The following is a 72,089-nucleotide window of genomic DNA, read 5'->3' on the forward strand; positions in this document are numbered from 1 at the left end:
AGGTCGTTAGAAAAGCCGACGGGCGTAGATGGTGCGCGGTAGCATGCACAAAATAATAGAGCTTTATGGTTAATTGTTACCTGTAGACATTTGAACTCCAGTGTAGTATCAACACTAACTTCAAAGCATTCTAGATTGTCGGACACAGCGATTAATACACCACCGCCGCGACCAAAAGAACGGTCACAGCGAAATACACGGTAACACTTTTCCGTTGAAAATATTTCATTATTATCTACAGTTTCATTGAGCCAAGTTTCTGTCAGTACAATGATGTCGGCTGCTGTAGTATCGGCCGTGCAAGATAAACTATCACGATTGCCAATGACACTGCGTATATTAGTAAAAAGAACTGAGACGTTATGTGGTGCTTGCGCAGGTCGGTGCTCATGTTCGTTGAGCTATCTAGGAGACAAAGGACCAGAGTTAGTTACAAGTTTTTCATCTTTTTCTCGAACGCTATCAGTTATAGGGCAGTAGGTATAGCATTTTTTCTTCAGAATAAGCTTATTAAAACGAAGACTAAACGGTTCACCGGGCTCAGTTTGCTTTGCGAATTCAGCAAGCTTTTTCCGTGCATGCCTGGTGTCCGGAGCAAAATCTTCATTAATCGAGAAATCGGACTCTTTTAGCTTGCTTTTTGCGCCCATGACCTGTTCTTTAGTTTTGTAGTGCGTGAATTTCACAATTATTGGTCGCTTTTTCCCCGTTACAGCCTTACCGATCCTGTGCGCGCGTTCAATGTCCAGTTCGGCTAAGGTTAAGGACATGTTCTTTTGAACAATACCTCTTATTTTTTCTTCGGATTCTGCCCATGTTTCATTGGGTCCCTCTGGAACATTATAAAATACAATATTGTTTCTACGAGACCTATCCTCAAGGTCATTTAAACGGATTTTTAGTATCTCATTTTGAGCTAATGCTCTTTCAGCACTTTCGTTCACTGTGGTCATGTCCTCCCGAACTGCGTCGAGCAAGTGCAATTTATTTTCAACAGCGTTAAGGCGGGCGGAGATTTCTGTAATGTTTTTACTTAGTTCCTTCTGATTTGCTGTAAGGCTTTGCAGGGAATCAATTATGCGCGCCTGTCCTTGTTCTATGTTGGCGGAACGGTCCCGAAGATCATGAAGCAATGTTAAAACAGAACTGTCATCACCTGAAGCTTTCGCGGATTTATTAGAATTCGGCCCGGGATTCAGCTCGACATCCCCGGACAGCAACGTTTTCATTACGCAAAAACACTCATGCACATGGTTCAAAAGCAGCTGTGGGCATGGGAACACGACAAGGAACGCGTTATCTGAGCGTTTAGAAGATGTGTAACAAACCTGAAACAGGCAGAAGCGGAAGATGTTTGTCAGCCGCATTGTAGCGTTGTTCCCATGCCCACTGAACTGCTGCGGACGGTGCCAGTAGTTTAAGTAGAGCGGGGGCGTTGATGTCGATGGTGATGCAGTGGACCGCCCAGGGAGAGTCACAGGAACTGGCGCTGGCGTGGCAACTCGTGGATCGCCGGAGGATGCGTCACTTGGCGCTGGGTTTTCAGTGTGCAACACGTGTGGCAAAGCGCCATTGCAGCACCGATAAGGCGCCGCAGCGGTGCTTGGGCTGGATGCTGTCACGAGCTGAAACAGGCAGAAGCGGAAGATGTTTGTCAGCCGCATTGTAGCGTTGTTCCCATGCCCACTGAACTGCTGCGGACGGTGCCAGTAGTTTAAGTAGAGCGGGGGCGTTGATGTCGATGGTGATGCAGTGGACCGCCCAGGGAGAGTCACAGGAACTGGCGCTGGCGTGGCAACTCGTGGATCGCCGGAGGATGCGTCACTTGGCGCTGGGTTTTCAGTGTGCAACACGTGTGGCAAAGCGCCATTGCAGCACCGATAAGGCGCCGCAGCGGTGCTTGGGCTGGATGCTGTCACGAGCTGAAACAGGCAGAAGCGGAAGATGTTTGTCAGCCGCATTGTAGCGTTGTTCCCATGCCCACTGAACTGCTGCGGACGGTGCCAGTAGTTTAAGTAGAGCGGGGGCGTTGATGTCGATGGTGATGCAGTGGACCGCCCAGGGAGAGTCACAGGAACTGGCGCTGGCGTGGCAACTCGTGGATCGCCGGAGGATGCGTCACTTGGCGCTGGGTTTTCAGTGTGCAACACGTGTGGCAAAGCGCCATTGCAGCACCGATAAGGCGCCGCAGCGGTGCTTGGGCTGGATGCTGTCACGAGCTGAAACAGGCAGAAGCGGAAGATGTTTGTCAGCCGCATTGTAGCGTTGTTCCCATGCCCACTCAACTACAGCCCTGTCAGCCCACTAGTGTTGTTCCCATGCCCATGCTTTGTCGATAATGATCAAGCCATTGCACAATCAACGTCCTTTTCATTTGAGTGGCGACCTGAATGGGCCAGTAATGCTGTAGACAGCTAGTTTTAGCTTTAAAAGGGCACTTTTGCAATCAAATCAGATCCAAAAATGTGGTGACGCTTGGAAAATGTGCATGCACAGTACTATAGTGCATCACCCAGGTCTCCCAATCCTTTCTTATCTAGTGTGTGTCCCTACATTCACTTTACTCAGGTACGGCTGTGCTGTGAACATTTTTACCGATGGGGGAGCTTCCTGTTTATACAGCAGAAGCGATACTCATATCTATAGAGATCAAACTTCAAGGGTCCCAGAAAATTGGAAGATTGCAAACACTATACTAATCCACAAAAAGGGAGACGTTAAAGAATCGGAAAAACTATAGGCCCATTAGCTTACTCCCAGTATTATGTAAAATATTCACCAAGATAACTCGCAATAAAATAAGGGCAACTCTAAACTGTTCCCAACGAAGGGAACAGGCTGGCTTCAGGAAGGGATACTCTAGAATGGATAACATCCATGTCATTGATCAGGTAATATAGAAATCCGCAGAGTATGATCAACTTCTCTATATGGCTTTCATAGATTACGAAAAGGCATTTGATTCAGTAGAGATAACAGCAGTCATAGAGGCATTACGTAATCAAGGAGTACTGAACGCTTACGTAAATATATTGAAAACTCTATAGGCGCCTTTATTCTCCACAAGAAAAGCAGGGAGATACCTATAAAGAAAGAGGCCAGACAAGGAGACGCAATCTCTCCAATGCTGTTCACTGCGTCCTTAGAAGAAGTATCCAAGCTATTAATTTGGGAAGGTTCAGGAGTAAGGATCGGCTGTGAGTACCTCAGCAACCTTTGGTTTGCAAATGACATTTTATTCAGCAACACTGGAGTTGAGTTAGAACAAATGATTGTGGACCTTGTAAGATTTGGCGGACGATCCTACCGCTGTCAACCAGATGTAGGAGTCGTCGGACTATCTCGCCGCTGCCACCAGATGTAAGAGTTGAACTTCAGGTCGTAGACGTAGGGATGAACTTGGGGAACAGGATTTATTTACAGGATTTTACATTTTAAGACAAGATACATTGGCAGTCTAGCGCGACTCCCATATGGAGCCCGCAAAACTAGCATACATCAAACAGTTTACGAGCACACAGCTCATTTCTACATTTCGAGCATGACAACGAGCACTCAGCTCCCGACGACGAGCACGACACGAGCACGCCCTAGCAGCCGGCAAACGCTGCTTATAAGCTCTCCGCTTGACGACATAGTTCGACGTCATCGTTCGGCGTGGACGGAGTCCGAGTGGTCGGGAATGTTCGTCCGATCATTGTAAACTTGCCGCCGCCCCGCAGTACGGCCCACACACACCACGGCACACAAGTTCGAGCGCCCACACACAAAGGCTCCGGAGCCGACGTCAGAGGGCTTCATAGAACTCTCGGTGCCGCATAGCTCGCGGTGCCGCATAGCTCTCGGTGTCGACGACCGAGGGCTTCGTAGAACTATGCTCCGTACCACACTCCTGAGCTGACCGCGCGCCACATGGCTGCCGGTCATCCGCAGTTCTTGGAAGGGCTCCCTGTCTGGTGGGCTTGGAACACGTGCAGCGGGCTGAAAGCTGGCACGTTGCCACCCCGTACGGCCATTCCTAACAACCTGAACAGAGAGAGTAAGAATTGGGTTGAAGATTAATATGTGCAAAACAAAGATACTCATGAATAGCCGGACAAGGGAACCAGAGTTCAGGATCGTCAGTCAGCCTCTGGAGTCTGTGAAGGAGTACATTTACCTTGGACAATTAATCACAGGGAACCCTGATCATGAGAACGTAATTCACAGAATAAAAATGGGTTGGAGCACATGTGGCAGAAATTGTCATCTCCTGACTGGAAACTTACCATTATCATTGATAAGGAAGGTGTACAATCAGTGCATTTTATCTACTGCTGACATATGGGGTGGAAACTTGCAGACTGACAAAGAAGCTTGAGAACAAGTTAAAGACTGCGCAAAGAGCAATGTAACGACGAATTCTAGGCATAACGTTACGAGACAGAAAGAGGTAACCTAATGTGCAGGTGAAATAACCGGCGGACCATTAGGGTTACAGGATGGGTGCCAAGAGAAGGGAAGCACAGTCGAGGACGGCAGAAGAGGGGTGGGCGATGAAATTGGGAAATTCACGGGCGTTAGTTAATCGGTTGGTGCAGGACAGGCGTAATTGGAGATCGCAGGGAGATGCCTTCATCCTGGAGTCGACATAAAATAGGCTGCTGGTGCTGATGATGAACATTATGGTTCATTGTATCAAAGGTTTTAGTAGTCTTAAAAGGCTGAGCCCAGATGTACCCGAAATCAAGTGAATAATAATATAATCAGTTGATGTTAGCAAAGCCAAGTTAGGTGAACTTCCTGAACTTATACTGAAATGACTAGGTTTCAGCAAGCTAAATTTAAGGTAGTTGTTAATACGGTAAAGCAATAACTTTTCTACAACTTCACCAATTGAAGATAAAATACATATAGGATGATAGTTAGAGACCAGCGTTGTCACCCTTTTTGTGAAGAGGAATTACCTTAGCTTTTTTTAGACATCTAGGGAATTTTGTAGCGAAGTGATGCAGTTGTTACTTTTCTGACGCATCAGCTCACCAGGGAGACAACAATGAGAGGGGATGAGTTCAGGCAGGGGCAAGGCCAGATCCGCAGGTACGAAGATGAGAAGTGCCATTTGAATAACTAGGTTTATTAACTTAGAATTTAGATTTATGCTCTACACATATCAAATCCAAAACAATGACACATCGATCGTCGACGGCATGCCTGACCGGCAGGTGGTGAAGTCCCGCCTGTGTGCTGCTGTCTCCCTGCTCTCTCCCCAAAACTTCTCGGACCATTCCTTAAACGAGTTTTCGCAGCATTCAAGGGACCCACGGGTCGGCGGGAGGTGCAGGCTTCTCCACCAATGGCCTATTTCGACCCATCGGGCTGGCCGACAGGATCCAATAAGGGCCAGAGTTTAAGAGTCCAAAAATGGTTGTGAAAATACTCTGCATAAAAAATAAATTTGCCCAAAAGTAATCAATTTTTCACGTCCCATACAGCCGAGCGTGAGAAGAGGGTGCGACACGTGCATGAAGTGACCGTCAGGTACGGCAGGTACAATTTTATCTTCACACATCCTGGGGCAGCGAGAGGAAATGGTTAACGAATGTTAACGAACTCATCTGTTGCCGCTTGAAGTACCAGCGCGCACGTCATGCTGCCTTAACAATAGCCATAGTTTCATGCGCATATTTGGCAATACACTGTCATTTAACGCATCAGCACTGCCATGTGTCATAACTGCATGGAACAGTCTTCCTGATAACATAGCATGCTTAAATTGTGCCGCTTTTCGCGAAGAATTGCAAAGCTTCCTGTAGGAACATTGTATAAGGATGTTATTGTCCTGCTTTCCTTCCCTGTTTTTCACACTTGAATTTTTGTATTTTTTGTGTGTATGAGGATATTACTGTTTTTACGCTGTCTAAAGCTTAGCCTAGACAAACATTTATTGAACGTTGCTTTACTTGTGATGCCTGTATTGATATTTATATTGTTTACTCCTGTTGAAACACTTTGTGTCCCCCCTTACCCCATGCCCTTAAATGGACCTGTGAGGTATTTTAAATAAAGAAATTAATTAAATTTTATGTTCAATGAAGGATGTGAAACATTTAAGTGTAATTTTCTCTAATCTTTTTGAAACAACTGCCAAAAAGAAATAGGACGGTAATTGGAAGGTTCGTTTCTGTCACCTTTCTTGTATAATACGGCGACTCTTGCATAATGAATTTTACGTGGAAAGCTTCCTGTTGCAAGACATGTATTAAAAATATGAACTAGCGCACTATAATTAATGTCAATAATATACGTAACTCATGTTATTTGTATGCCTGATGCGTCGATAGACTTGCTGTTATTTGGTTTCATAAAAGACGAAACTACTTCACTTTCATTAACACAGTCTAAGAAAATGGTCTGCTCATTAGGAAATATTATTGCCGGTATGTTGCTATTCATAGACAAGAGGGTGAAAGAGACAAAATTATCATTAAATGTATCAGAGTTCAAGACCTTTGAACTAAGCCCCATCCTTTAATAATTTATTGCGTGGAGGTATATGACCAATTGCTGATTTAAATTTTTTCCAGAGTTCTTCAGATCTTCCTGCAGAAGAGCTGGATAGGTGAGTATAGTAATTTTTCTCTGCTATGTCACTATCCTTATTCACGGGGTTTCTAAATGCTGTACAAGTTTTCCGTCCATCGGTACATCTGACTTGAAGAAATGCTCTCTAAATCTAGTCACTTTTTCTTATGTTGTTGAGCAGTTCATAATTCATTGACAGCTTTGTATGTTTCCTGCACTTACTAGAGGTATCTTAAGGAAGACAATTCTCATAACCAACTTAACTTTGCACAGAAACTGCTCATAAGCTGCGTCAGGGTCATTTTCATTTACAACATTGCACCAGTCCCAGAATTGTGACAGTGTAGCAGGATTTATGTCTCGCTACAAGTAAGATTAGTCCTGCTTCTTTCAAATGTTAACCTGGGACACTGAAAATGGGCGAGTGATCACTTATCGCAAAATTAATGACACCTGCCTTTATGCAACACTTATCATACTTGGTTATGAAATGTTTCAATATGGTACCTGTCTTTTCTGTTACCCTTGTCGGTACATTATTACATTGTGACATGAGTGAGTGTTTAATAGTGTCTCAGAATCAAGCTTCATAGCAGCAGTAGCACATAGATTAAAGGGGCTCTGAACCACCCGTCGAGCTTGGTGAAATAACATACTCCGTTGGTAGCATATGCTGCTGTGAACGTATCAGCCAAGTTTGACTGTCGTATGTGGTGCGTGGAGCTTGCAAGCAGACCACGAAGTCTCCTTTCTCTCGAACACTCTCTTTTCAACAGAAACCTGCCTCCTTACTCTCTTAAGGAGGCAGGCTTACACTTTATTTCATAATAAAGCAGATTCCCATATGCGACTGCTATTGGTTGTTGTGGTCGGCTACGTAGCGTAGATACAGCGACCACCGCAGGCTACAGTTACGAGTCCACTGGCTAAAAGCACTGTGGCTTCCTGAGGACAACCACATTTTGCTTACGTTTACTGCGTCATAGGCACCAAAATTGAAAGTCGTGGTGTCTACGTTAACATCAAAAATTAAACTTGAGCTTTATGCAAAGGTGACAATTGTAGGCACGCCCCGCCGTACCGTAGCCTTCGCAGTGCAAGGCATTGAAAAAGCAGAGGTGGAACTCCTGCGGAAATGGAGCCGTTTTGATACAAACGCAAATTCCTGTGCAAACACGGAAAGTTGACCAAATTCTGTACGATGTGCCAGAGCGCCTTTGGCATGTGTGCTCCAGTGCTGGCTGCGAACAGCGAGCGGATTCTTCTCATAAAGAGAGTTCAGCCGTTCACATTTCGCACGCCGTGCGAGGGCGCTTCGCGCACAGTTTATAATTTTCGTGCTCTTTACAATGGACTTTTCCATGCTCCTGCTAAGTGGCCGGTGCCCCTGGGTCCACTCTTGGCTGTTGTCACCGCTGTCGGAATGGCCAGGGCAGCTGTATTTACAGTGTACTAGAATATGCTTTAGTGGGTCGAATGTCGCAATTTTTCTTCTGTGCTGAGCACCTGGTGCTTTTTTTCCGAGCTTCGGCATGGCCCGAGTCTTTGCCTGTACGACACCGAAATGATGTTGATGTGGCTTCACTCACAAACAGACAATGCGATTGAAGGCCGTTGTTTTGATCTGTGAGGTTTGTTCTTACAAGCTGCCCGATGGGGACAAACTGCTGTGGTTGTGCAATGAAAAGTGGAAACACTGTGTGTTAACTGATACATACATAATAAGCTGGTACGGTTTATGCAGATACAAAATGCATTATGTTCAATGGCCACTGAGTCAGGGATTTCACTTTACTACTTTTAAAACGAAACTACTGTTTAAGGAGGTACGGTTTAACAAGGTTTTAAGAATTCAAGGTTTTAAGAATTTAAAAGAAATTAAGATGGTGTTGCACTCTAATGATTTTATGAGTGCACTCCAAACACTTACCAAGATAACAACTGGTGCCTTATCATGCCTGACTGGTGCCTTATCATGCCTAAGCTGGGACCTTAGTTAGGGGTGGGTTATCTTTTGGGCGTGGGGAATTTCTTGGGATTCTACAGTAGAGAAAATTTGGCATTCTAGATTTACTAAATTTATAAATAAATACAATTTGCTCACCAGATGTAAATTTGGATTCCAGAAAAACAAATCTACTGAACTGGTGCTGTTAAAAAAAGGATATATTCTGTCACAATTTGAAAACAACTTTTGTGATGGGAATATTCCTTGACTTTTCAAAAGATTTCGATCTTGTTAATGATGAGTTACTTCTAGAGAAGCTATGGTACTTCAGAATATGAAGCGAGGCTGTAAATCTAATAAAATATTAACTTGTCAACATACATAATCATACTCGGAAATAAAACCAATTAATTCTGGTGCCCCACAAGGCAGTATATTAGGACCACTACTTTTCAACATTTATGTTAATGACATTGTAAACATTAACCCAAATGCCAGATTCATAATATATGCAGATACAAATTAGGCCATATGCATACGGATCATGAATTGGCATTATATTGTCTTTCTTAGAGAGTGGTTTAGATGGGTGGTTGTATATTATTCTGAGCATTCTTTTCTGCTGAATTTGTAATTAACGTGCTGTACGTGGCGGTTTGGATCAGCTCATTTGAAAGGTCTCTTCCAGACGAATCCAACCATACCTGTTTGGTGGTTGTAGACAAAGCCGTTGGCAAGATACATACTTTTGTAGTCCTTATTTAATTATTTCTGTCACATGGCGAGAGATGGTAGTATCATTGATCGGATGAAAATTAAAAATCAGCCACTGTGACATAGGGCGCCGTGTTTGGTATCACATGAAAGGAAATGTTGAGACGAAGTCATTTGAAACTAGTTGCCTTGGGGAAGCACGCATGTGGATGTCGCTCATTTTTGAAATTTTGACGCTTTCAGTGGGTAGATGGAGCTGCAGGGAAGCATTTCACTGCAACTTTGAATGGTTAAAAATACTCGAATATACTTCTGGTTCCGCATGCTGCTGTGGTATAATGGTTGGGTGCAGATGCAGAACCTGTGCCCTTCTAAAGTGGAACTTTGCAACAACTCGTCTTCTGAAGTGAGAAATTGTGCATCTTACGACAGAAGGGCTGCCAGAAATGGTAGTCACTAGACAGGAAAACAACAAAAAAATCCCAGGGGTGCTTTGCTATCGCTGAAATGCGAAGGTCAGAAATGCTTCTAAAGCCTACTGTAATTCATCCCAATCTACCTTGATTGTCTTTAATCCACCGTAATTGACCTAAATTCATCATTATCCACCTTCACTATAATCCACCATAATTCTACTTCATCTTTATTCTCCCTAATCCATCTTAACCCTTTATAATTCACTTAAGTCCAGCTTAAGTGATCCATCATAATTGGCCTTAATCCACCTGAATCCACCTTAATCCAACCTATCTACCTCAATCCTACTCCATCCTTATCCACCTAATTCACCTTAATCTCCCATAATTGACTTTGAGCCAGCCTAATCCTTCATTCACTTTAACCAACCTTAATCCACCTTCATCTATTGCTATCGTCATCATCATCTTGGCTACGCCCACTGGAGGGCAAAGGCCTCTCCCATACTTCTCCAACAACCCTGGTCAAGTGCTGATTGTGGCCTTGTCCCTGCAAACTTCCTAATCTCATCCGCCCACCTAACTTTCTGGCGCCCCCTGCTACGCTTCCCTCCTCTTGTAATCCAGTGTGTAACCCTAAATGACCATCGGTTATCTTCCCTCCTCATTACGTGTCCTCCCCATGGCCATTTCTTTTTCTTGATTTCAACTAAAATGTCAACTTGCATTTGTTCCCTCAACCAATCTGCTCTTATCCCTTAACGTTACACCCATCATTCTTCTTTCCACACCTTGTTGTGTTGTCCTCAATTTAAGTACAACCCTTTTCGTAAGCCTCCAGGGGGGCTATTTTGCAAGAGTCCACTTAGCGGACTGTCCTTTTCGGCCGCCGCTGATTGTCTGTAAGCCTACGAATGACGATGACGACGGGCGCACCTAGCTTCCGGTTCCTTTCTGAAACGTCAGATTGACGTCAGTGGTGTTGCACTTACTCTTCACATTTTGTCTCATAACTGAACATGCTTTGGTGCCTACACGTGATTCAAACAGCCACAGCGCATCAATGGATCTTTCTGCCATTCCTTTGTTTTGAGTAGACTGCGGCACTACAATGGACGTGGGCCTGCTTTTCTTGCTTTTTTAAAATGGAGGAGAGGTGACTTCGAAAACAACGGGACCCGTTCCCCATGTCAGACGAGTCTTATGGAGGCACTTTTGCCTTTCGAAAACGAATGCCATATGGCTGTGCGAGCGGTTAGCCAACGACCTGGTGCACAAGAGAGAAGGGCTCACTGTTTAAGATCAGGTGATTTGTGCCCTTCGATTTTATGCTACCGGTGGCTTCCAAATGGCTGTCGGTAGGGAAGCCACCGTATCGCTTTGCCAGCCGTCTGTGAGCTGCTGCGTTTGTGCCATATCGGAAGCAATCGTCTGTGTCGGCACCGAACAGCGCTGGGTGTCGTTTCCACGTACAAGATCGGACATAGCACTTGTTAAGCAAGGTTTCTTGCGGAGCGGCAACATCTCTGACGTCTTCGCATGCGTGGATGGCACCTACACTGCGATAACCGGCCCGGACCTGCCCCCAACCGAGAAGCAGACCTACTGGTGCCAGAAGGGATACTATACGCTGAACACCATGGTCTTAAGCATGCTCTACCTATTATACTCATCATATGTATAAGAAATTCCAAGTCCCGACAGCGACATAATTTACTGATGTACTACAATTCACAGGTGTGCGACTCTAACATGCCAGTGCTGGCCACCGACCCTTGCTTCGCGGGCTTCTGCCTCGACGCGGACGTGCGGCATGGTTCAGCCCTGTGGAGAAGTTTCGCCGACAATCACATCGTCCACAGAGGAGAATTTCTGCTTGGTCAGTACATAAATGCATCTAAATGCTCTTATGAACCATATCCAGTGTCTGTAATGAATTCGGCGCAATACCTGTGCTACATTTATTGGGCAAGCGACAGTGCACTGCAGGCAGTTCTGGGGCATCCGGCGGTGTTGTCTCCGGAGGGCCATTTCGACCAGGCTCACGGGTTGATGAGGTCTGTGGTGGAGCGCTGCATCGGCCTTATGAAGAGCCGGTTCCGCTGCTTGAAGCGTTATTGTCCGCTGCAGTACTGCACCGCTGTAGCCGAAAAGATTGTTGTGGCTTGTGCAGCGCTGCATAACCTATTCCTCGATGCCAGCGAGCTGCTTCTTGATGACGACAGTAACATTTCCGGTGAGGATCACGACGACGACCAGGAAGACGTCTTGCCAAATGATGACGGTGGTCCGACTCGTGGCAGCAGAGTGCTGTATGCAAGGGGAAAGGCCACACAGGATAGGCAAATAGCACTTTATGGCATCAGTCACAATGCACAATTCCTACACATTGAGCAAGATCGCCGTAGTGCACAACGTCATGCACTGGACAACTAAAAAATTATGCACAGTGAGCTTACTTCCGGCACGGCCCGACATGTGCGTCAGTGTGCTCCATGTGGTGGAACTACAGTTACTCACAGTTTTGCTAGTGTGCTGTGTTTCCGGCTGTAGCTGACAGTTTACTGCCTCTGATACCCAACGCCTGTGTGGCTGTGTGTCGTGCAGTGGCGGTCTGCATACTTGCAGTTTTGCTAGTCTGCTGTGCTTCCGGCTGTAGCTAGCAGTTTACTGCCTCTGATACCCAACACCTGTGTCGCTGTGTGTCGTGCAGTGGCGGTGTCCGTACTCACAGTTTTGCTAGTGTGCTGTGCTTCCGGCTGTAGCTAGCAGTTTACTGCCTCTGATACCCAACACCTGTGTGGCTGTGTGTCGTGCAGTGGCGGTGTGCATACTCGCAGTTGTGTGCTGTGCTTTGGGCAGTAGGTAGCAGTTTACTCCCTCTGAGATGCAACACCTGTGTGGCTGTGTGTCGTGCAGTGGTGGTCTGCATACTTGCAGTTTTGCTAGTGTGCTGTGCTTCCGGCTGTAGCTAGCAGTTTACTGCCTCTGATACCCAACACCTTTGTCGCTGTGTGTCATGCAGTGGGGGTGCGCATACTTGCAGTTTTGCTAGTCTGCTGTGCTTCCGGCTGTAGCTAGCAGTTTACTGCCTCTGAGACGCAACACCTGTGATGCTGTGTGTCGTGTAGTGTGCGTATGCGTACTTGCAGTTTGATAGTGTTCTGTGCTTCCGGCTGTAGCTAGCAGTTTACTGCCTCTGAGACCCAACACCTGTGTGGCTGTGTTTCGTGCGGTGTGGGTAAACTTATTTGCAGAATTGCTAGTGTGCTGTGCTTCGGGCTTCAGCTAGCAGTTTGCCGCCTCCAAGACGCAACACCTGTGTGGCTGTGTGGGTATGTATAGCTATAGTCTTCTTGCTTTCTGTTGGCAGTAGACGAATGTAGTGCACCGTGCCTCTTGCATGAATAGTGTTTAAAAAAGAAGAGCACTAAGAATGGTTTCACATCATTACAACATTCCAGCATCATAGTGTAATGACATTGTAGCATGCCGTCGCGATGTCATTACTTCATACCGCTAATGCTGTTGTGATTCCTTTCTTGTCATTTCATCGACTTTGTGTCATTTTCAGTATCACTCTCACTGCCTTGCCATTACATATTGTGCTGCTGTCCATGCCGTTGTCTTCGTACCGTGAAATCAGCTCTCATTATTACATCAGTCAAGCCGATGCACTCACTGTGCCAGCATCTTCGAGTCAGAATTGTGCAATACCATTTCCATCATTGCCTTTTATCTCATGATGGAACCATTGTCATCCTGATTTTGTCAGCATACCGGGCTCATGATTCCATCATCATGTCATCTCACTGTGTGTGTTAGGCCATTGTCATCATATTATTTCCTACATAGCATCAACATCTCATGGTTGCTGTGCAGTGGTCATAATACCATCATCACCACACCATTGCGTACATCCCATGGTTTCTTTGTTGTCATTAATGCGCTTCATCCACAACTGTCATTCAGTGGTTGCTGTGCTGTCGGCATTGTGACATTCCGGCAGTATCATAACAGTGATGTTGTGGTAGTGGTTCCAGTGTCGCATTTCCCTTGACAGCGTCTTCCCAACTTCGTGTCAACTTTGTTGCACCACTGTAGAGCGAGGTGGTCTATTGCAAGTGTTCGTATGAGTCATTTAGTGTTGAATCGCTAATTTTTGAGGGGCAACATCTTTCCTCAAAAACATAGACGAAAGGCTTGCGTGAAGCAATTTTAACAATGCATGAGACTGGAAGAACAATTTTTCCTAAATGAAAGTGCGACTCATATGTTCAGCGCAGGGGAGTAGCCAGGGGGGGGGGGGGGGGGCGTGGGGCTTATGGGGCTTCAGCAACCCCCCCCCCCCCCCCGAAATTTTTTCGTGCTGTCCATGCGCCGTCGACCAAAGCAACCCCCCAGCGCCGGAAATCACTGGATTTTATCAAGAATGTGTTGTTCACGCTCAAAAAAAAAAAAAAATATTTCACGTGAACATTGCGAACTCGGGCTGGAGTTTGCAAAAACGCCCATGCATCGGGAGTCATAACGCAAGCAGCCCCATCCGAGCGCAAAGTTTCAAGGGCGTTGTGATTACGAAGCGCATGGATGTCAATTCTGAAAGTTTATGTGCATAAAGGTGTCATAAACTTTTGATGTGAAAGGTGCATTGACATTTCCAAAGTTGTGCTTGAGATATTCAATTGCGGAAGTTGGTGGGTTTAAAGTTGTTATAAAACATTTGACGCCAAAGGTGCATTGACTTTTCTAAAGCCTTAGATGAGAACATACAATGACGCAAGCCAAATCAACACACCATAAGACAAGTTCACAAAGAATGCAGCGAGGTCTGATGAGATGAAGCGTTGTGGTGGTTCATTTGTGCCATCATGTCGCATAAAAATCTCAACATTTTTTTTTTCACCTATGCCAAAGCATCCATGACAAGACACTAAAGCCAGCCTCGGTAACTACGTTCTTACTTATTTTTTTCTACTTTGACTTTCATTCGGGAGGACACATTGAGCCTCTTCAATTTTTTTATTCTCGCCACTCTACCTGTGGGCTGCCAGAGCTAGCCAGAGCGCATGCATTTTTCTCCCGTTAATCTGACCACCGCGCAGTGCAATTCAGTGCGCGTTTTGTTTTCTCTGGCCGAGTGGATTTTTTACCTGGCAGAGTTTTGGACGCTTTCTGGCTAACAGACGAAAAAAAGAAACAATGGTCGCTCACCGCCATCCTTGTGAGGACTCGACGGATTACACTGGGTTCGCTTGAGCGCAACCTCTCCGGAAAGTCTTGTCTCGTTGATGTAGGATGCTGAGGAGTATGCGTGTGGTTCTCAGTGGACCAAGAGTCTCACGTTTTCTTCCATATTCATTCGGTATCCACATTAGGTCTCCAAAGAAGGCATTGGATTGTGGCCCCAACATACTCTCCTCTGCGTTTCTTCTATCATTTCGGCATTCCCGCCCCATAAAAGAAAAAAAAAATACATTGTTGCGGAGCAGCGAATTGCCGCATGGTGAAAGTTCGATATTGTTACTTCTTCTTTTGTGGAAAGTAATTGGCCACGAGACTCTTCAGTCGCTGGATACTCTTATATTATTGCGACAGCAATTATATGGACACTTCAGGCGCATTCTTGCTGTCGCTGTCGCCATCATGTTCCATTTGAAATGCAAGGGTGATAACATCGTGACCGTGTGCTGCATGCTGTATGTGCGAGTGAAAGCCTAGGGCGGGGGGTGGAATGAGTGAGCCAACGATGGTGGCTTTCAGTCTTGTGTGCACAAAGGAGAAAAGCGGGGAGCAAGCGTGCTGCCTTCCGTCGCACGCAATACATCGGGGGGAGTGGATGTAATGGGGGCGGGATTTAGGATTCTGTGAATCTGTGATTGCGCTACATGTTTATTTACCTTGTTTGACGCATTATGTATAGTGACTTTTTCTTGGACACGTAGATTTATTGGAGACTTGTACGTATATTTAGATATTTTGCGAGGTTTTGTGTACATGTGCAGTGAACTTTCCAGTGACACTTTTTTGCCCTTTATCAAGCATTTGTATATTCCATTGCATCTTTGCATTTCTAATGAATGAGGGCGAGTTAAATGAAAGTGAGCCTACTCACCCCGCGCAAAAATTGTTCGGTCCATTATCTGCGAGGCATATGCGCATAGCACACAGGCATCTTTCATTTACAAAAGTGACATGCAGATGTGAGGGTAAATGTTGTTTAATGGTCTCATACACTGGATTGAACGTGGTTGCGTGACATAATTGGACACTTCAGAAGTTGAGCAGCGGGGTGCCGTGAGTGTTTTGACAGCTGAAGGCGTTTCCCAAAAGGAAATTATTCGCCGTATGGCTGCCGTGTACGTTGAACATTGCATTTCATTGGCTACTGTGAACCATTGGAGCAAACGGTTCAAAAAGGACGTGAAAGTTGCAAAGGCAATCCAAGACCGCGCCAAAGCCATCGTGCAATCACCCCCAACACAAGTGCGGAGGATAAACATAGATGAACTGGCAGAGCGTGTAAACATCAGTCGGGGTTCGGTTCACACCATAGTTCATCAATGTCTCGATCATCGGCTATTGCGTGTGCAATGGATGCCGAAGACTTTGAACCACTGCCAGAAGAAGGTTCCGCACTGCCTTGACTCATCTGATCTGGTATCACAATGAGGGTGACGGCTTCTTGCCTGCATTTGTGATCGGGGACGAACCATGGTGCCACTATTACGAGCCTTAAAGGGACACTAAAGCGAAACAATAAATAAGTATAGACTAATGCAGCATTGTTTGAGAACCCTGCAGGCAGTCATTTCAAAAAGATAGTTTGATTATTAGATGAGAAAATGAAGTTCCAAGTATCAGTATTTGAATTTCGCGCCGAAAATCCAGCGCCTGTACGTCAGCGTGACGTCAGGGATTCCAAACTATGTTTTCGCATTTGGGCCGCGTTGGCTGAATAAAGCTTCCCGAAACTTGCCATGTTTAATATTTGGTTCCTTTAGAACACAATGTAGTCAATCTGTACCGCTATATATAATTGGTAGGCCCTAGAAGATGCCACCAAAATCCAAGACGTCACAGCCCCCAGATGCGGGAACTTAAGTAGGCGTCGCCACCTGTATTTCGTTGTTGCGCTTTTTCTGGCTTACCAAACGTCTTATCGTTGTAAGAGTGGTGTTTTTGGTATTGTAGAACGGTAATTTACTGATGCAGAAGAAATCATTTTTCCCTTTAGTGTCCCTTTAAACACGAAAGCAAAGCTTACAGTGGAAACATTCGAACTCACCGCCCCCAAAGATAGCAAAGGCCGTCATTTCCGCTGGAAAGGTGTTGTTTACTATTTTTTTTCTCGATCGTCAGGGGCCATTACTGATAAAATTTTCTAAAGCCCGAGAAACTATCAATCCTTTCCCATATTGTGAAACGCTGGATTGGCTGCCCGTCGCAATCAAGAACAAACGACGTGGAAAATTGACGAATGGGGTCATCTTGTTCCACGACTTGGCTATGGTGTTGGGCTGTTGAGCACGAGGTGGCGGAATCGAATCCCGGCCACGGTGGCTGTATAGACGAGAAAACCATGGCCAGGCGGCGCTACTGCGCCTCTCCTGACGGCGCCCCAATGTGGAAACGCCAAGCAGCGTGGTCGCGTCGTGGCGTAGTCTCCGCTTCGTTTACGTTGTGCCGTCCGCGCTTTTCTTCGCTGGTCTTTCTCACGGCGCTCCGTTTCTGACGGTGGCAGATCGCCTGCTTGCGCAACAGCGATGCAAAGATTGCCGTGCGGTTTCAAGAAGGTTGCCGACGCCGACAGCTTTTTTTCGTGGCGGCAACCTCACGATAGGGGAGCGTCTGCTTTCGAACGTGTACGGCGTTGAACAAATTGTGGATGGTGATGTGAGAGTGAAAGCCAAGTGCGTGTCACAGGTGTCCGACAAGATCGTAGACGACGTCGAGTTAGAGGTACGCGCCATGTTCAGAAATTTAGCCACTTTTATTTCAATTACAGCATAAGTCACACTGGCAGCAGGAACTTCTGTTGTCATACTACTCGATGACTGCAGATCCATTGGGCTGCTTCTTGACGGTTCCGTCACTTCTAAAAGGCATGTTCTGGAGTCTGTTTCACACGTGTCTTGTTGCTGCTCAAGAGCTGTGTCGCTGCAGTACGAAAGCACATGTCCCGGTGGTGCTGACTGCTGAGAAGACTGTTATGAGTGCCATTGGTCTGTTTGGCGCCGCTTCCATCTGCATCGCAAATAAATGAAACAGTATGTGTGCCTATTTGTTGTGGGGATTAAACTACTCCCAATAATATGTTTGCAAAGGTAACGTTCCTGTGATTGTGTGCATATATTATTCTACAAGAGTGGTACCACTACAAGTTATGATACTTGCACACTTAGATACTTAGAAAGCATGTGCAAACAACAAACATAACGCGCACGTCTCGAGCGGCTGCTTTCCGATCTGCCGCTTCCCGACGCACGCGACGACCGCGGCTTGCATTAAATACGGTCTGCTACCACACAAAAGTAGCGCGCGGCCCCTTTCGTTACCTGCACAACTAGTAATTTAAGTTGCGGCGTTTGGAAAAGGGAAATAATTCTCTTGAGCTCGTCCATGCCGATCGCGAGGGAAGGCACAGTGCAATCAAATAAATTCGGGGGTTCTAAGAGCCAAAACCATGCCAAAACCACGAAATCATTATGAGGCCCGCTGTAATGGGGAGTCTCAGGAATAATTTTAACCTCTGGGGGTTCTTTAACATGCACAAAAATCAAAGCACACGGTAACAAAGGTGTTCTTGCATTTTGCCCCTATCGAAATGCGGCCGCCGTGGCTGGGAATCGAGCACGCGTCGTAGAGCTTAGCGGCGCAACACGCATGCATTTACCGCTAACAAACGGCGGATGCCACCACAATGCAACAACGCGACACGACTAAACAAACGGCCGTGCACTAAAAACAGGCATATGACTATTCCGCTTTCAAGATATTACACGCGAATGCGAAAGTATGAGACTTACTTGACTCGGCGCACTGCAGTTATCCATGCTTGTCGTCTGTCCTTCTCGTACCACTTCCCCGGAAATCTGTAGAACTTCACGGGCGGCGTACGACCTTTCGTGTTTTCGAGGCTGCTGCGGCAATCAACAGCACATCAGTATTGCGTGCCACCTTTCCTGGCTGATGAGGTCGCACTCGGCATCGCAAAAACCACGCGCACGAGCGCTCCCGCCGTACAGAACACGGGCGCGTGCTAGCGCAGCGACCACCCTCGAAACTTCCATCGGTCCGCTAGGGGAGCATTCGGCGCTTGTGCCGCGCGGGCAAACTTTAGGTTGCCTCGTCTATACCAACTTCGTTTCCCTGTTTGACACTGCACGCCAGCTGGTCTCAAATGCAGTCAGAAGCAAACACCCTGACAATCGCGTCGCCGCTGGCGTTCCACCTCGGCTGCTACCAAAACTGGGACTCTCACAGGCCGATAGCGCCCTTTTAATCCGCATTGGCTGCTTCAACACAGCGGAGCGGACCTCTCGCCATTCAGGCGCAGTCAGTTCCGTTTGCCAGAACTGAACTGCTGGCGTTGATGAAACTCTCGCAAACATCCTTCTAGACTGCGCGGCTTACAGCTCAGCTCGAGAAACCCTAATCGCCTCCTATCGACGCATAAGACTCCCCACAGCCCGTCCTGAGGACTGTCTAGTTCCTAGGGATTTTTCGGCTTTACTCAAAAGAGCCTTCCCAGCTCTCATTGAGTTCTTTGAGTCCTCGAACATTTACTCGCGGCCATAGGCCCCGTTTAATGCTTCTTTTTGTTTGTTTTTCTTCGCGGCCTAACGCTCGTCCCCCTCTTCCATCTTTATTTCTCTTCACTCTTTTATTCCCCTTCCCCCGTGCAGTACTGTTGAGGTGACATCCTAAGCGAGAGACAGTTACGGTAGTGCACTTATCTCTTCTTTTCCCACTTCAAAGTCACTTACTATTACTGCTCTCCAGACGTTTGCCCTCTAGATTTCTTCTTCTGGGGATACGTGAAGAATGTTGTTTACGCCACTGAACCTGCCACTGTGGAAGACCTCAAAGCAAGGATCACTGCTGCATGTGCTGCAATTCTCAAGCGAGTATTTAAATGCATGAAAGATAGGTTGATGATGTGTGTTGCCACGAATGGCCATCGTTTTGAACAGTTCCTTTAAAGGCATGTGATTGGAACAACACTTTGTGTGTATGTGTGTGTGAAATACGTATAAGCCTGCTAACAAGTAGCTTGCTGAGCAGTGGCTTCCAGCACTAAAGCTTTGTTGAGTGCATTAAACTCCGGGTTCATTGAGCAGGTTGTCTTTGCTGCAGTAGTAGTATTCCTTTCTTTTTTTCCCCTTCACTTGGTGAGTTATGTTCATATCTGTTTCAGTTTGCGCGTTTTCATTTACACAACTCGCGCTCACGCGTTCGAGATAGCTTTCCCGGAGAAAGTGAATTTTGATTAAACGTCGTTTTCATCCACAGCCTGAAACGGCATTTCGTCGGTGGAAGTGCATGGACACACACGTGGCGCCAAACGGAATGACGAAGTAAATTTAGCGGCCCGCCGGCATTGAAGCGCTAGGCCAAACCCGCAGACAGCAAGCGGATAACGAAAGCATAACGAAAGCTACTTGCGGCGCCGGACCAGCGGTGACCTCAGAGACGTGACGAAAGGGAGAGGGGGGAGGGGGGGCGGCGCATTGACGACAAAGACGCACTTTTTCCAGCCAGTTTCGGTTTCAAGGAACCTGCCAAGCGGAATTAATCGTTCGCGTAGCTCCCAAATGAACTCCGCTATTCAAAATTTGATTGCTAGTATAGGTAGTGTCGGGGATGGGCCCCAAAGTACTGGTTTGCTGTAGCCACCTATCGTTGATAATTAGAAATTAGTTAATTTAGCGTAACTTCGCTAATTGTCCACGTAAGTGCGGAAATTGCTCTGTATGAGGCCGCCAATCCATACACTCGAAAGGTAAACATAACGTTACCGTGATTTACGTTTTTCTAATCTTAAAAATTTGGTGCAGCTAAAAAAACCCTGTATACACAAAACAAACAAAGGTAATACGACGGGATAAAACCAAAGGAAGCGGCCACACTGTCGCGCACACTTTGAGCGTTGCCAGTTCGAAGATATTACAACAGACCAATTAATAGTTGTTTTCTAGTGCATAGATTCCTAAACAAAATTACACCCTTTTGCTCGTATCTTGCCACACAACAATAATCGTCATCTTTCTCGTCCGCATTTCCGTTCTTAAACGCTGTGAGCCCAGCCCTTCCAAGTCACGAACGGCATGCGCGTTATCACCATGAGAGCATTATCGACAGGAAAGTAGCGAGCACAGCGTTTTCAAGAAAGGAAACGCAAGCAAGACAGATGACGATTATTCTTGTGTGGCAAGATACGACCCAAAGAGTGTAAATTTGTTTAAGAACGTACTCCCGATTACGTCTTTGCCAGTACAAACAGAAATTTTCCTTGTTATCGCACTTTCTATAGAACGAACACAGTGACTAGTGACGCATTAAGTAACTGAACGGGCCGGTCGAAACGAAAACGAGTAGGCGTCATCATTGTAGGGTGACGACATCTCTTTCCCCCACCGAAACGAAAACGTGCGGAGTCGGCCTTTTCCCGCCAAAGCCGAAGTAGCTGGCCCGGTCAACGAGTTCAAGGTCAGGCGTAACACTGGCGCCTTCCTTCAAACTCTTCGTGCGACTAGCGAAGCGGCAGATCTCGTGGCTCAAGTTAACCAATAAGACAACGCCTGCACACGGCACTTAAGAGCCAGGCCGGTGATTTGGCGCGCACTCGGTGCTCGCAGAAGCGGCGGAGACGCCGGGCCTGGCGGTCGCTACTAACCCTCTCTCCCCTTGTGTGACTATGGTCTCGCCAAAGTAACGTTGGGTCTCGCGGAGGGATAAATTTGCCGCGCAACGGTTGCGTCATTTGGTCGTGGACCGGTTGGACGATTCGACAAGACAAGCTGCTTCCTGTTCTTCGGCAGCTTACGTATCGATGTGTTCCAAAACTCTTGTCTTCCTTGTGGTGTTCGTCGACGAAACTTTGAGGGTATGTTGTGCGGAGTTGGGACGGCTGCCCGGGGAAACAATGCGGTTCGTCGGTGCAAACCTTGAGAACGCACAGCAGGGCTTCTAAATGTGAGTACATATGAAATATGTTCACTGCTCTATTCATTGTCTCTTCGAGTTATAAAGAGCATAATTTTAAGCACTTAAATAAAGAAGCTATTGCCCTTTTGTCATCTCTCCGAACTCGCGCCCAATTGTTCGTGCTTCATCTAAACAAGAGGCGGGTATTGTAGCGGTTTTCGTAATTGTGCACGACCTCAGCGAACATAGAGTAAGACCTTGTTGAGTTGACCAGCTGATGCTCGACGCCGGGCCCATTACCCTCGCGAGCTCGAGCGTGAAACTGGAGACGTACCGGAATCATCTGCCTCGCCGCCATTTTTGCCGTTTTCGTGGGGAGGGAGGGTGCCGTATTGTTTCGGAGCAGCTGTTTCGCGCTGTTCCTCTGCTGCAGGCTTCCCGACTTTCTAAAGTATTTATTATTGCGAAAGCAATAGATAGTTTTAGTTGCACGTACAGTCGAGCGCGATTTGGAGGTTATCGCGCGAGGGTTAGCCAGCCCAGCACTCCAGGCACCTGGCGGCCGGTTTCGGGACAGGAAAAATCATGATTTCGCATTCTTCTCTCCATCGTTAGCTGTTACATACAACAACCATCACTCCGAGACAAACTCACCGCCCTTTCTCTGTATTCTACGCTTTCTATTTGTTGCGATAAAGTGTGGACTTGGTTACCTCGTATCTTCGCGGGCTTAAGCTAATGTTCCTGGTCACCCATTCTTCCTGGCTCAGCAGCAATGACGTTATATAGGCTAGACACAGCTTCGTAACGTCCAATTTCAGATAATACCGAAGAATACGTCGTGCGCACTGCGATCACTGCCTGTTCGCAGAACCAAAAAAAGAAAGAAACTGATAGCCCAGCAGGGAGTGACGGCTGCTGTAGGAACAGCAGAAAGAGTGAGGGAAGCAGCCGGATACTTCCCTCGCCTCGGCAGAGAATTCTTGGCCATGGCGCTGTTCGCGTTCTCGGTCGACGCTCGCGCGATAACCTTCAAATCGCGCTCGACTGTACGTAGAGGCTTTGCGTACGTAGAGCTTCTACGTGTAAGCAGTGCGCATGCGTAGAACGTAGCGGCCGCGCGCTAGTCTCACGGACGTACGTGCGATTCAATTCTTTGCGTGCGTTTGTTGCCCACGTAGACAGCTTCGCGCGGGAGTTCCGCGAGATCACGAACAAGCGATAGCGGGCCGTGCACGCGAAGACCGCTTGCATCGAAACACGGTGACAGGAATGAATTGGCTACCGGCGGGTTCACATTTCCCGATAGATGGAGCTACGTGGTCCCTCTTGGGGCGCGTCGCGTACGTGTAGCTAAAAGCGTTTCAGATAGCGTGCACGTAAGGTTTGTAGGCTCTTCACGTTTGCGTACGTGAAGTCTCCACGTACGTGTAACTAAAGCTGTCTAATACTACGCCAGGTCTAACCGCTCGTCGCGTATGCTGTGGCCACGCCGTGGCTCCCCCAGAGCCGGCGCGGCGCTTAGCAGCTGGTGTGACGTCAGCTCTCTCCGTTGCTATGACGACGCGTGACGTCGGCTTGCTTCCCGCTCGTGGCGTGTACAGTGGCCCCCGAGCATGCGTCGCGCCTAGGTGGTCTCTCCGTTGATATGACGACAACCTCGCCTTGCGCTCGCTCGGTGGCGGCTTCACTGGGATATATTGGCCTCGAGCTCCACCACTGGAAAAGCTGGCGCCACCGTCGGCGTGACGTGCTAGGAGGGATCACGTGGACATAGCGGCCGCGTCGGCTGCTTCGGGCGCGCCGAAGCGAGCTGAAAACGAGTGTAAATTTCCTCGTACGCTGCGGTCCTCATTTAGTGGCGAAATTTTTCCGCTTCGAGTGTCTCCATTACAACGCTTGAAAGCACTGCAATAGGTAGTGGCTGCCTTTGAAGGCGCGCAGCATGGTAGGCTACTGCTCGGTGCCGCAGGGCCGGACGCACGTAACGGAGGCCGGTGGCAGCCTTATTCACACGTAGCCGCAGGACAAGAAGCTGCGTGAAGCTTGGCTCGCGAAACATAAAACCGGCAAACAGTCATCGGCTACAACTCGGGTATGCAGCAAGCACAGACGCGAGGAAGATTTCTGCTACGGTGCCCGGTCTGCGATGTTCTGAAAACGTCCACTGAGACGCTCGCCCGAGTCCGCTGCCCGACTAATGTCATGACGGTTTGGTCTATGAACTTGTCGATGCTACAGATACTGGCAAGTTCAGTGGAGTGGAAAGGCAGCGGTAAGAAGCACATCTAAAAAAAAAAGCATGGCATAAGGTCATGTTTGTGTTATGAATTAATGCACTGGATTACAAAAAAGGAGCAGCGGGAAATTGCACGCTGAGAACACCGATAAACATATATCAGTGCGACGCAACTCGAGAAATAGTATTGAAAGGTCGAAGAATTTAGAAGAAAAAAAGATTGAATCGTCGCGACGGCACATCACAGTCCCCGTAGGCGTCGAAGTCTCTACAATGAAATTATTTTTGAACAGGTCTGATAGCGCCCACGCAACAATGGTTGCTTGTATACTGTCAAATGCTCATATTCTGCGGCCTAAAGCTCATGGCACGGTGCGAAAACGCGTGCGCGGAGAAAGCGACACAGTGCGCGGACAAGCATGCAGATGCGCAGTCGGTCGCTGCAAATCTGCGCGGTCGCTGCATTGAGGCTTCGCTCTATTACACTCCATTTAGTTATACAAACACTATAAGAAGATATTTCACATAGTTTGCTCCCAGCGTTTACCTACCTTTCAGGCAAGAAGCCGGTTCGGGAGACTCCATCGCGGCGACCGCGCGCAGTGGCGTTCGCTGTACGTATTCGGTAAAGAGATAGCGTCTGTAAACGATTGTGTGATTTCAGTTTGCCCAATATTATTATTTAGACAGTAAGAAACTTCTCTCGTTTCGAAAGTACTTACAGAAATGTCCGGGAGAGCTCGCGCGTAGTGTTTTCAGTGAGCGCTGACAGCAAAACCTATGAGGAGCGCGCCACGTGATCCCTCATACTACGCCAGCGAGGCGCTTCCGATAGATGGCGACTCCGTAACTCCTCGCCGCCAATAGCGGTGCGCTACGCGTTGGTTGATTAATCTCGCCATGGAAATTACCGACGAAGAGTCTATATCTGAATCTAGTTGATCTACTGCTTCGAAACGGTTAAATTATAAGGCGAAAGCTAAGCAAGCTAGGAAGAATGAGAGAAAGGTTACAACGTGCCCAGGAAACTTTGCTTTCGCAATTCAACCAGGTTTACCCAGAGCTAAGCCACAGCCAATTTTTTTTCTCCTTGTTAATAAATGACGGCTATGGATGTCTGTGAAATGGTCTGTTATTTATTTTGGTTACTTGATGTAAGCCCTAAGTGCAGGCAATACCGGAAGGGTGAGCTCGTTTGCGTTTTGCAACCACGTGCTGCGTTTTGCGTTTATACTGTGGTCAGCGATAATTTCCATACCCAGCCTGTCACTCGTTAGATTTTTCCGACATTTTCTGACGTCTCTTGTACATTGCACTCGACGAATATTTCAGCAATAGCTGCGATATTGTTTACATGTAGGTTTGATTCTGGGTCTGAATCTCTTGTTGTATGTTAGTGAAATTTGCTGACGTGTTTTGTAGTACATGGCCATTTTACAAGTTTTACTTTCCGCACTCCACGTAGAAGTTGAAGCCATACGTACTTCATTTTCAACTGCACTGCTTGCGCATATTCATTATAGGCTCGGGAGAGCTTGCGACGGATTTTGTGGTGTATGCTAGTTTCTTAACATGCATTGGGGCTTCTTTTAACTTATGTTTAAGAAGTCCGAGAGTATGGTTAGTGGAGGCAAGGTAGCAAGGGTGAGTGAGTGAAGAAACTTTGTTATGAATGCCTGCAGAACGGTTAGCCTTCCCCTTTTAGGGAGGCGTCACCGTGACGCGGCCATGACGTCTTCGCGGTGTGTGGCGCCTCTACTTCGGCCGCGGCCGCACTACTTCCTTTGGTCGACTGCGCCTGCCCCTCTTTTGGGGTGGCAGCCTCCCTCCGGTTTCGCTCGGTCGTTGCCTTTCGAGGGCTGCCGAGATCTGCTGGATCGACGGACTGGGCTTGGACATCCTGGTCATAGCACCTCGTTGCGGCCTCGAGCCGCGGTGGGATCGTTGTTATCGTTACAGCTTCGTGCGGATTTTTAGCACAGTCCCAAAGGTAAAAAAAAAAAAACTATACAGATCCCACGCACTGTGGGAATCGATGAAAGCAAAGCTTTCCGTGCCGGATTCTTTGATTTGTGATGTTTACGGCTAAAGCTTCATTTATTCAATGTTTAGGCTAACACGAGAGTGGTGAGTTGATGTTAACGTTACCTTGCCCGCACCACTGCTATTTTTCTGCGTAGTACACAGAACACACAGGGAGGGGTGTTTGCTTGACGCGTAGTTGTGCGCCATATTTTATAACTTCTGAGAGGGTAGAGCGTTGCCATTTTTCTCACATGGCACGCATTGTGGCAGAAGTATTAAAATCGAATTGGATTATGGGGGCTGTACTTTAATCCAAAACCACACTCGGATTATGGGGCAATTAAGCCGTAGTGGCAGACTCCGGATTAATTTTGACACTGTGATGTTCTTTAAGATATGTCCCAAAATCTAAGTGCACGTGAGTTTTCTATTTCGCCCCCGTCGAAATACGGCTGCCGCGATTGGGACCACATCCGGCTACGACCTCTAGCATTGCAATAGCCGCGCAGCTACCGCGGTGGGCTCAGAACTGTTGATTTGACGGTCGACCGCTCCCAGACCCTGCAGTGGGCTTTAATTAATGCGGCTGTGCTTAAGCACGCCCTGCGTAATTTGTCCGCTTGACATATCTGCATGGCGTTTGTTTTTCAGAAATAGCAGCAACGTACTGCACCGTATCTTGAACTTAAGCGTATCCTGTTTCCCCGCAACTGCTGTCGTGTAGTAGTGGTGCTTCCCAGTGTGTCTATCAACCGGGAAAACCGGGAATTCTCAGGGATTTTGAGTAGTCTGGAAAAACTCATGGACAACTCATGGAATTTGTGCCGCTATCAGGGAAAATTAGCTGCAATTTTATTGAAAGGGTCGAAAGTAATGCTGGCTTGAGTAACAGTCGGGAATCGTAATGAATCGTCTTTGACGTCCTGTCGTCGGCTGGAGAGCTGCCAGTGTACAGTCAACGACCGACTTTCCGTATTCCCGACAATTTGGACGGCTTCACGGCACCACCACGTACCCCACAGAGTCAATGTATCAGAACGTTTGATATTTTTGACGCAAGAACTCTTCGCCGTCCGATTTTCCGGACGTTTTGCCGTGACCGCAGGTCCGAAACGGCAATAATCAAAGCCACCACGTACCTCTGCCATTTTCATTACCTCGCCGCCTCGAACCGGCGCTCTCGCACGCAGATCCGCTGGCAGCCGTAACCACCACTGCGGTGACGTTCGCTATGCAGCTTCTTGCCGTTGGGTGTTGTGTATTTTATTGAAAGAATTCGCTGCTGTCAGCAATGGCACGGGCTCCGCCTTTGCGGCCCTCGCGATTGGCTTAGGAGCTTGGAAAGCACGCGTTGTATAATGCCGGTTCCCGAAAGTCAGCTTCGCCTCTGTACTGAAATGTTACTTGGTGTAGCATACGCAAAAGTATTGCAGTGAAGCATAACAAGCGTGGAAAGGGGCTATTGCCACGGTACACAGTATGTATTCCTTAATTATACACGCGTGCACCCATATGTCTAATACGTGTATCAAGATGCCTTCAAGGTGTTTTCGAATGTGCCTGTGGCGGTTTGAGCTCTCAAGGCCAGCGAATGACATGCATTTATTTTTTCCAACTGGCCGATTTTTCGGACGTTTTCGAGCCCCCTAGGGAGTTAGAAAAATCGCACGTGGAGTGTGCAACTGACCAAGAAGATGCATCAAATGGTCCGTGGGACGAAGGAGTGGCGGAAGGAGGACAAGAACTGGAAGGACCTACGCATTGAGAAATGAACGGGAAAGGAAGCGTGCTGCCGCCGTTTTGAAGGAGCTCGAGCTCAAAAAACAAACTGTTGGCTGATGCTGAGATGCAGGTGTCCTTCATCGAAACCAAAATAAACTCTTTAAAGCAGTGAAACATAACACTAAGGCATCGTGCGCAGGCTGAGAGTATGTCAGGGCAGTTGAGGTTCACTTAATTACGAGCTGTTGAGAGAGAGTCTCAATTGTGACAAAGTTCGGGCCTCATAACCCATGAGCTTGCTATCAGTTGATAGAAATAGCTCATATTCGAAAATATTTGCTTCTGTATGCATCTCCTTTTTATTCGTTTTTGAGAGTGTCCGACTCGATTTGAAATTTTTTTAGAAGACACTTTATTTGCTGTGCATTTTACTAACTCCTCCCTTCGATTCTCTTCTTGAATAACATAAACACTACTCCTTAGTATTCACATTGGCATAAGTTTTTTTTTTATTTTCTTCATATGCTTACTAGAGAGTGACAGCATCGGGCGATATGGCTTCAGCCTGTCTTGACATAAAACAGTTCTGAATCACTCAGGGAATTTTGCAAAGGCACTCAGGGAAAATCTGGAATACTCAGGGAACTTGGGAATGCCAACTTGGTAGACACCCTGTTTCCTTGCCTTCACACATCACCTCCCCCCTCTTTTATATTGGAACTGCCTCTTCTCCCTCTCCTCCTCTCTACAGTTCTATCTGTGTCCCATCTGGCCATGCACGGTAGTAGAAAGGGAAGCGCTGTAGTTTCTGCAGTGCTTCTGCGGGGAGTCACGGATAATTACAGCTGTCAAGCAGCTAAAGTGACGACGGCCATGGAGCTCCAGAGGGCATTGTGCACATTCAACCTGTTGGGGGGAAAACGAGTTCCTCCCATCGCCTTTTCTCTCTTACTTGCGCTGTCATCCATATACACCCTCTGAACTCATAGTCGCTCATAGCACTTCCGGGCGACGAGCGATGTATTATAGATTTCCATAACTGAGCAATCGAGCGAAAAGAATGTCCGACCTGTTCGCGCGATGGCTCGTTTTGTCGCTCAAAACCGTCGCTCTGATGGCGTTTGGGCTTGATACCAAAGTACTTGTAAGTTGTGGCGAGTTCTACACAGCATTGTTATCGAGGGAGTAGGTGGTCTATTAGTGAAAGACATCAGTTTAGTTTTGGAAATATTTAATGGCACTAACAAATTAGAGCACCATGCACATATCACTTCTAGGCCAGTTTTTACTAAGTGGCTATGAGTGTTACTTGTTGCACATTGATACAATATACAATCATCTGCAAATAGTCTGATTTTGTTCCTCACGTACCTGGGTAAATCATTAATATAGATTGGAGAGAGTAAAGGTCCAAGTACGCTGCCTTGTGGTACTCCAGACGTAATATCAGCATAAGATGAGGTAGAATTGTTAACTGATGTAAACTTAATTCTAGATGAGAGCGGATTGATGATCCATGCAATTATATTAGAGTGAATGTTAAGTTGTAAACATTCAACAACCTAGTGTCTGGAATGCGATCAAATGCCTTAGAAAAATATAAAAGTATTGCATCAACTTGAAACCCAGCGTTTATGTCGTTAATAAAACCGGGAAGTAGGGTGTCACATGAGTAGCCCTCGCAAAAACTGTGCTGATGCTTGAAAATAATGTTATGCTCTTCAAGGAAGTTGATGAGTTGACAGTGTATGATATGTTCAAGTAATTTACGAGTAGTGCTGGTTAAGGAGATTGGACAATAATTAAGTGGAGAAACACAATCGCCTCATTTGAAAATTGGTATTATTACAGCGAAGCGGTATACCTCTACCGTCCAATGAAATGTTCGTGTTGGCGTGGTAAGCAAAAAACTCCCCATACGTGGGCCGATCCCGGAGATAGTGCAATGCCGGGCCGACCTGCAGCAGAGGTTAAGCAGGTGTTATTCAAGCACATTCTCCCGTGAACTGGCCTTCCTCCACGTACGACGGGTGCACCACATCCATTGTGGCTTTTGAGTCGCGAAGTACCCGACACGGTTTGCCGTTTACCATGAGGTCTCGATTGTACGGTTCTAGCAATTTCAGATTTTCCTCATTGCTACTTAGTGACATCAACACTAGTTTGGGATTTTTGCACCCCATGGAGATATGCCCCGTTTCTTAGCAGTTGTAGCAAACTACTTGTTTCTTTGCCTCGAAAGCTTTTTTTTCTTTTGCCTTTCTGCCCTCTGGTCGGGTGACTCCTCCTTTCCTGAACGAAAAAACCAGTCAAAAACACAAAGGACAAGAGAAGAAGTTCACGACACAACGACTGGGGGAGTACAAGTATGTACCAACTGGCCCAGATTTCAACCCTTCTGCAAAGCATTTCTTCTTCCCTGGGCGTCTTTCTAAATGTTCGTACTCCCCCAGTCGGAAAATATACAAACTAGCCATAGGACTACCAATCAGCACCAGCACGCACAAGTTGCTGCAATTAGGCCTACACAACACTATAGACGAGCTCATTGAAGCGCAATGTACGGCACAATATGAATGCCTCTCTAAGACTAGAGCAGGCAGACACATCCTAGAGAGATTAGACATAGGTTACCACACACAGCATGGTGTCAAGGTGGACATCCCGAGAGATACAAAGGAAAGATTGGTAATACCTCCCTTACCAAAGAACATGCACCCAGAACACAATGAGGACAGAAGAAAGAACAGAGCGATGCAAATACAGAAGAAATTCGGCAGCGACAAGGACGCAGTGTTCGTAGACGCGGCTCGATACAGTCACAGACGGGGATTTACGGCAGCCGTAATCGATAGGGATAAACGTACGTTGCAAGACATGCGCAACGATACGCCCCTCAAGTAACGAGATAGCTGAAGAAGTAGCCATAGCGCTCGCAGCAGCTCAGACTAACGCAACCGTGATAGTCAGCGACTCTCAGACGGCAATAAGAAACTTTGCCAACGGCCGAATCTCCCCGGAGGCACTACGAATTCTTCTTGCAGGAGGGCAAAATTACAAAAGAAAGATATATATCACCTGGACACCCGCTCACACCCTCGCGGAGGACGGCAACAACGAGGCGGCACATGACGCGGCTCGAGGGCTTACGGACCGAGCCGCAGTCGCAAGTGACGCCCCGACACCCTCCGGACGTGACGGTGCGGTAAATGAGTGGGAGTGGGAGGACAGAATGACAACATATAATGACATTACGAAACATTATAGGTTACAGAGGTGCATATTCCCGCGACCTCACGCAAAATTGACAAAAAAGCAGTCTGTCGCATGGCGGCAGTTACAAACTGCTGTACAAACTGCTGGGTGTGAGCGGGTGTCCAGGTGATATATATCTTTCTTTTGTAATTTTGCCCTCCTGCAAGAAGAATTCGTAGTGCCTCCGGGGAGATTCGGCCGTTGGCAAAGTTTCTTATTGCCGTCTGAGAGTCGCTGACTATCACGGTTGCGTTAGTCTGAGCTGCTGCGAGCGCTATGGCTACTTCTTCAGCTATCTCGTTACTTGAGGGGCGTATCGTTGCGCATGTCTTGCAACGTTTATCCCTATCGATTACGGCTGCCGTAAATCCCCGTCTGTGACTGTATCGAGCCGCGTCTACGAACACTGCGTCCTTGTCGCTGCCGAATTTGTTCTGTATTTGCATCGCTCTGTTCTTTCTTCTGTCCTCATTGTGTTCTGGGTGCATGTTCTTTGGTAAGGGAGGTATTACCAATCTTTCCTTTGTATCTCTCGGGATGTCCACCTTGACACCATGCTGTGTGTGGTAACCTATGTCTAATCTCTCTAGGATGTGTCTGCCTGCTCTAGTCTTAGAGAGGCATTCATATTGTGCCGTACATTGCGCTTCAATGAGCTCGTCTATAGTGTTGTGTAGGCCTAATTGCAGCAACTTGTCCGTGCTGGTGCTGATCGGTAGTCCTATGGCTAGTTTGTATATTTTCCGACTCGGGGTGTACGAACATTTAGAAAGACGCCCAGGGAAGAAGAAATGCTTTGCAGAAGGGTTGAAATCTGGGCCAGTTGGTACATACTTGTACTCCCCCAGTCGTTGTGTCGTGAACTTCTTCTCTTGTCATTTGTGTTTTTGACTGGTTTTTTCGTTCAAGTATGTACCAACTGGCCCAGATTTCAACCCTTCTCCTCCTTTCCCTTGCTGTTCTTGTCACTATTTTTCACCGAATCTGACCTTTCCTTTGATTTGTACTGACTTAACTTTGACCATCGCTCTGGCTTGACGGGACTGTATTTATTCCTCTCCTTAGGAGCTTCTTCGCCTTCGAACGCACGGCGAGTTACATACCCCTTAGCGAGATCAGCCGCTCTCGTGAGTGTCCGCACCTGGCTTATCCTGGACCCAATACTTGGATGTTTTCGGGCGGCTGGCGGAAGAACTGTTCTAATGCAACGTACTGCATTGTCTTTTCTGTGTCGCCGAGTGCACTCTCTTCTCTGAGCCATTCTTTCAGGCTTACCTCCAAAGTGTATGCGAAATCTGAGTATGACTCACTTTTGCTTTTCTCGAGTTCCCTGAATTTTCGCCTGAATGCTTCTGCTGATAATCTATACTTTATAAGCCGACTCGCTTTGAATTTATCAGTCCTCTGCTTCTTTCCCCATGCGGGCAATGATATCAGCTACCTCACGTGGCAGTAACTTAATAAGTGTTGCGGCCGCATGCTTCTCGCAAATTTTGCCTTCTCACCTGCGCGCTCAAACTGCGCTAGAAAAAGACCTATCTCCCCTACTACTGTGTCGGATGCCATCAAGTCTCATTCTGCACTCGCTTTCTCGTGCCTCTGTGCTAGGTCTTTCAGTATTTTCAGCCTTCAGAAACTCAATATCTAGGCGCCTCATTTCGAGTGTGTCGTGTGCAGCACGGTCGCGCTCTTCTTTAGCCTCAAATGCTGCCCGCTCGAGCTCTTTTTCTTCTAGGCGCTTACGCTCTTCCTCCTTACGTGTAGTGCTCTACAGGCATTCCTTCAGTTCGTCGTCTGCCCCGATTGCTTCGATCACCTCAATGATCCCTGGCTTTCTCTTCGATTCGACAGTTTGGAGGCTCAACTCTGTGGCCAAGTTAAACAACTTCAGCTTGTTTAGTGTGTTCAAGTTCACGGCTGGCTTTAGTGCCGCTAAATGTTCACCCTATAACAACCTGAACATACTCAAAACTTCCGTCAATGGTTAAAGAAAAATCCCTGCTTTGTACTTCCCCAAAAATATGTAAAGCCAAGTGATATCTCGGTGAAAAGCCATGCACTCACCATATGCAGTCATCAATCCTGACACCTTCCTTCGCAAGCTGTCACCAGGACAAAGAGGAAAGTCTCTTAGATGTCATCCAGTGTTGGGCAGATGAGCAAGATTGCAAAACAGTTGAATTTATTCCTGGCAAGCCAACTGCCTCTGTCCAGAGAAATTTGGGCAACGCTCACACGGAATGAACTGCCTTAGCATTTCACACATGCATTTGGTTTTTGCCGCTTGTGCACTGCATTGTGTACGAACCACGCACTGGTGCGTTTATGCTAACAATGAGGCGACAGGTAGATGCACATACAGGACTAACAGAAATACTCTGAAATATTGAGGTAAAAAAGATCTTAATGTAAGGCTTTTGCACAGAAGTTTTGTAGAGAAGAGTAACAGTGTTTCATAAAGCCATGGCTTTGCTGCGGTAGCAATTTCACCAACATAGAATATGGCCATGACTTTAAAAAAAACAGTAAGAAGTTCCTCCAGACAAATTCTGCACAAACCACATTGATGGACCCTAGGAAGAGCACAACTTTGCAAGTGATTTGACGATGCAGATGACAGGCAGAATCGTTCCAATGCCATGAAAAAAATCCAGCACTTGCACTGTACCAAGTTAAAAAAAAATGGAGTAGTTGCCTCTAGTTCACGAAACATGCCTTGGCGTTGCACAGCAAATTCCTAAAGTTCCACCAGACACACACACGCACAACCAAGCAGCCTCCTATGCCTGTACAGTCTCCAGATCATAGCAGCAGCGGTTTACGATGGAATGGCCTCCACTTATTCTGCATAAAAATAAAAGTGCACAATGATAAAAAAAACGGGAGATTTAGCTAAACACGCGTACAAGCTTGCTTTGTCGACAATGATCAAGCCATTGCACAATCAACATCCATTTCATTTGAGTGGCGACCTGAAGGGCCCAGTAATGCTGTAGACAGCTAGTTTTAGCTTTAAAAAGGCACTTTTGCAATCAAATCAGATCCAAAAATGTGGTGACGCTTGGGAAATGTGTATGCACAGTACTATAGTGCATCACCCAGGTCTCCCAATCCTTTCTTATCTAGTGTGTGTCCCTACATTCACTTTACTCAGGTACGGCTGTGCTGTGAAGATAGTTACCGATGGGGGAGCTTCCTGTTTATACAGCAGAAGCGATACTATCTATAGAGATCAAACTTCAATGGTCCCAGACAACTAGAATGCAAACATACTAATCCACAAAAAGGGAGATGTTAAAGAATCGAAAAACTATAGGCCCATTAGCTTACTCCCAGTATTATGTAAAATATTCACCAAGATAACTCGCAATAAAATAAGGGCAACTCTAAACTGTTCCCAACGAAGGGAACAGGCTGGCTTCAGGAAGGGATACTCTACAATGGATAACATCCATGTCATTGATCAGGTAATATAGAAATCCGCAGAGTATGATCAACTTCTCTATATGGCTTTCATAGATTACGAAAAGGCATTTGATTCAGTAGAGATAACAGCAGTCATAGAGGCATTACGTAATCAAGGAGTACTGAACGCTTACGTAAATATATTGGAAACTCTATAGGTGCCTTTATTCTCCACAAGAAAAACAGGGAGATACCTATAAAGAAAGAGGCCAGACAAGTAGACGCAATCTCTCCTATGCTGTTCACTGCGTCCTTGGAAGAAGTATCCAAGCTATTAATTTGGGCAGGTTCAGGAGTAAGGATCGGCTGTGAGTATCTGAGCAACCTTTGGTTTGCAGATCACATTTTGTTCAGCAACACTGGAGTTGACTTAGAACAAATGATTGTGGACCTGAACAGAGAGAGTAAGAATTGGGTTGAAGATTAATATGTACAAAACAAAGATACTCATGAATAGCCGGACAAGGGAACAAGAGTTCAGGATCGTCAGTCAGCCTCTGGAGTCTGTGAAGGAGTACATTTACCTTGGACAATTAATCACAGGGAACCCTGATCATGAGAACGTAATTCACAGAATAAAAATGGGTTGGAGCACATGCGGGAGACATTGTCATCTCCTGAATGGAAACTTACCATTATCATTGATAAGGAAGGTGTACAATCAGTGCATTTTATCTACTGCTGACATATGGGGTGGAAACTTGCAGACTGACAAAGAAGCTTGAGAACAAGTTAAAGACTGCGCAAAGAGCAATGTAACGACGAATTCTAGGCATAACGTTACGAGACAGAAAGAGGTAACCTAATGTGCAGGTGAAATAACCGGCGGACCATTAGGGTTACAGGATGGGTGCCAAGAGAAGGGAAGCACAGTCCAGGACGGCAGAAGAGGGGTGGGCGATGAAATTGGGAAATTCACGGGCGCTAGTTAATCGGTTGGTGCAGGACAGGCGTAATTGGAGATCGCAGGGAGAGGCCTTCATCCTGGAGTCGACATAAAATAGGCTGCTGCTTCCGATGATGAACATTATGGTTCATTGTATTAAAGGTTTTAGTAGTCTTAAAAGGCTGAGCCCACATGTACCCGAGATCAAGTGAATAATAATATAATCAGTTGATGTTAGCAAAGCCAAGTTAGGTGAACTTCCTGAACTTATACTGAAATGACTAGGTTTCAGCAAGCTAAATTTAAGGTAGTTGTTAATACAGTAAAGCAATAAATTTTCTGCAACTTCACTAATTGAAGATAAAATACATATAGGATGACAGAGACCAGCGTTGTCACCCTTTTTGTGAAAAGGAACTACCTTAGCTTTCTTAGACATCTAGGGAATGTTGTAGCGAAGTGACGCAGTTGTAACTTTTCTGACACATCAGCTCACCAGGGAGACAACAATGAGAGGGGATGAGTTCAGGCAGAGGCAAGGCCAGATCCGTAGGTACGAAGACGAGAAGTGCCATTTAAATAACTAGGTTTATTAACTTAGAATTTAGATTTATGCTCTACACATATCAAATACAAAACGATGACACACCGATCGTCGACGGCATGCCTGACCGGCAGGTGGTGAACTCCCGCCTGTGTGCTGCAGTCTCCTTGCTCTCTCCAAAACTTCTCGGACCATTCCTTAAACAAGTTTCCACAGCATTCAAGGGACCCGCGGGTCGGCGGGAGGTGCAGGCTTCTCCACCAATCGCCATTTCGACCCATCGGGCTGGCCGACAGGATCCAATAAGGGCCAGAGTTTAAGAGTCCAAAAATGTTTGTGAAAATACTCTGCATAAAGAATAAATTTGCCCAAAAGTAATCAACTTTTCACGTCCCATACAGCCGAGCGTGAGAAGAGGGTGCGACACGTGCACGAAGTGACCGTCAGGTACGGCAGCGTTGGCCGGGCGGGAGAACATGCCCGAGGCACTGTTGTGGTTATTTCCACATAAAGGCTTCCCCCGCATCGAGGAACCCACATTTGTGGAAAGAAAGGGGCCTGTGCTATACTATTTTCGCAACAATATACTGGTTTTTAACATAAGGTTAATTACAAACACTGCTCATGCACACGGTACAGATGGTAAAGAATCCCTTGACCTGATTTTGAAACAAGGCAAAGACCCCACATTAGCAACAAGTTATTGCCTAATTGCCCTCACAATTTGTATTTGCAAACTTTTTGAAAAAAATGTTAAACCGTCACCTTTGACATTTTTTTCAGTCAAACAATTCTTTATCCATATCAGTGCAGTTTTAGAGAAGGACGGTCTACAACCGACGATCTCATGCGCATTGAAGCAAACATTCGTGACACCTTTGGACAAAAATAAACCTTCTTTGTGTTTCTTGATATGTAAAAGGTGCGCGATACAACTTAGCATTACGGAATCCTGCGCGACTTGTTGGTGGTGGGCATCGGCGGCATTATGTTAAACATTATAGAAATCTACCTATACAACCGTTTGTTCCGGCTGAAAATAGGTATGCACTCTTGTGTGCATTCATACGGAAAATTGGCGTACCTCAGGGAGGTGTGTTCAGTTGCACGCTCTTTCTCGTTAATATGAATTTGCTTTGTGTGTCATTACCACCAGCTGTTTTTTATTCCATCTATGTAGAAGACATACAGATAGGTTTCAAATCCTGCAACTTTACAGCGTGTTAGAGACAAGTACAACAGTGCTTGAACAGAGTTTCTAAGTGGCCAGACGAAAATAAGTTTAGAGTGAACCCCCCCAAAAGTTCTTGTGCTCTTTTCACCACGAAGAAAGTTCTTGCTGCGGATCCCAATATGGAATAGCAAGGGCAACAAATACCTGTGAACAAAGAGCAGAAGTTTTTAGGCATCATACTTGACTCTAAACTTACTTTCATTCTACACAAGATATCTGAAAGCGAAATGCATAAAAACAACGAACTTACTGACAATTTTATCTTCACACATCCTGGGGCAGCGAGAGGAAATGGTTAACGAATGTTAACGAACTCATCTGTTGCCGCTTGAAGTACCAGCGCGCACGTCATGCTGCCTTAACAATAGCCATAGTTTCATGCGCATATTTGGCAATACACTGTCATTTAACGCATCAGCACTGCCATGTGTCATAACTGCATGGAACAGTCTTCCTGATAACATAGCATGCTTAAATTGTGCCGCTTTTCGCGAAGAATTGCAAAGCTTCCTGTAGGAACATTGTATAAGGATGTTATTGTCCTGCTTTCCTTCCCTGTTTTTCACACTTGAATTTTTGTATTTTTTGTGTGTATGAGGATATTACTGCTTTTACGCTGTCTAAAGCTTAGCCTAGACAAAGATTTATTGAACGTTGCTTTACTTATCTTGTGAATGCCTGTATTGATATCTATATTGTTTACTCCTGTTCAAACACTTTGTGTCCCCCCTTACCCTAAGCCCTTAAATGGGCCTGTGAGGTATTTTAAATAAATAAATGAATTAAATTTTATGTTCAATGAAGGATGTGAAACATTTAAGTGTAATTTTCTCTAATCTTTTTGAAACAACTGCCAAAAAGAAATAGGACGCTAATTGGAAGGTTCGTTTCTGTCACGTTTCTTGTATATTACGGCGACTCTTGCATAATGCATTTTACGTGGAAAGCTTCCTGTTGCAAGACATGTATTAAAAATATGAACTAGCGCACGATAATGAATGTCAATAATATACGTAACTCGTGTTATTTGTATGCCTGACGCGTCGATAGACTTGCTGTTATTTGGTTTCATAAAAGACGAAACCACTTCACTTTCATTAACACAGTCTAAGAAAATTGTCTGCTCATTAGGAAAAATTTATTGCCGGTATGTTGCTATTCATAGACAAGAGGGTGAAAGAGACAAAATTATCATTAAATGCATCAGAGTTCGAGACCTTTGAACTACGCCCCATCTTTTCATAAGAAGCCAACAAACATTGACACCAAGGACAACATAGGGGAAATCATTGTGCTTAATAAATGAAATAAACGAATAATTAATGGAAATTAAAGTGGATGAAAAAACAACTTGCCGTAGGTGGGAACCGAACCCACAACCTTCGCATTTCGCGTGCGATGCTCTACCAATTGAGCTACTGCGGCGCTGTTTTCCCATCCACTTTATTGGGTGTTTATGTGTCCTAGTAGAACCATGGGAGTGTTAGCCAGCGCCACCACACACAGACTTTGGCGGCGGACGTGGGACGTCCCCCCTTCCCCTTTTTTTTGCCGCCGGCTTCACGAGAACGTGATCTTTTTGGGTGAAGGCAACTGGTCAATAAACCCACATATGCTACCTGAAGGCATCAATGTAGCCGGATTCGAGACCCTCGTTATGTAATAAACGAGAAGAAAGGGGGTGAACCGAGGGTCCCGATTTTATTAGTCATATCATAAGAAGCCAACAAACATTGACACCAAGGACAACATAGGGGAAGTTATTGTGCTTAATAAATGAAATAAAGAAACGAAGAATTACTGGAAATTAAAGTGGATGAAAAAACAACTTGCCGCAGGTGGGAACCGAACCCACAACCTTCGCATTTCGCAACCTTGGCATTTCTCGAATCGGGCTACATTGATGCCTTCAGGTAGCATATGTGGGTTTATTGACCAGTTGCCTTCACCCAAAAAGATCACGTTCTCGTGACGCCTGTGGCAAAAAAAAAAAAGGACGTCCCACGTCCGCCGCCAAGGTCTGTGTGTGGTGGCGCTGGCTAACACTCCCAGGGTTCTACTAGGACACATAAACACCAAATAAAGTGGATGGGAAACAGCGCCGCGGTAGCTCCATTCATTGGTAGAGCATCGCACGCGAAATGCGAAGGTTGTGGGTTCGTTTCCCACCTGCGGCAAGTTGTTTTTTCATCCACTGTAATTTCCAGTAATTCTTCGTTTCTTTATTTCATTTATTAAGCACAATAATTTCCCCTATGTTGTCCTTGGTGTCAATGTTTGTTGGCTTCTTATGATATGACTAATAAAATCGGGACCCTCGGTTGACCCTCTTTCTTCTCGTTTATTACATAACGAGGGTCTCGAATCCGGCTACATTGATGCCTTCAGGTAGCATATGTGGGTTTATTGACCAGTTGCCTTCACCCAAAAAGATCACATTCTCGTGACGCCTGCGCCAAAAAAAAAAAAAGGATGTCCCACGTCCGCCGCCAAGGTCTGTGTGTGGTGGCGCTGGCTAACACTCCCAGGGTTCTACTAGGACACATAAATACCCAATAAAGTGGATGGGAAAACAGCGCCGCGGTAGCTCAATTGGTAGAGCATCGCACGCGAAATGCGAAGGTTGTGGGTTCGGTTCCCACCTGCGGCAAGTTGTTTTTTCATCCACTTTAATTTCCATTATTTCTTCGTTTCTTTATTTCATTTATTAAGCACAATAATTTCCTTATGTTGTCCTTGGTGTCAATATTTGTTGGCTTCTTATGACTAATAAAATCGGGACCCTCGGTTGACCCCCTTGCCCCATCCTTTAATAATTTAGTAAGTGGAGGTATATGACCAATTGCCGATTTTAATTTTTTCCAGAGTTCTTCAGATCTTCCTGCAGAAGAGCTGGATAGGTGAGTAAAGTAATTTTTCTCTGCTATGTCACCATCCTTATTCACGGGGTTTCTAAATGCTGTACAAGTTTTCGGTCCGTCAGTACATCTTACTTGAAGAAATGCTCTCTAAATCTAGTCACTTTTTCTTAAGTTGTTGAGCAGTTCATAATTCATTGACAGATTTGTATGTTTTCTGCACTTACTAGAGGTATCTTAAGGAAGACAATTCTCATAACCCACTTAACTTTGCACAGAAACTGCTCATAAGCTGCGTCAGGGTCATTTTCATTTACAACATTGCACCAGTCCCAGAATTGTGACAGTGTAGCAGGATTTATGTCTCGCTACAAGTAAGATTAGTCCTGCTTCTTTCAAATGTTAACCTGGGACACTGAAAATGGGCGAGTGATCACTTATCGCAAAATTAATGACACCTGCCTTTATGCAACACTTATCATACTTGGTTATGAAATGTTTCAATATGGTACCTGTCTTTTCTGTTACCCTTGTCGGTACATTATTACATTGTGACATGAGTGAGTGTTTAATAGTGTCTCAGAATCAAGCTTCATAGCAGCAGTAGCACATAGATTAAAGGGGCTCTGAACCACCCGTCGAGCTTGGTGAAATAACATACTCCGTTGGTAGCATATGCTGCTGTGAACGTATCAGCCAAGTTTGACTGTCGTATGTGGTGCGTGGAGCTTGCAAGCAGACCACGAAGTCTCCTTTCTCTCGAACACTCTCTTTTCAACAGAAACCTGCCTCCTTACTCTCTTAAGGAGGCAGGCTTACACTTTATTTCATAATAAAGCAGATTCCCATATGCGACTGCTATTGGTTGTTGTGGTCGGCTACGTAGCGTAGATACAGCGACCACCGCAGGCTTCAGTTACGAGTCCACTGGCTAAAAGCACTGTGGCTTCCTGAGGACAACCACGTTTTGCTTATGTTTACTGCGTCATAGGCACCAAAATTGAAAGTCGTGGTGTCTACGTTAACATAAAAATTAAACTTGAGCTTTATGCAAAGGTGACAATTGTAGGCACGCCCCGCCGTACCGTAGCCTTCGCAGTGCAAGGCATTGAAAAAGCAGAGGTGGGACTCCTGTGCCAAACACGGAAAATTGATCAAATTCTGTACGCTGTGCCACAGCGCCTTTGGCATGTGTGTTCCAGTGCTGGCTGCGAACAGCGAGCGGATTCTTCTCGTAAAGAGAGTTGAGCCGTTCACATTTTGCACGCCGTGCGAGGGCGCTTGGCGCACAGTTTATAATTTTCGTGCTCTTTACACTGGACTTTTCCATGCTCCTGCTAAGTGGCCGGTGCCCCTGGGTCCACTCTTGGCTGTTGTCACCGCTGTCGGAATGGCCAGGGCAGCTGTATTTACAGTGTACTAGAATATGCTTTAGTGGGTCGAATGTCGTAATTTTTCTTCTGTGCTGAGCACCTGGTGCTTTTTTTCTGAGCTTCGGCATGGCCCGAGTCTTTGCCTGTACGACACCGAAATGATGTTGATGTGGCTTCACTCACAAACAGACAATACGATTGAAGGCCGTTGTTTTGATCTGTGAGGTTTGTTCTTACAACCTGCCCGATGGGGATAAACTGCTGTGGTTGTGCAATGAAAAGTGGAAACACTGCGTGTTAACTGACACATACGTAATTAGCTGGTACGGTTTATGCAGATACAAAATACATTATGTTCAATGGCCACTGAGTCAGGGATTTCACTTTACTACTTTTAAAACGAAACTACTGTTTAAGGTGGTACAGTTTAACAAGGTTTTAAGAATTTAAGGTTTTAAGAATTTAGAAGAATTTAAGATGGTGTTGCACTCTAATGATTTTATGTGTGCACTCCAAACACTTACCAAGATAACAACTGGTGCCTTATCATGCCTGACTGGTGCCTTATCATGCCTAAGCTGGCACCTTAGTTAGGGGTGGGTTATCTTTTGGGCGTGGGGAATTTCTCGGGATTCTACGGTAGAGAAAATTTGGCATTCTAGATTTACTAAATTTATAAATAAATACAATTTGCTCACCAGATGTAAATTCGTATTCCAGAAAAACAAATCTACTGAACTGGTGCTGTTAAAAAAAAGATATATTCTGTCACAATTTCAAAACAACTTTTGTGATGGGAATATTTCTTGACTTTTCAAAAGATTTTGATCTTGTTAATGATGTGTTACTTCTAGAGAAGCTGTGGTACTTCAGAATATGAAGCCAGGCTGTAAAACTAATAAAATATTAACTTGTCAACATACATAATCATACTTGGAAATAAAACCAATTAATTCTGGTGCCCCACAAGGCAGTATATTAGGACCACTACTTTTCAACATTTATGTTAATGACATTGTAAACATTAACCCAAATGCCAGATTCATAATATATGCAGATGGTACAAGCATTTTCTTATCTGGACATAACATTCATGAACTCGTACAAGGGCGCAATATGACGATGACTTCGCTGGGAAAATGGTCACAATCTAATCATATGCATGTTAATGAAAAAAAAAACACGAGCAGTAATTTTCCAGCTGAAATATAAACCAGTTTGCCACACAATAGCATCATATTTAACTCCAAACAAATAGAGATAATTGATCAGTTTAAATGTCTCGGTGTTAGCTAGATTTGACGTCATTGTTGATGTGTGCACTAACAACGTACTTAACAGCATATGTCAGCGTGTGCGTGGACACGTACCGGCAGCTCGCTCAGGGGATCCTTGAAAGGAATCCCATGCTGTAACTAGCTTTTTCTGCCATTCTTCCTCGGAGGTAGAATCGGCACTGCCCATGAGAAGTTAAGACACTCGAACCCACAACATTTGGTGGCAGTCGTACCCACTTGAAGATATGGGCAAACCAGCCATAACTGCAAGCTGGATTCCGATTGCCATTGTTAACTTTAGCTGTACCCGCAACCATTGGTGGCACCTCAATTTCATGTCCGAGTTCACCGTGCACATACAATACATTGAAAGCCCGGTCAACGCAGCTGCAGATGCCTTCTGTATCGACGCAATATCCACGGCAACACTTGACATCGAAGAAATTGCTACGGCGCAGCACTTAGACGTCGGGCTTCGGGACCTCCGGTTCTCTGCAATGTCATTAGTGCTTCCAGACGTCCCCTTTCCATTTCCTTCAGTCACTACCACTTGCAACATGTCAAGGAGTCGAACACTGCCATTCATTCCATTCTGACTCCTTCATCAAGTGTTTGATAACCTACACCATGCAAGTCATCCGCTAGTTCGTGCCACCCAGCATGCCACCTGAGTGTACTCTGATATGCGCCGCTTGGCACGCGAATGCCTTCACTGTCAGCGCTCCAAGAGGACGCAACACACGAAGTCGCCAATGCACTCCTTTCGTCTCTGTGATGCCCGTTTCTATCACTTTGACATCTACATTGTTGGCCCGCTCTCGCCACCATCCAAGGCATTCGCTACACTCACTTGTGTAGACCTTATGTAGACCTATGTTTGTCAATGGCTGGATTTCGTGCTGTGGATGCCGCAGCATTACGACCAATTGCGGCCGGCAGTTGAACATAGAGAAAGAAATGCAACAAGAGTGGATACTTTCACAGAGCCCAGCGGCTGAATCGAGTAGTACACCAAGACACTGGCATTAATACCCGAGCCACACTTCCTGTTTCATTTTTGGGCGTACATGTTTCGGCAGAATTATGTCTGGTGATATTGAAAGAAATCCAGGCCCTGAGCATGATGACGTTTTGGCGAAGGTCTTAGCAACAGTTCAGCAGATTATATCCGGACAAGATGAAATTAAGGATGACCTGCTTGCAATAAAGAACTGTCAGGCATCTGTAGATGTCGAGTTGAGGCAGCTGTCTGCAAGAATCCGTGCAATTGAAGTTGACTCTGTGGAGATTAAAAACGCCCATAGCACTTCGGAATTTAGCTCATCTATTTAGGCTTGTAATTTACCGAACAAACTAAGGATACTACACTCCCGCTGTGAAGACGCCGAAAACCAAATGCGACGATCAAATTTGCTTTTCTTCGGTATTTCTGACGATGCTTACGAGTCATGGTGTACAGCCGAGGAAAAAGTTATAGCACTCTGCACGAATCATCTTGGTATCAATCTGCAGTCTTCACAAATTGAACGCGCCCACCGCCTCGGCCAGTATCATGAAGATAAACGTAGGCCTATCATAGCTAAATTTACCTCCTTTAAAGACGGGCAACGTGTTTTCGAGCAGGGCTATAAATTCAAGGACACTGGCTTTGCCGTGCATGAGGATTTTTCCCTTCAAACACGCATTGCCAGAAAAAATCTGCTTGACTATGCTAAATCTAAAAAGATGCCTTTCAAGCTTAACGTTGATAAGTTGAGGATTGATAAACAGGTATACACGTATGATTTTGCTTCAAACACTGTGATACAGTCTTCCAGATAGCTCAACCGCGCCCCGGCAACACGTCCATAGGATATTAGTAATCGAGCTTCAAATGCTTGTAGTCGACTATTGGAGCTTAAAGTATCTTTCACTAATATTCGTAGCATTCTCCCCAAGTGCACTGAACTATGCCCTCACTTAGAAAGCATCTTATTATTAACAGAAACGTGGCTTAGATGTTGCTGATCACGAAGTTTTATTTGACACTGAGGATTACATCATTCACCGGAATGACCGGACCCAGAAGGGGAGGTGGCGTCCTAGTCGCCATAAAGAAACAGATGGAACATTTTCATGTTAATGTTTCCTCCCCACTGGAAATCTTGTGGGTTTATATTCCTTCACAGGCGCACAAGTGCCTACTTGGGGTATGTTACAAAGCACCAGATCATACGAGCTCGTTCATTTCAGACTTGACCGATAACCTTAGTGCAATTAAACAGAAATTCCAAACAGCTCATACCTTCCTTTTGGGTGACTTCAACTATCCTGACATTGACTGGAAAAACCTAACATCTTCTTCTACCGACTCTAATGAATTCATAGAGTTTAGTCTAGATTTTTCATTTGTCCAGATAATAAATCAACCTACCCGCGGTGATAACATCTTGGATTTGATCCTTACGACTGCTCCCGAGTTTATCAGCCCAGTGTCTTTTTGTGAACGATTTAGTGACCATCTGCTTCTCGAATTTACAATTACATCTTTTTATCAGCATATCACATGGTCCAAACAAATCTTGGATTATAAAAAAGGAGACTACGATTCCATCAACCTCAGTTTAGAAAACTTTTGCCGCACATATATTCCTACTTTTCCTGGCAGACCGGTCCACGAAAACTGGACTTTATTTAAAGAAAAATTAACTGACCTTGTTCACTCATACATACCGCGCATTTCCTTCTGGGTTAATATATCAAAGCCTTGGTTTCACAGGTCTTTGCGCACGCTAAAGAACAAAAAGAAATGTTTATTTAGGAAAGCTAAACAATTAAGAACCCCACAATCACGGCTTAACCACAAAGCAGCTGATCAAAAATACTGTCAAGCTGTACGCAAAGCTAAACACACGTTCTGTTCATGTGATCTTCAATCTGTTATCAAGAATAAGCCGTCAAAATTCTGGAAGACCATATCACCAAAAAACAGGCATGCTAATATATTACTTCAAGACGACATCGGGGCACCCATAAGTAAACAAGAGTGTCCATTTGTTTTTAACACTTTCTTTAGATCTGTCTTTACTCATGAAGACCATGCCAGTATCCCACAGCTAACCGATGTCCTCTATCAGTACATGGAGCCTATAAACGTAACTGGTACTGGTATTGCATCTTTAATCAATAAACTCAAGTTATCAACTTGCTGTGGCATTGACGGCATAAATTCTAAAACACTTAACACCGTAAATCATTCCAGCGTTATCATCTGTAACATATTTGAGCAATCATTGTCTACCAGGGAAATACCTGATGATTGGAAAATCGCCAAAGTTATTCCCATTTTTAAAGCTGGTGATAGAAATCATGTCAGTGACTATCGCCCGATATCTCTAACCTGTACCGCATGCAAACTTCTTGAGCACATCGTCGCATCAGGCATTGCGCATTACCTTGAATGCAATAACTTCTTTTTCCCAAACCAGCATGGATTTAGGAAGGGATATTCGTGTTACATGCAGGTAATTGAATTCACCAGTGAACTTTTTTTCTAACATGGATGAAGGTTTCCAGACTGACTGCATTTTTTTGGACTACTCCAAGGCATTTGATCGTGTTCCACACTCCCGCTTAATAGCTAAACTATCGTCGTTGCACTTACATTCTTCAACAATCTCATGGTTGTGTAATTTCCTGTCATTTCATAAGCAGTTCACCGTCGTCGACGGATATGAGTCCGATTTAACTGATGTCTCCTCCGGTGTTCCCCAGGGTAGCGTCTTGGGTCCATTACTGTTTTTATTCTACATCAATGACCTGCCGTCTAACATTACTTCAACCGTTAGACTTTTCGCAGATGACTGCGTAATATATCGGAAAATTGGCTCACCCTTTGAACACCTTGAACTTCAGAACGACTTAGATCAAATCATTAACTGGTGCACATCGTGGCAAATGACGCTGAATCCTGACAAATGCAGAACTGTGACTTTTACCCGCAAAAAGACGCTTTCAGCCTTCCCATACTCACTAAATTCTAACCCTTATGCGCATGCGACTTCATACAAGTACCTTGGCATGTATCTCACTGTCAATCTTTGCTGGAAGACTCACAATAATAAAATGACCGCCAAAGCATTACGTACTCTTGGCTATCTGAAGCGTAATCTTCGAGATGTGCCTTTAACCACTCGAAAACTAGCCTATCAGACTTTTGTTCGTCCTCAACTTGAATTCGCCTTGCCCATATGGTCACCGCATCAGGCCTATCTAATGCAATCACTTGAACGAATTCAGAACCGCGCTGTATGTTCTATAACCAGGATATATGACCGACAGACTAGCATTACTAACCTGAAGTTCTCGCTATCACTCCCAACACTAGAGCTGCGAAGGAAGGTAGCTTTGCTCTGTCTCTTCCACAAAATAATTCATAGTCAGCCTTCTACTACCCTTCCCGTTACCGAACCACATTGTACATCCCGTCGTCTTTGTAATAGCCACAGCTTTAGGCACATATTTGGCCGAACCACGGCTTTTAATTCATCAGTGCTTCCACGTGCCATAAGCTACTGGAATGATCTTCCTGATCGCATCGTTGCATTACATGACACTGCAGCCTTCAAAGACCAAGTATTGCTCTGGTTTTTCTAACTGTTTTATTCACTGTATTGTACTTCGTTAGTCACCCTTTTAGCCACCATTTCAATGTTCCTTTGTAGATTGCATATACTGTGCAATATTTTTCCGGCCTTATATTTTTAACTTTATACTTCTCATTAGCTCCTTGTGTCCTGTGAAACTGTTACCCATTGTATAATGATGCATGAGCTGCTTTTTTGCATCCTTCATTTTCTGTACATGCCCCCCTCACACAATACTCCTATTTGGAGCCTGTGAGTATTTTGAATAAATAAATAAATAAGTATCACACTTGTACATTAGAATGGGAGTTGAGGAGACTGTGCTTTTACATACTAGCGAAGTGGACAAGATATGTGTGGGGATGAGTGTGGGAAGTACCCTCTATATTGCAGACCTTCCGAATTTACATGAATGTCACTGAGTGAATGTCAGAAAGGGGAATATACTGGTTGTGGTTTTTTGTAGTTTTGCACTGAAGATGTTAGATGAACTATGAGGGCTTGAAAATGTGTGCAGTTTCATGTCCCTGGGGAACTAGATCATTCACTGAGTTGATATTGACACACGTACTCGTTTATTTTTTTGGGGTGACTGCTTTTCACTGTCTAAGCACTGGAGGTGCCTGCATGTATCAGAAGTTTCTCGAATGTTAGTGATGGTTGTGTGTGCTGTCTGTGTCACTGTAGTTACTGATTGCATATACAATGAAAATTGTGTAGACCATTCAGGAAGACACGCGAGCACCAGTAATTACTCGGAACCTTTGATGACTTGTGTATAAAAGCTGATGTGCTTGGCCGGCAGAGCAGATTTTTTACGATCGCCAACTGTGTTCACCGCTATCATTGTGCTTTGAGTGTAGCCTGTTTTTCTGGGCACAGGTTCACCCAGTAAAGAGTTAGTTTCGCTGTTTACAGTTTTGCTACGACGGAGTGCACCTGGGTCAGAACATCAGGGGACAACTTCGTAGGTCATGTCACTGAGGCAGCGTGTAACCTTGTAGGGACCAAAATACTAGCGGATCAACTTGTCCGAGAGTCCACGGCGAGGAATGGCCGTCCAGGCCCACACGCAGGTGCCGGTATTGTAATTGACGTCGCGTTGACCCTGGTTGTATCGAAGGGTGTTGGTATGCTGTTGACTCTGGATACGATGTTGAGCAAGCTGGCGTGCCTCTTTCACTCTTTGTACGAACTCTTCCACATGTTCGCTGGTCGGACTATTATCAGCCAGAGGTAGCATGGCGTCAAGTTTTGACGTGACGCCCGTAGAAAAGTTTGAACGGCGTAAACTGTGTAGTCTCCTGTACAGCAGTGTTATACGCAAAAGTCGCATAGGCTAAAATCTCGTTCCACGTTTTGTGCTCTATGTCAACATACATGGAGAGCATATCAGCCAGCGTTCTGTTCAGACGTTCCGTTAATCCATTGGTTGAGGGTGATATGCAGTGCTCTTACGGTGAGAGCTATGCATCAGCTGGAGAATGTCCTGCAAACGTTCTGCTGTAAATGCTGTACCGCGGTCGGTGACGAGAACAAACGGTGCACCATGTTGTAGGATGATGTGGCGTACAAAGAACTTGACCACTTCATACGAATTTGCTTGCGGAATAGCTTCGGTTTCGGCGTACCGGGTTAAATAGTCGGTAGCGACGACTATCCATCTGTTGCGCGAAGAAGTTACTGGGAATGGCCCAAGTACATCCATTCCTATTTGTTGGAACGGTGCTTGAGGAGGGTCCGCAGGGTGGAGAAAGCCAGCTGGTTTAACTGGTGGTTTCTTGCGGCGTTGATAATCGCAGCAAGTCTTCACGTATGTACCGTTCCACAGAAGAATAAAGCCGGGGCCAGTAATACTTTCGTCGTATCCTTGCTAATGTCTTGGCGAATCCCAGGTGTCCCGCGCATGGCTCATCATGGCAGGCTTGCAAAATGTATTGGGGCAGCGCCGACAGCACGACAAGGAGGTACGTATTGGGACCGCTTCCGCAGTTTTTCCTGTAACGGACATTGTTGTGCAAGTAGTACGATGATAAGCCGCGCACGAGCGTGTGGGGTAGAACACCTTCAACTCCTTGAAGGTGCTCGACGAGCGGCAGCAGCTCAGGGTCAGCGCACTGGTGCTCAGCCATTTTTATGGCGTCTATAACGTTGACGCCGTTTTTATGGCGTCTACAACGCCGACAATTGGCAAGTCATGGTCAGGGTCAGATGACATTGTAGGGAGTGGTGTGCGTGACAAACAGTCAGCGTCACTGTGCTTCCTTCCAGATCTGTAGACAACTGTAATGTTGTACTCTTGTAAGTGCAGGCTCCAACGGGCTAGTCTGCCTGAAGGATCCTTGAGGTTGGCAAGCCAGCACAGCGCATGGTGGTCAGTGACTGCCTTAAAGGGTATACCGTACAAGTACGGTCGGAATTTACTAATGGCCCACTGCTGCTGCTCGTCCGCCCAAATGAAAGGCACACTGTCGCATGTAAGCCGTGTCAGAGGCTCAGCAATTCTCGAGAATCCCTTGACGAAGCACGTATAATATGCGCACAAACCAAGAAAGCGTTGGATAGCCTTCTTGTCTGTGGGTGGCGAAAACTCGGTGACGGCAGCTAACCTGTCGGGGTCTGGTCGGACGCCTTGAGGACCAACGACATGGCCAAGAAATTTGAGCTCTTGGAACCCAAAGTAGCATTTTCCAGGCTTGATGGTGAGGCCGGTAGTACGGATTGCAGCGAGGACACTCTCAAGTCGTGCGAGATGTTTGTCAAACGTGCTCGAGAACACGACGTCGTCCAAGTATACGAGGCTAGTTTGCCATTTGAGTTCAGCAAGCACGATATCCATCATTGGCTCAAAGGTGGCAGGTGCGGAACAGAGACCGAAGGGGAGAGCTTTGAACTCATAAAGCCCGTCAGGTGTCACAAACGCCGTTTTTCACGATCCCGTTCATCAACTTCAATTTGCCAATACCCTGATTTAAGATCACCGAAGAAAAAAACTTGGCATGTTGCAGATGATCCAATGCGTCGTCAATGCGTGGCAATGGATAAATGTAGCGCTTGGTGACACGGTTCAACTTTCTGTAATCTACACAGAAGCGCAGTGTGTTGTCTTTCTTTCTGACTAACAGTACAGGGGAAGCCCATGGGCTTGTAGACGGCTGGATCACGTCGTCTTGGAGCATCTCTTTCACCTGATGCTTGGTTGCTTCTCTTTCCACTGTAGACACTCTGTAAGGATGCTGACGAACAGGATGTGCAGGCTCGACCGTAATAATGCGGCGCTTCGTGATGGACATGCGCCGCACTTTGGATGACGTTGAAAAACAGTCTGCCAATTCCTTCACGAAACTCAGTAGATGGCCTTTGTGACTGTCTGGCAGAGCTGCGTTAACGTCAATCTGTTCTTTTAGGCAAAGTTTAAAGTGTGTGGGTTAATTGTGGCCTTTGCACTAAATTCTTCCGGTGCACCTAAGTATCGTGTGTTTCATGCATGTATAATTTAGCCTGCTCTCCTGAGAGAACTATAACAGCCATGGAAATTAAATTTGTTGAAAATGGGAGAATAATAGTGGCTCATAACCATGCTAACTGAAATGTTTTTGTGTGAAGCATTTTGCTAAAAAAGGAAGAAAGCGCTCGAATGCACTGTTTACAGGCAATGTTTGAAAGTGAAGTCGTAGGCGGCCAATATTTTATGGTGTGTGGCTTAATTACTGGCAACTGAAATCTTAAATACAACTACTCAAAAGAAACAGCTTCACTGAAAATTAGGCCCCGATTGTGCCAGGTTGCTTAAGTCAGCTGTCTGTCAATCGGAAGTTGAGTGAATCAAGTACAAACATCTTCAAAGTAAATAACTAGCAGAAGCCTGGAAGGATTAGAAGGATGTCCCAGTTTGTAACTGTGCATTAAAATGATACTAGACAAGTTAGAATGACATTTATAGAACACAAATATGAAAAGTAGGGAAAGTGAAATTTCCAAACTTTAGCTAGAAATGCATTCACAGCTAGAGGAATGGCTAAAGTAGCAGGCTTGTGAAGTATGCATTGCCATGTTCTTAATAACTTTGTGATCCATATGTTGTCTCTGTCTACTACAGTAATGCTGGTTGTGGAATTCTAGAAACATGCACAGGTGTTCCGCTCTGCGGGTTTCGTGTGGCGCAAAGCCTTTTATTATCACCCAAAGTCCAGACATCCTGTCTTAAAACCGCCACACCGAACTTCCTCCCGTATCAACCACAGCAACGCCATAGCATGACTTAACAGCCGTACTTCATCAATGCTAACCTCATTCTTTCCTCAAGCAATAACCCACTGAAACAATCTACCCGATACCATAGCCTCATGCACTGACAGCGAGCTATTCTGGGAAATATTAATCAGCCATATTCCATAGTACATACGTAGCTAATGTGTTTCATGCTCTCGCTGTGTGGAAATCTGCTGCTGTAGTTTTAGGCTGTTGTATCTTTGCACTTTTGTGCTGTATTTTTTTTGCTATTTCTATTTTTGTATCTGCTTTTACACTTGTACCTCTGTACTTCACTGTACTGATACTGTACCTCTGTGGCCGTGTCATATGTTCCTCTATGCCTCCCTCCCCCCCTCTTATGTAATGACCTCGGGCCTTTAAGGTGGAAATAAATTAAGTGAAATGAACCCCCCCCCCCCCCCCCACAAATGAAATTACCAAGTAACCAGCACTGTGAAGTAGTGTGTGATTAGTGCATCAAAGTGCCAACTACACATTGTTGTAGGAGAATCAGTTTACATGCTAGTGGTGCTGGTGGGCTATGTTTTGTTCTTGTTCACCCTCTCATGATGACAAATCAGATACTAGTGGCCTGACGAAAATGGCTGTGAATGTTCTGTATAAAGTTTATTCCCCTTCACTCTTTCGGGTGTGAACGCTGACATGACCAGCTAGACCATTGTGTACTCTGTTCACATGACCACCTTTGCTGTATATAAAATAAATCTCACTCAGTGCACAAGATGCTGCTCAATGAAGGTGGCACTAGCAACTAGATTTTGGTCGTTCTCATGTCTCATCATATAAACTTGATATTTTTGTCTTTTATAAAGGTTCAAGGAGATAACTGTTAATTACAAGTTCCCACAACACTTTCGCATTTATCTTTCTTTTTTTTTCAATGTGTATGTATGCTTCACATTTAAAATAAATGTTTGTTGGAAACCAGCACTTTGTTCATGTCTGCACTTTCACTATACCTGTATTGTGCTGGTCTGCACGAATGCCTAAACGTTGAAGTGACACGGAAAGACAGAGCTAATTATAAAATCTGTGCACAAAAACTACTAACTGCTTAATTGAAGTCGGGGTTCAAAAAGAAATATTTTTTTCCACACTGAGAAAGGAAACAAGAGCTATGTCTAAAAGAATGCAAGGAAGGTTGATTCTAGTGGTAACAGGAAACAGTCTGCTTAAGGCACGGTGCCGAAGCACTGTCCAAGTTCTTGGGAAGATTTATAAGGATGAAAGAGGAAACTACAAAAACAGCAGCCATTAAAAAAACCTGGTAATGTGTAAATGCACATATTTGTAGCATGTATAAAAAGCATGTCCTTAATGCCACAAGCCTTAGCAGTGATTTAACAAGGAATGTCATTTTGAGTGACTTTCACAAGATGATGTACTGTTGAGCAGCAACTGCTTTCTTAGCAGCATTTAGGCATGAGTAAATCGCCCCATACCTTTAATGGGTGAGAAAGAGATTAAGCCAATGCACAAAGTAAGCTTGGGTAATCAAAGTGTAAAAAAGAAAGTGGGAGGTGTTAAGCGTGATAGGGGGAACAGTTGGTAGTGCTGCTGTTGGCTCTTTTTGAGGTGGCAATAACTCAAAACGAAGCTAACATAGATAATCCTTAATTTTCCCTTATACTTTGACTTCCCTTGCCCTACTCGTGCACCAGCTACTCCTACTGCATTGAGGGCGAGTAGGCTACATGGGCATGAAAGCTGCCAAGAAAAGCATTTCCTGCCCTGATGAACACAATTCCATCATTTATATGCTCCAGCGACATTCTTTGATCAACCACTTGATCACTTGAAGCCTTTCACTTCCTGTGAACCTTGATCTTCTTCAACTTTATACAAGTTTATAGCATAAGCATAATTTTGGGCAGAATATCTGCACAAGTTAAATTAATAGAGAATTGTTACTGAGGGATTAAGGCATCAAGTACAGTATTAGTAAAATTGCTGCCACATTTTGAAAAATCCTCATTCATATATATTTCATGCAGTTTCTATTGAATGAATCAAAACTGCCATTTTATTAAGGTTGATCCAAATGAAGCTCTCGGTTCTACAGGGAATAATGTTCTACTGGCTAAATTTGAACCAAGTAACTCAAAACTCTTAGCAGTATACTGCTGGTACTGATAGCAACCACATTAGTCTTTAGGTCGCTGATAACACATGCCACTTATTGATGCCCATTGGTACCAATACAAGCTCTACTGGCTCTATAGGACAAGTAACAGTTGCCATCTGTTTGACCCTATTGGTGCCAATACAAGCTCTACTGGGCCCTATTGGTACCAATACAACTTCTGCTGGTCCCATAAGTGACAAATAGCTGGTACCTATTGGACCCTATTGGTGCCAATACAAATCTATTGGTTCTATAAGTGACAAATAGCTGTCCCCTTTTGGTACCAATGCAAAGTCTATTGGACCTATAGGCAAGAAATAGATGTCGCCTATTGGACCCAATGGGTACCAATAGAATTCCAATGAAACCAATAGAGTTCCAATCAGTTACCTATAGAACCCAAAGCACAGCTCTATTGGACCAATAGAAAATTCTATTGGCATTTTTGCTAGGGCTATAGAAATATGGCTGCACAACATTGATAGTTTCTGAGGAGCAGGAAACACAACTGGTATTTGGAATCTAATGGCGACATTCTTTAGATTGTGAGCCACTCTATCGCAATGCGGTACAACTTCGGAAACATTAGCGATCCATATTGACAGGCACAGGTTCCCATTAGCTTACTTCAGGTTTTTCTTGGCTTTGCTGCTTCTGGATGCACATGGCCACTTGATGTGTCTTGTGATGGCAAGAACCAGTTGATCAACGGCCCTTCGTTCTCAACGCTGTCGTCATCTGGCGACGCAATTCTACTGGCCTACCCTTTCAAGTATCTCAGTCTAACGTCATGACTTGGTGCTGCTATAAAAGAAGACTGGCATGATTTCGTCTTCTGTGGGCATGGCGGATCCAAAGCCGCCATGTCGCTAGAAGAAACGCTTCTCTGCTTACTGCAGGTTAGTCTCCGTTTTAGTTCAATACGTAGTGTTGGTGAAAGCTTAGTGGTTCTGCAAACAGTTTTATAACTGCGCAAACAAACAACCACAGAGAGCATACAAGGACAGGTGCCAACTTGCATTTTCGGCCAGCTTGCTGGATTATGCTCGTGCATAGGAAGAAATACAAATAGGTCCCAAAGGTACAGAATAAAGCGCCCCAATTCCTACGTACATTGCAGTGTTGGGGTAGTCTATCAGATTCCTCTATAAGGCAGTGAAGTCTACGTAAGCCAAACAGGAAGGTGTAATATATGGGGTTTTACGTGCCAAAACCACTTTCTGATTATGAGGCACGCCGTAGTGGAGGACTCTGGAAATTTCGACCACCTGGGGTTCTTTAACGTGCACCTAAATCTAAGTACACGGGTGTTTTCGCATTTCGCCCCCATCGAAATGCGGCCGCCGGGGCCGGGATTCGATCCCGCGACCTCGTGCTCAGCAGCCTAACACCATAGCCACTGAGCAACCACTGCGGGTAACAGGAAGGTGTGTGAACATATGCTTGTGTTGGCATGAATTTTCAATAATAAAGTCAGTGGGCACCTTCCTATTCATTGCTTGGTATGCCCGTGTAAACCGATCCTGAAGTTATGATATTGTGCTGGTGCCAAGATAGCTGAGCGAGAAATACACAAGGCGTATCAGATTAGGAAGAAGGCTATTGATTGTGTCACCAACACTTCAGTTTATCTGTACAATGGGATGAGGTTTTGACAGCTGAAGGCGTTTCCCAAAAGGAAATTATTCGCCGTATGGCTGTTGTGTACGTTGAACATTGCATTTCATTGGCCACTGTGAACCATTGGAGCAAACGGTTCTGATGGGGGCGAAATGCGAAAACACCCGTGTATTTAGATTTAGGTGCACGTTAAAGAACCCCAGGTGGTCAAAATTTCCGGAGTCCCCCACTACGGCGTGCCTCATAATCAGAAAGTGGTTTTGGCACGTAAAACCCCATAATTTAATTTTTTTTTTTAGCAAACGGTTCAAAAAGGATGTGAAAGTTGCAAAGGCAACCCAAGACCGCGCCAAAGCCATCGTGCAATCACCCCCAACACAAGTGCGGAGGATAAACATAGATGAACTGGCAGAGCGTGCAAACATCAGTCGGGGTTGGGTTCACACCATAGTTCATCAATGTCTCGGTCTTCGGCTTTTGCGTGTGCAATGGATGCCGAAGACTTTGAACCACTGCTAGAAGAAGGTTCTGCACTGCCTTGACTCATCTGATCCGGTATCACAATGAGGGTGACGGCTTCTTGCCTGCATTTGTGATCGGGGACGAACCATGGTGCCACTACTACGAGCCTTAAACACGAAAGCAAAGCTTACAGTGGAAACATTTGAACTCACCGCCCCCAAAGAAAGCAAAGGCCGTCATTTCCGCCGGAAAGGTGTTGTTTACTATGTTTTTTTCGGATCGTCAGGGGCCATTACTGATAGAATTTTCTAAAGCCCGAGAGACTATCAATCCTTTCCTTTATTGTGAAACGCCGGATCGGTTGCCGGTCGCAATCAAGAACAAACGACGTGGAAAATTGATGAATGGGGTCATCTTGTTCCACAACCTGGCTATGGTGTTGGGCTGTTGAGCACGAGGTCGCAGAATCGAATTCCGGCCAGGGCGGCTGTATTTCGATGGGGGCAGAATGCGAAAACACGTGTGTACTTAGATTTAGGTGCACATTAAAGAACCCCAGGTGGTCGAAATTTCCAGTCTTCCACTACGGCGTGCCTCATAATTGGAAATTGGTTTCGACCCATAAAACCCCTTAATTTAAGTTTAAATTTTTCCACAATGCCCGTCCCCATGTCGCTGTTGTGGTTAATACAAGACTGGGAAAGTTCAAGTGGGCATCGCTGCAACATCCGCCATACAGCTGAGACCTGTCGTTTTGCGACTTCCACATTTTGGGGCAAATGAAAAAAACAGCTCAAGGGAAACAGATCTGGTCGGATGATGACGTTAAAGAGTCAGTTGCAGATTTGTTGAAGCAGCAACCTAAGGAGTTTTATGAGACTGGAATCACCCGACTCGTTAGTTAATGGGATAAATGTCTAAATGCTCATGGAGACTACATTTAAATTAAGTACCCCGTTATGTATTCACATTGGCTCACTCATTTGACTCGCCCTCGTATATTTTGCAGAACGTCTTTATATAGGTGCTCTCTGTTGGGACAATAAATTCGGTGAAATTACTAACGATACACGACCGGTGACATCTGCTCCTGCGTAATACATTGGAATAAATGACAGCGTCATTGAGATTTTTCACTGGCTGTTGCATATGTACAAAAATGTAAACAAGGTTGTTGAATGACGAAATTTCATTACCATATTTGTCCTCAACTTGTTCATTTCATGGCCTTCACATTTTTCACATCAGTGGCATGCACTGCTTTGCTGGGTTCAAACTGATATAGTTCTAAAGTTCGTGTGATATTTTCTTTACTAATAAAATAAACAGAAATATGGAAACATTGATATCAGTTAGTTTTGGCATAATTTTCGCAACATACGAGTATATTTTCTTACGAAAAAATACATATTTTACTGCTTTTGACACTGTGTTTGCAGCATCTTTTGCAATGGCAGGGCAGTGCAGTGCAGTGCAGAAATTTCTTAAGAGGAAGCTTTAGCTCGGACCCAACTCTGACGTGGCCTATTCAAATACATGTAAAACGCCGAAACGCTTTTTTCTGAGATAACCCCTGGATAACTTTTAATTAAATTTGTTGCATTTGAGAAAGAAAGTTAAGTTCCAGTGTCTGTTGGAAGTGGAATTTCGATTTAGGGCCTGAATTTTGTTTAAAATATTTTGAAGAATTCGAAAGTGCGAAAAAAATTTAACCAAGCCTCGGTTAGCCCTGCCTCACTGACTACCAATGAGTGGGAGTGGGAAGATCGAATGGCCAAATTTAACGAAATTACACAACACCATAGATTGCAGAGGCGTACATTCCCGCCGCTGCACCCAAAATTAAGCAAAAACCAGTCTGTCGAATGGTGGCAGTTACAGACCAGATCCTATCCAAGTCCAGCTATCATGCACCTAATACACCCAGATTTATACCCAACCGACAAGTGCACACATTGCAACTCTAAAGCCACCCTGGAGCATATCCTATGGGAATGTACGGCTGTAATGCAGGGTAACGGGGATGCAGTCTCAAACAGCGACAGCCTCCGCGCGCGTTGCGAGCCTGCGTTGCTCAGCTCTGACCTGCAGCACCAACTCTGGGCCGTCTAGCGAGCCGAGGAAGCTGCCAAGGGCCAACAACCCTTGGCTGAAACCTAGGCGGGGTCCAGGCCCACCCCACCAAATCGCAGGGCACTGAATAAAGTTATTTGAATGAATGAATGACGTTTACAAACTAATAGCTCTGCATCAAGAACAGATATCACGGTTCTGTGAACGGCAACTATTATAAGAGCCAAAGTCGACAAATTTGGTATGTCAATTGGTATCTTACGTGAATTGGTTACATTGTGTACAAGGATTCTGTGAAAGGTGTATTTCCATAATGCTAAATTTCTTGAGATTCACGTGTAACATAGAAATTTTGTCCGCTATGGATGTACTATTAGGTCCAATTCACATAATTGTGATATTGTTGTTCATTGCTGAGTTTGATAGTTTAGATTTTTGAAAATTTGTGGTTTTGGTGAATTTTTAATAAAGAATTGACAACCTAAATGAAAAATTCGAAGCAGAAGTCAGTAGAATTCAAGTTTTTCTTTTACATGCAACAAACCTCATCAGATTTGGTGCAGTGGTTGCCGAGAAAAACAAATTCACCTTCTACATGTATTTAGATAGGAGCACCCGAGCTAAATGTATAACAAGTGTAACATGTGTAAAACTAAGTGCATAACAGCTGTGTCTTACCAGTACTCACGTATGGGGCACAAACTTGGATGGAGTCTTACGAATAGGGTTCTACTTAAATTGAGGACGACGCAACGAATGATAGGTGTAACGTTAAGGGATAAGAAATTGGGTGAGGGAACAAACGTGAGTTAATGACATCTTAGTTGAAATCAAGAAAAAGAAATGGGCATGGGCGGGGCATTTAATGAGGAGTGAAGATAACCGATGGTCATTGAGGGTTACGGACTGGATTCCAAGAGAAGGGAAGCGTAGCAAGTGGTGGCAGAAAGTTAGGTGGACGGATGAAATTAAGAAGTTTGCAGGGACAAGTTGGCCATAATTAGCGCATGACTGGGGTAGTTAGAGGAGAAGTATGGGAGATGCTTTTACCTTGCAGCTGGCGTAGCCAGGTTGATGATGATGATAACCTGAGCTAAAACTTCCTCTGAAGGAGGAGGCCAAGCTCCAAGTGAGCCCCCCCCCCCCCCCCCCAAACAGAATTTCTGGCTACGCCACTGGTTCACTGTATGTGGAGGAGCAGTATTCTTTTATTGATTTAATCTCACGTGATTGCGTCTTTCTAACACAAAAGCGTTACTTCAGGCTGAATGTGTAATATTTTCCTAACCTTCAATGTTGCAGAATTTTCAAAACATGTGAAAGTGTTGCGTACTTCCTTTTCTTGAAATAGTTGAAGCATTTTGTAGCCTCCACCGTATATCTAAGTGGAAGGTCCACCTCTCGGCCAACTGAAAATTGTCACTGAAAGTGCAACTTTGGCAAATTTTGGATGTCCACTGACCTTGAAATAGAAATTTTGAGCATACATTCTCTTTTCCACTCTGATTCTTCATGCCGCACGATGTGACTAAATATCATTTGGTTTTACTTATCACGAACTTCAAATATTGGTTGCGTGCTCCCAGGCCATGCCCACAGATGTGTAACTTTACACGAGGCGCCCCCGTGTTTGTGATGTCGCACTACACGACCACTTTGTCTACAAATGACGAAGCTACATCTGTTTTCCATGAGTCGATGGCCAGCAATCATCATTTTGAGAGACGTCACAACTGGTGCTTCTCTTCGTCTACCTGGAGCACAATGCATTGAGATTAGGCATGTCAGCTGCCTTGCACAGTGGCCAAAAAAAAAAAATACCGATGCTGCAGTGCTAACTCTGTTTGAGCAATCGATGAAGGCTAATTCGAGTTACCTACAAAAGTTCTCCATGACATCAGGACATATCATCAGCTTGGATTTTTTTCAGCGCATGCACCATATGTGGTGTGTTAAGAAGCGTTGTAGGTATCTATGTTGAGTTAGTGTAGGATGTGACATCTCCGAGTCATCCCAACGTTATATGAAGCAGCTACCCCTTTTGGCTTTGGTTCGCAATTTAAAATTAGCAATGACCTTCTAAGCCAATTATGCCATCCCACTGGTAACACTAATGTCAATGGCATTTGCATATGTAAACATCCTAATGTACTTAAACACCAAAGCTTCCTTTTAAAGTACATGCAAACTGTACAAGTGCCTTGCCTGAGTTAACCGTCAAAGCAATCACAATGAAATGTGTTTAAAATTGAAATTGCGGTCTTGCGAGAAAAATGGCACCTGTGTGTAACCTAGGGACAAATGTTATAATAAATCCGCTAACATGTAATTTCGGAAAGCTTCACTGAAAGAGGTTCACCATGACGTGAAATGTGTAACACAACACACTTGTATGTACGTGAGTGACACACAACAATGATCTTCAAACATGTCGTGCACTGTATGCAGGATTGCTGCACATTCAGTAAGCTTTGTGATGTGCAATATTAAATTGGCAGCATGTTTCCAACACCTGTACGAACTTGAACTGTTAGCTTTATGTCTGTTAAAAAGTAAAACTTTTTATCAACGGAAATGAAGCAACGGAAACGAAGCATTGTTTAAAAAAGCAGTGTGGGGTGCATCACACGAAGCTTTTTGTTTTTAGGTGCATTTTGGAATTAGCCAGTCACCACATTTGCTTAAATGTTATGTTACGAGCTATGTTGCAATATCAAGCGTATCTCAAAGTCTCACCCGCATCGCTGTGACAGAAAGTCTGATTTTTGTGGAATGGCTGACAAAGAAAAGCTTTTTATTACCATGTATTTCCATGTGCTTCTGCAAGGTCATGTTGACTCATGACCGAAACCAAAAATGCATGCACTTTATATGCCAATTCGTAGTTTCCACCTTCTTTATGTCCATGTGAATTATTTATTACACACAGTTTAGGTTTCGATAGCATAAGTCGTAAAGGTATGCACTGCAACGTTTGTGGCAACAGTTTGTTGTTCTGTATGCACTGGAAGACATGTTCTGTCGCCTCTGCTGTGACTGTGTTTGTTCACTTGGTTTTGTGCGACAATTCTTTTCATATAATTTGTCCTCCTTCAACGATTGGCCATATTCCTCGTGTTTCTTTTAGTTTGTTGTTGAATACTTCCATATTGTTTCCTACATACGTTACATTGTGACACACATTGTGATTTATTTGTGTTGGAAGTCGTTAATATGACATGAGATTTCTCCTCCGTCTGAGGAGACCAAACAGGTTTACTTCGACATGTCATGCTCGTAGTATGTACTACGAACAAGCGTGAGTGCGCAATACCTCATTACTATTTCCTTTCAGCTTGAGCGTAGGATTTAGCTGCTCGGACCATGGAATTTATAGCTTTGGAATATATTTGTGTAATCTACACGAAGTATACATGATGTGTTGGCAGTGAGGGTGCAAGAATTAGATTAAAGATAGGCTTTTTTCAATACACCAATGCCACAACAAAGTTGTGCACTACCTCTCCACACTTGAAAAGCACTGGAAGTGCATGGTAGTTGACAAGATTATTGCAAGGGTGGGACTCCTTTGTCGATTGCACCATCTTGACAGAAAGGCACATTCCTGTACCATACTGTGCCACAAACATAAATTTGGAGGAAATTGTGCCATGCTACACCACAATGACTGCGGCATATGTGTGCTCCGGCAGTGACCGCGAACAGAGAGCGAATTCCACACACACAAAAAAAGTCTACAGCCGTTCACATGTTGCACACCAAGCCAGCGTGCCTCTCGCATGAATTTTTGCACTCGCAACAGTGGACTTTTCAGCGCTTCCTGCAACTGGTCGGGGCATGTGCGGCCACTTGGGAGGTTGTAATTATAATATTTGAATACATCTTGAGTTCCCCAAATGGCATCGCTGGCTCATCCTCACATGCTTTGACTTGCACATACTTTACAGCATACAGTGCATGGCAATGTCGTTATCACCCCTGCAATTTATCTGGAACATCACACCAACACTGACGGCAGAAATGTGCCTACAGTGTCCATGTAATTGCTATTGTTATAAAAACAGATTGGAATAGCTTCAACTTTCACCAGTCTGGGGTTGATCGCGGCTCTCTGCGTCTGCAGTGACATATGGTGAACCAGAAAGTGTGTTACCACGTTGATTGGACCACATGATTTAATAACATTGCAGTTATGAGCGTTGGCACCAGAATATATAGTTCCATCATAGTGCCACCAATGCTCTTACCTTTATACAGAAAAACATGCGCAATGCTGCCTGTTGACATACTTTATTGTTCTTTTCGTGTTGGTCTTTTATATTTCATTGTGGTTTCGAAGTGCCCTGTACATTCCATTCCACCATAATTGCCATTGGCCCGCTCCAAACTGCTTCAAAATAAATTTCTCTACCCCAAATTGCTCCAAAATAGAATTTTGTCTGCTCCAAACTGCTCCAACACCCAATGTTACTTGCTCCAAGAATTGCTGAAAAAAAACTTCGGTCAGTTGTAACCATGAGATTGCCACACTACATTACTAATAAACCTTCAAACGTATGCTGGTATTTTTAAGAACTTTTAATTCTGACATATGGAAGGATAACACATTATTTATAAATCAACACTAAACTTGGGTTCCATTCGTTATAAACGAGGCCATGATTGTGGCCAACTCCGAAATGGGCCTCAGCTGCTGTTCCATTGTGTCAGCTAGTCTGCTGACCTGGTGGTTCAGCGTCTGTAACTCACCAGTTTGCTGCAATAGAAATGTTTCGTCAGCAATGCTTCTACACATGTTACTGTGAAAGGCAGAGTTTTGCTGAACGTGTAGTCATCTTAGACGGCAAAACACATGGCCATGCAATGCCACTAGCACTGATACTTTCATCCAAACTTGGGCGCTTTCCTACACATCTACCTAACAAACCGTGCTGTCACATTCTCACTTGCTGTCCTGAAAACATGCAGAGATGTAACCGACAGAGTGAGGCTGCTACTTTCACTCTACTAGCGTGCAGCACCAGTCATTCAGCCTTGCTGCTAATACAATGTACTGCCGCCATCACGACAAGAATATGTGAGAATAAGTGGTAGTGTTGTGAAGCAGCACTGGATGCAATTGCACTGGGAGCACAAGAGTCAGGTTGTGTCAAAGCCAGGCATGCGATACGTGTAGACAGTCTAATGAACCCATAGTGTGGTTGTCACTTGTAGGTAACATGTAAGTGTAAGTAACATGTAACATGTAAGTAACAGTAACAATGTAAGTAACATTGTAAGTGAACATGGCTAGCCTTCACTGGCACAAAACGATGTTTTTTGCACAGGCAGCAATTCGCATGTGATTATTGTCAATTTCGGCCCAGCCTAAACACGCCAATGCAGCGTTTGTATACTTTTTCGGCGACTGATCATCTGGTGTGGTGCAGGTGTGACTCGACACAGGCATGCATGTCTGGCTGGTGCCTCTCGGTCAGCAGAATGACAGCTGGTTTCACATACTGCTCAAATGGACTGCATGCCTAGTGGTAGGTTGGCTGCAACCTTGCTCTTGCATAGGTATCATCCAGTGCTGTTTCGCCATGGTGACGTCCCGCGATGTTTGCACCCGCATTTGGGTGAGGTGTCGCAATGACAGCACATCATGTGAACTTGCTATTGCTAGGGAAGCGACTCCTACTTGCATGTGTGTGGTCTCAATCTCCGTGCTGCTTGTGTCACTGCAAGGAGACACCAACATATTGTTTTGTGTGGCTAAATTGTTGGGTAGGCACTGCAACATATGTCTTATTGTTACAAACATTCTCAAGAGAACAATGCACTCTTATGTAATGTCAACCTCACAACACACAACATATGCAAGCCTGTATTGCGAAACAAAGCTTCCGTAGCTTTGTTTGGCTGCTCTGTGCTATCTGCCGTTTAGCTGCGGTTTTTTGTGCTACTTCGAGCTTTCTCACATATGAATGCATGCCCATTCACTGAACTATTTCTGCTACTGCACTGTAGCTCTGGATGCGCAATTAAAATCGAATGCATGTTCTTGTGCAAGCCATCCTGCTCTAAAACAATTTTGCGCCATAACTCCGCCGCGCCGGCCACTTCGATGTTTTACCGTCAAATTTAGCGAAGCCTATGGGTTATTTTTCCTCTCACTGTGGGCCAGCCGATCTGATCCAATCCGATCCGATCCGATACTTCGTGCGAAGCTGTTTGGTTTCTATGGTTTGGTGTTGTGTTTGTAAGCTGCTGCCGTTGGGTCGCCTGCAAGCCTGGACATGAGCAAAAGTAAGTGTATTGAAGCTACCGAATCTAGAAAATGCTACATTATAGCAGTTATGTAACTTAAATGCTCAGCCTTGAGGGCAGCGCAGACGGGATTGTCTAAAAGCGAAGCTGGGTGGTCATGCCTTGTAGCTGCAGTGGACGAAAATGTGGCGCCATTGTTTGATTTTTCGTGATATATGGTATGCAGTAGGAAACAAGCTAGTGCCACTTGTATTTGTTGGTCCTCGCTTGTCATCAGGTCAGGTTGTCGAGCATACTAAATTCTCGATTATTTGACCCCCGTTTTCTCATATAATTCGAAATAGCAGCGCTGTCCCAAACCCTATGGTGTCGGACGCTCGCTAGTTCGCACATGAGAAGGTTCGCACTGGTTAATTATGGCGGGGCCGCTTCGAGGTACCACCCGCGATGTCAGTGATTGACCTAATAGACCTCACCGAACTTGTGTAGGGAACAGTGATGCCCGCACACCTCAGGCGCGTGTGCTATGGCAGGCGCGACGTCTATCGGTAGTCCACCACTGCCGAAGTATAAATCAGCTGCATATTTTCAGTTTTGCATCTCTTAAATTCAAGCCATCCCTCCGCTGCCACCGGGCGTGCGCATCGGCCAGTCGCTCCGTTTCGTACATTGCGCGTCACGGGTCGTGTAGTTTTATTTTGTATGTTTACTTTGGGATGGCCAGGTCACGGCGTTCTAACGTCTACGCATCTCTCTCTTGCGTCCACGTGCTTTCTCCGCTCTTCGAGTATGTTAAACCGCCGGGTTTTGAGGACGCTTCACCTCATCAGAGTTCATGCGGTGAAGCATCCTCAAATCGTGATGGGGCCATTTGTGAATAGGCACCACGGCTACTGCGTCACACTGCGAAAAGAGCCGCGGAGGCGCTTATGATTCTGGAGCAGTTGTACGACGTTCCCGACAGTGTGCGAAAAGCAAAAAAACTTGACCAAACTGCAAAAAATTGTCGCGGTCACTTTGTTTCCATCTCAAATTTACTGCAACAATATTCCAGGTGTTCATTTTATAAAACTGCTGTGATGCAAACTGTTTTCAGCAGTTTTTTTAGGGCCATTCGATAATTTGGACTTTCAGATAATTTTAACATGGTTGCTATTTCCTTGAAGGCTGAATTGGCTAGATTTTACTGTACATTTACATGCCGGGTGGTGTAAGGCCGCACGTGAGCTGGAGCTGTATTCTCTTAACATTCCACTGGTCATTTTGGATCCATTTGATCTTGTGGCATTTTACCACTCGCTCCACAGGAGCCAGCGGTCCAGTTGCTATCCACAAATGCTTGTAAGCTGCGGCTTCGTCACCCAACCTGTGCCAGAGGACCAAATGGATCCGACATAGAAAATGGAATGTTGAGAATACGCCCTTGGGCAGTATTTAGCTGTCTCGTGTGCAGTCTAAACTTTCGAGAAAAAAAAAACCGCTGCAAAGTATTCTACAAACACATGCGGACATCACAAGACATGTGGACATCAAGGATCTCCAACAGAAACTTGGATTGCCACAGCTGGAGTTCCTGCGGCACGTAAGCGGTGGCTGACACTATTACCAAGTATACAGCGTGTGCTTAAGCTGTATGATGCTTTGAAGTCTTTCTCTTCCAAGGCTGCAGAACCAAGAAAATCCTCATCTATAAGGCACAATCGCCTCGCATCTGCATTTTCTGACAACACGCTCCGAGCACGACTCCTTTTTGTTCAGAATGCCGCCCAGCTCTTTGACAAGTTTCAAACCTTGTTTCAGAGCAAAGAGCCTCTTCTTCATTTATTTTATGATGAAATAGTTGCTGTGGTCAAACAGCTGATGGGCAGATTTTTTGCGGCAGGAGTCGTTTGTAGATGTAACTGGTTTCCATTTGAAGAATGTTCAAGTTGAATCGCAAGCTAACTGGAAAGTGAAACCTGAGCTTGGCTTAGATACTGAGAAAGAAATGGAGCTTTGGACACCAACTCAGAAAAAGGCTTTCTATGTCAAGACCAGAGCTTTCTATATATCCAGCACAAAGTACCTCGTCTCAAGGTTACCTTTGGACAACAAAGTGCTGTTCCACAGTAGATTTTTAAAGCCTGGTGTAGTAGGAGACCACTATACAACGTCACTGCGCTACATCGCGAATGCCCTGCCACAAGTCATGCCACCCAGCGAAGTATCATCTCTAACTGATGAGTGGTTGCACCTTTGCGGCGAAATTTCTGACTGGGATGTTTTAACAAATGTTGTTGAACACTGGGTTAATGTGTTTGCACTAAAAATGCCCACTGGCGAACCCAAATACCCAAGACTGGGAAGGCTCGTAAGGGCTGTTCTTTCCTTGCCGCATGGCAACGCAGACTGCGAGAGAGGATTCAGCGAAAACAAGCAGGCGCTTCACCATGGAGCCTCTTTGTCAATAACAAGTGTGTCAAGCCTTCGTCAAACGAAAGCATACTTGAAGCGTTATGGGGGTGACGTCACAAAGGTGCCAATCACTAGAGATCTCCTGAAGTGTGTTGGAAAGTCGTACAGTGGTTATTGCAAACGCGTTGAAATGGAAGAAGAATCAAAATCACGCAAACGGAAATGTGACGAGCCACTGACAGAAAGCAGCGAAGAAAAAAAGCTGAAAGAGGAAAAGGCCACCCTGCAGTGCCGTCTATCCACCCTGAAGGCATTACTTACCAGTGCCGAGGAACTCATCAGCACATGAGTAAAATCGAAGGACATGGACAAAGTGGAAACTGGAAACGTTTTGCTCGTTGATGTGAATTCCAAATTGCCGGCGGTGCTTGAGCGCATTAGAATGATAGATTCCACGCTGGAATCTAACAAGTAATTCTAACAAGCAAATTGCATGCTGAATAAAATGATTGTCTTTGCGTTTTTTTGTATGTCAGTGTGAAGTTGCAATTATTACAAGTACTTTACTCTAAAAAACATGCTCCAAAACACAATTTTTGTGCTCCAAAACATAACTTTCGTGCTCCAAAGCTGCTCCGGAATGGCATTATTACTGCTCCATGAGCTGCTCCAAAATGCTCAAGCCTGCTTCCACCATTGTGGATGTCATCTGATAACCCAATCCTCAATCTTTCCTTTTTGAGGATCAACTGTATGCAACAGGATATCTCTAATGCACCACTGTAAACCCGTTGATCACTAGACGCTTGGCAAAGGTCCAAGCATTTGTATTGACAAGGCAGTTTAGTTGGGAAATATCACCTGCAGCCACACGGTAAAATGCAGTTGGGTGAGACGTCTGGCTAATGAATGTAACAGTCTTGGTAATTATTGGCTATGTTATATGTTACGTGCATGCTTAGGCAACTTCATGTTTCAACCACACTCACCTGAGGAGCAGAACGTTTAGCTTTCAGTTTTAGTTGGAGTGGTGAAGTCAAACTGAATGCATACTTCATGGATACTCTTGGTATTGAATGGTAATGCTACGTATCTTGTGCATAAAAACTGCATCTCGATGCTGTAGGGTTTACGTAGTTTGGATATTTAGTAATGTGGCAGTACATGAATAAAGAACATAGCCATGAATGATTTTAACTGGCGAGCAGAACAAAGGTCACTGTGAAGACCTCTTTGAGGGTATGTAGTGTCACTGGTGGGTTGACAAACCTAAGGCATGGGAGATGCCCACAAAAAGGTAGCAAAAATTGAATGAAGGCAACTACAACAGCACACTGAATGCATGCCTGCATGCTATGTATTCATTGCACGTTTGAACAAATATTGCACAAACTTTCAGTCATGCATGTGCGATTATCTAGTGGCTTGCTAACAAAGCTTGCCTGTGTATGAAGCTAGGAGTGTATTCTAGGGGGCCAATGTCACCTTTGTTAACTGGCAGAGCTTCATATGGCAAAGTCATTTCGGACAACTTCCACAAATTCGAAGTGAGATTGTTATGAGGTGAATGCGACAAATGTATTTATGCAAATGCCATGTCACACAACAGATACATATAGTCAAGCCAAATCAATACTTGCGTGACATCATGTAATGTGGTTCTTGGCTGAGCACTCGTGAATGGCTGTTCGTCTATATCAGTGGTATGGAAATTAAAGATTAAAATAGACCAAGAAACTTCCTATGCGCCTGAATTGTACATGCTATTATGGACTGCTGGGGACTGGGATTTTGTGGGAAGTCGATATATTACAAGGTTAAATGCACAATGCAAACACTTCACTTCACATAAAAGAAACGATGAGCTGCATTAGTGGTGCGGCTGTGAAAGGAACTGTAATTTCCAATTTCGCACGTTTCTATAACGATTTCAAGGTCTATGCTCCTCAAGTGAAAACGTGAAGTATTCCTGTTTCACTGATGAAAAAAAACAAAAAACATTTCAGGTATGAAATGTATGTACAGTCAAGTACAACATGAAACCTCATGCAGATGAATACTTGTATTGCCTGTTGTTATTGCTGCCCTAATTGCGCTGCTTATCCTTAAACAGCATAGTTACAGTTCGTTAGTCATGCAGCTTAGAAGCTAGTGTGCTTCCCAAATTATGCAGGGCCTTCAAGACCTACATCAACAAGAGGCTGCCTCTCGCAGCAGGCTGTGGGTGACACAGCCAGAAGGGTGACCCTTGCAGCTGCAAGGAATACGTTGGCAGAAAAGTGATTGGAGGAGTACTGCAAGATGAGATGGCAGTGCTGATAGTGCGTACATGTAATTAAACCTGAGCGATTGAATTTTTGGCACGGCCGAGTAGGTGTATTTGGTGACTAGAAAAGAAATAAGGAAAAAAGTTCTTGGAATTTAGCGTGTTAAACAAAACAGTAATTCTCACCATTCACACGAGTAACTAAAATGCAGAGACACAAGGAATATGCAGTGTTCTTCGTTATGTACGTAAAGTTTGACATGAGAAGTATTACTTGACCCTTGCCTGGGGGATTCTGGAATGCGTTGCACTTTTCCGACGGTATGAACATAACTTAATGCGCAAAACAATGTTGCATATCATATGCGAGCTTATGTCCTAAAAAGTGGCATTGAAGTCTTGCAAGCTGTAAGGTTCTCATGCAAACCCACGGTTGATTTCTTTTCCTTCGAGACAGCTCTTTTGAGCCATTCTTCCTTAGTATTTCGAGATTGAAACCTGACTAGTATTGGCTGTGTCTTTCCTTGTTTAGCTGGAAGTCTATGAACAGCATCGAGTTCCCTTGTAGTGACATGCTGCAGACCAAGTTCACTAGCAAAGATGTTAATCTTGCTGAGCAAGTCCTCATTCTCGGTGAACCTTATGCCGTGTATTTCCATATTGTGTCGTCCATACTGCTCAAGGTGATTAAGGTAATTTCTCAGTTTTTTTGTTTCTTCACAGTCCCCTGACGCTTCAATGGCGGCAACTCGTTTCTGTGAATGTAATGTAATTAATGTAAATCCACCTTGATCCAGTCACTAATCAATAATTAACTCTGCTAAGCAATAATCTCTCATTCAGCTGTATATGATATTGTGAGCTGTCAGGATTGGGGGCTCAATCCCATCGTCCGTGGTCCTTTGCCAAGATTGGAGTACGGCATGAATTCGAAGGTAGCTGGCCCATGCCGTCGTCCAACTTATTTACGCTGAGATCGTTGATGAAGTGAAGAACTGTTTCTCATCGAGAACGAGGAAAATGGGTTTATTTACAGAAATTAAATCAGTCTAACATGACTGCTTGAGAAAAAGAGTATCAGTCCAACATGACTGCATGAGAGAAGTGACTCAGTCTAACATGACTGCTTAAGAGAAGTGTGTCCAGCATTCGCACAACCACAGTTTTTATACACTCGGTCTGCCGGCCATACGAGGCGGCGACTGTTCGTTTACTCATCACCAACTCGCCGCTGCTCCGCAGATCAGTTTACAGACACAAAGGCACACACATTCCGATGCCCAAACGACGGCGTTGGAGGGGTGCCGTTCCCGGAAGTATCGGTGCCAATCGAGGGTAGCTCGTTGTTTTGCGTCACGCCGAAGCGTGAGAAGCACCAAAATACGTCATTCCCGCGGCAGCTTGTCCATGCGTGTCAAATCAGCTCCGCGTTGGGGAACTCTGGAACCATTGTTCACACACCGAACTCGTTCCGTCACAATGTCGATGGGGCTGGTGGAAGGAGGCGGTTTTCAGCGCAAAGGCCGCTTCTTCGAACGCCTCCTAGCTGTAGCGACGGAGAGTGCGGAATGCGCGTCTTGCCCCCCCTTGTCGTAATTGGGTGGCAATTTTGCCTTGCAGCCCGCCATTCTTAACAGAGCGTGTGGCCATGTTTGAGTCACGTCATTTTTCCCGTACCGGAGTGCAACCTTGAAACAGATCCCAGGCTTTCACCATTTTAAGAGAGTATACTAAGTGTGTGTGCAAGTGTTCCTCTGGATGAAGATACGTAGGTCTTGGTGCTCTACTATATAGGGAATTTTGTGATAGACAATTCGGCACCAAAGAGCCCGTGTATTTCCTATGGGAAGAACTTGTGGCACGACACCTTGGATTACATACAGCATTATCCACTTCAAAGGAAGGTTGCAAAGAATGCAAAAAAAGGAAAGCAACGTCGATGCTATAAACGAACTTTCGTAAATGATCAGAGTGGAAATTTCTTTTGGAAGGAATTTCTTCACAAATATGCTGACCAATTTTATCACACATCAGCCAAGACAGTTCTGGCGTTACATGGCGAAGCCGGGGGCTTCAATCAAACAAATGGAAATGGAGCCGTTACAGATGACGAGAACTGTATCGCGAATGTCTTTAATCACTATTTCCAGTCTGTGTTCACTCGTGCTTCTACCTCAGAATTCAATCAAGCGGAATACCATTCTCTCATGCCCGATCTTGTCATAACAGAATGCGGCATTCTTAACTTACTGCTACAGCTTGATGAAAAGAAATTGCCTCGGCCGGATGGATTACCCAATGCTTTTTTAAATCATTAGATGCAACAACTGTCTCTCCTTCAAAAAATGTCTCCTTACCTATAGAAAGAGCATCCGTGCCCGCCAACTAGTTTTGTGTAAAAGTGGTCCCGGTGTTAAAAAAATGGGAATAGGCTCTTAGTAAGCATGTATAGACCTATAACTAACCAGCTCTTGCTACAAGTTAGCGGAGCATATAATTAACAAAGCAGTCATAATCTATCTGGAAAGCAACAAGCTTTTATGTGTAAAGCAGCACGGCTTTAGGAAGTGACTATCAACAGTTACGCAATTACATGAAATTACACATGACTTCATGGCTGCTAGTGCTTGTTGACTTTGCGAAGGCCTTCGATTCTATCCCACATCGTAAATTAATCGAGCAGCTTCAAATTATTCGTATTAATTCAAACATTTTTCTGGATTGCAGCTTACCTCAGGCCGTACTCAATATGTCGAAATAAAGAATGCCAAATCCAATAATGTAGACGTTTGCTCTGGTGTTCCCAGGGATCGATATTAGGACGTATACTTTTTTAAAATCTATATAAATGAGTTTTTCCTGTGTCACTCCAAGTGTACTGAAATTATTAGCAGATGACCTTGTGTGCACTGTGATTCGTTCACAAGACGACCAAAATAATTTGCACTTGACACTGACTAACATTGACTGTTCGTTTAATACGTGGCATATGAAAATAAATGTAAGCAAAGTGTCATCTGTCACCATAACAATGGAAAAAAAACGGCCATTTTTTTACTTACCGTTTATCAGGTTCTGCTGTGACACATAATAATGAAGCAAAATACTTTGGGGTAACACTTACTGAAAAATTGAGTTGGGAATCCCACATAGATGACATATGTACAAAAGCATATCGACAACTTGGATTCATCCGACGGAAATTATCAGCTGCACCCCCCATGTAAAACTAAACGCCTATAAGACTAGTAAGACCCATTCTTGAGAACAGCACCATAGTTTGGAACCCCCATCAGTCTTATCTGAAAAAGAAACTTCAAAGAATTCTTT

The 72,089-nt window shown here is 45.0% G+C and overlaps 1 long non-coding RNA gene across 2 annotated transcripts; it reads left to right on the top strand.

Annotated features, from left to right (window-relative positions):
- The first annotated feature begins 21,294 nt into the window (after positions 1 to 21,294).
- Positions 21,295 to 52,492, top strand: LOC139053220 (uncharacterized). 2 transcript variants are annotated; one of them, XR_011510319.1, is made up of 3 exons: positions 21,295 to 21,840; positions 40,028 to 40,062; positions 50,516 to 52,492. It is a non-coding gene; the product is annotated as an uncharacterized lncRNA (long non-coding RNA). The 2 variants fall into 2 exon arrangements; XR_011510318.1 differs by lacking the exon at positions 50,516 to 52,492 and adding an exon at positions 41,363 to 42,154.
- Positions 52,493 to 72,089: the final 19,597 nt, after the last annotated feature.

Source organism: Dermacentor albipictus, unplaced genomic scaffold (genome assembly GCF_038994185.2).
Source record: "Dermacentor albipictus isolate Rhodes 1998 colony unplaced genomic scaffold, USDA_Dalb.pri_finalv2 scaffold_82, whole genome shotgun sequence".
NCBI classification, from domain to species: domain Eukaryota; kingdom Metazoa; phylum Arthropoda; class Arachnida; order Ixodida; family Ixodidae; genus Dermacentor; species Dermacentor albipictus.